The sequence below is a fragment of the Aegilops tauschii genome, chromosome 1 (genome assembly GCF_002575655.3).
Source record: "Aegilops tauschii subsp. strangulata cultivar AL8/78 chromosome 1, Aet v6.0, whole genome shotgun sequence".
NCBI classification, from domain to species: Eukaryota; Viridiplantae; Streptophyta; class Magnoliopsida; order Poales; family Poaceae; genus Aegilops; species Aegilops tauschii.
This window is the reverse complement of record NC_053035.3, coordinates 359340719-359411014: the sequence shown is the minus strand read 5'-3', so window position 1 is coordinate 359411014 and position 70296 is coordinate 359340719. Positions and strand designations below refer to the sequence as shown.

The following is a 70296-nucleotide window of genomic DNA, read 5'->3' as shown; positions in this document are numbered from 1 at the left end:
TAGTATATGAGGAGAAACCTTGTGCATCGCGAGTAACTAGGAACATCTAGTATCAAGAAGAAGCGGTCAACTAGTGTTTTCTGTGGGATGAATACCATGCAAGCAGACACGTAAGATTTGCACGAATAAGGGAAGAGGAGTACCATTTTCGATTGCCGGTGTGGTCGCCTCCACATGTCGCGCCGATCTTCTTCTTTTTGCCGGGGAAACCGATGTTCTGGAGGAGGGTGCAGGCTTGGACGAATCCATGGCCAAATTGTTGACTATGTTGCCATGGCCGTATGTCGGTGGAGGGGAAGCAGATCCGAGGCGGTGAAGGACGGCGTAGCAGGAACAGCTTTGGTGCGGTGGAGGGTGGCGAAGTTGGAGCGGCAGCGGTGAGGCGCGGGATGGCGTGGTTGAACTGGCTCGGGTACGGACGGCTCGGCCTCGGCTTCAACTACTAGCCGTGGAGGGCGTTGCGGTTGAGGTTGCGATGGACGACGACGTCGGGGTATCGGCTCCGGCGTGATGGAGGAGGGCGGAGGTTGATGGGTGGGATGGGGTGGCGGACGGAGGACGCCGGGGTTTCGCTGCTGGTGGAGAGGTAGTTTTTGCGCCCACGGAGTACGAATGGGGAATCGGACGGGTGGGCGGGGGGGAGGGGGAGAACCATGTTTCGGTCTGGGACGCGCTTGTTTTTGGCTTTTTTGAACAGAAGATGGGACGCGCTTGTTTGAAATTTGGGGAAAGTACAAACTTTGCCCCCCTCTTAAATTTTGGACCTACTGCGGGTTGGGGGTAGGATGGTAATCCCAGGTGTCCCAAATAGTGGGCGGGAGCGATTTCGGCCGCGCGCTTGTGTGCTTAGGCGGCCATTGTGTATGAATGTTTTTCGGAGGCGGTTGCGTGGCGTCTAGATGAAGCTACAAACCTACCCCGGTTTAGACCTTTGGACGTCAGGCCGGTAGGTTTCACGGGTCGGAGTTATTAGAAAAGTAATTTCCTTGTACTACAAACATTGGTCTCACGCGGTTTCGGGCGAGTAGAGGCTCTTTTGGCGCTTCGTTCAAAATTTTGAAACACAAGCATTCACGTTTAGAGTACTCTTGAACTTTGAGGATTGACCTAAATAGACAACGTTAAATTTGACCTTGTATGTTTGAAAACCTCATTAAATTATCCACTTCTTTTTGAAATTTTGACACTTGAAAATCCTATAACTACGATTATTTTGGAATGGAGGAGCTAAATTTGAATCTATTTTGTACACGACTGCATATGCTATTATGTACAAAATCAGAGCAAAGATTGGTGCCCCCATAATTTAGGTATGATTTACAAATGTCATGATATCAAATTCAAATAATTGAATGGACTTCATGTTGAATTAGATTTTTTTAAACCACCTTAAGTTGAATTCAAATGTATGCTAGTTCATAGGTAGCTATTTATAATGTTCATTGTGTAACTTTCGTATGTATAATGTGCTTTACACACACAACATGAACTATACTCATGTTTATATTCGATTGCTAAAGCGATGCATTGTGTGGAGTTCAAAATACTAACTATGTGGATCAATTGTGTCGAATAATAACATAGACATGCTCAAATTCGATAGAATCTAGATGTCTGATGGATCAATGACCGTTCCTTACAAGAATTGCAAATATCATGATCCCATCCTAATATTTGGATACAATGTATATCTTTAACCAATGTGTACAACGGTCTTTTACGTTTAGTTTCACTCTCCATCGGTGGTCTCTCACACATGCTCACACACTCTCCCGAGGTGTCTTTCTCGCACACATGCTCTCGATATAACCCTCCCTCCCTCTCGTAACCATTTACAACTGTTTTCACTAACCTTTATCACAAGCACTCTTCCTCCTGCAAGCATACACACGCACAATCCCCATCGACCCTTTCTATATACATAGACCTGCCTACGTGTCTCCTGTACGCACATTATCTTTAGGCCTGTCTCTCACGCATTGTCTCACACCTCTCTTCCTAATCAACGAGTATGATTCTAGCAGAGCATTCTGTAGGATGCCCCTTAAAGTTAGGTTGGATGAATAGTAATATCAGAGATAAAGGGGTTACCTTAGTCCGAGAACCTAGGGTTACAAATCCTAGCCGGCTTGTCAGTGGACACAGAGTCCTTCACAATTATGCTATCTTTGTCTTGTACGACTAGTCATCCATGGGTCTCCCTAAATGCGTCACGGGCCGACCAATGTGGCGCAGGACGGAACCAAACGAAGGGCCTCACCTCGACCCACCGGACCTCACGCGGTGACACACCCTTTGCCCGCACGTCTCGTTATCTTCTCACACCCACACATACCAACACAGACACCACACACACAAAAAATATTCTCCTGGTGCCTCTATCCACTCCCCCCTTGCATATACACACTCAAGGGAATCTCTCGCCATGACGTCATATTCGTCTCTCTCTCTAGACTACTCTCATTTCTCGTGCTATCTCTCCCACGCCCCCCCCCCCCCCGCCGGCCCCTCTATCCATGCCTCTCTCGAATACGTAATACACACACATACCTCTCTAGGCCCTGCCAAATGCATCAACTACACATTCACACATGTTACATCACGTACCCCATTGATCTAAAAAGCCCTCTCTTCACGTTTATTTCGCATACAACATTCCTTTTGAATAAAGTGTGGCCAAAAAATTATTTTAGAATTTCTACATATATACAACATTACAAAGTTATATGGAGGAGTATGAACGCTAAATTGCATTACATGGTGCCCACAATGATATTTATTCCGCACTGTGAATTTGTATATTTTTATACTATATATAAAGTTAGTCATAATAAAGAGAAACGAAGAGCATCTCTCTCTGCATCGCATACCCCCCCCCTCGACACCCCTTTCACGTACGCACACAGACTATCTCCAGGTCCTCTAAAAGTAAGCCCCCGGCACATTCACGCATGTTTCATCTTTCTCTCGCGATATATACAGTGACGATCATTGTATTTGAAGCGAAAGCACGATACGTACATTGGACTTCGAAATCCACTCATTACGGTCACCATTTATGTTTTGTGGTTATTATACAGTCACGGGCTCACCGTACAACTCTATATTTGCTCAAGACACGACTAGTTGACCAGTTAAACGCTCCACGTGGCACCTCTAGTGTTGCATCACATTATCTCACTACCATCAGGCCCACCTGTCGGCTTGTATCTACTCTACATCTACACTCCTATAAAATATAAAATACACTCTTATAAAAAAAGAGTTGGTGATGATCGTGTGCCTGCCATCCTGCAATATAGGCCGTCCGATTTATATCTGACGGATAGGAAAGAAACTATGACAATTTTGCAAAAAGGTACCCACACACCTCTCCACATTCACAAATAAGACCTTCCCTCGTTCATCCTTTTCTCTCACAAGATAAACTAGTCATACAAATGCATCTTGATGTTACGTGCAACGCACGGGCATCTTGCTAGTAAGAATGAAAACAAACGACAAAAAAATATTGGACGGTGGTTCGAAGTCATCACCGCGGACACAGCGGACAAGGTGGCCTTGTATTGGTATGTTGAGCCGTCTGTTTTAACACACAGGAACTGGTGTGGTGATTATACACACACGCACGCATGCACGCAACACTCACACGAACACATGCACCCACGCACGCACGCAACACTCACACATACACACGCAGCCACGCACGCACGCAACACTCACACGCACACACGCACGCATGCATGCACACACCAGTACACCACACGACCAACACACACTCTCATGCTCAAGTGCTCAACCTACACGTGCATGCGCACACATCAGGCCCTGACACACACATACACAACCAGGTGATTCCCGCGCACGGGTTGGAGTCTTGTCACGCCTGCGTAAATTTGTGTTTATCTGACCTTTTCCCTATGCGAACTGACAGGTGGGACCCACAAGGAACATGGTCAATTTAACTAGTCAACATGGTGCCACGCAGACTATTTGGCCGGTCAACAGAGTGCAATCCGATGCTGAACCGTGAGCAAGTGACCGTATAATCACCGCAAAACGTATATAGTGACCGTAATCAGCTTATTCTGAAGTTCGGTGAACGTATTACGCTTTTCTCTCTGTAGGCCCTCCAAAACTACATCTCTACACGTTCTCACATGTTACATCTAACAACTATGCAATACAGCACTACTACTACACTCTAACACAATAAATCATATGTGTTTTTAGTTTACTAGATATCATATTGTTACTTAAAATTGCCTTTGAAATGTATGGCCAGTATCATATACCGCGCGGGGAAAATCCCACCCTTTCCTGTTTAATCGGGTTTGTATCGATGGATCGTGCGAAACAGCAAAACTATAGTACTATACAGTACAAGTGACAGTTCACTGGGCCGTCGTGTCGTGTACTCCTCCGTCGTAAGAGTGGAGCGCTCGCTTTCATAAATCTTCTAGTCCCTTTCGCCGACATGTGGGACATCAAGCTACCGGGTCCACGTGCCATACCGGAATACAGTGCAGAGCAGCCTAGGTGAAGCACCCAGTCATGGCGCCGGCGTAGTAATGAGCAATGAGGCGTCAAATCACAAAGCTGCACCTTTCCCGCAGTTAAGTTGGAGGGACGAAGTAATAATGCTAAAAAAAGAAGTTGGAGGGACGAAGCAACCATCATTTCACTCGTTGCTGAATCCGCTTCTCCCTCATCTTCTTCAAGTTAACCACGTGTTGCTTCTGCCGTTGTTCTGCCTCATGTGGGAAGCGGATCGGCTTGGTAAAGCACTGACACGTGGGACCGCATGTTAGCAAACCGCCAGGACAACGTCCTCTAAAAATAAGAAACCTCCCCCGCCATCCGCGCGGAAAAATCACCTCCTTTTTACTAATCTTGATTCTATAATTTCTTAGATCAATATAATTCAGATTTGTATAGATAGCACACAGGAGCAAAACCAAGTGGTACGGTTAAGGGCATCCACAATGTGTAGCCAAATGTGAAAATAGCTTTTGGCATCGTGGGAACCATTGTGGACGGTGTTGCCAAAGCCAAAAGGATGGAACCGGAGCTACCTGATTGATTGATTGAAGGAATAGAAAAATGCAACGTCTCTCCTCTTTCTCCCGTGCTTGGACGCATGTACAGTATAGAGCATAGAGTCTACTCCCCTGTCCCTTCTATCACAAATCATAAAGCTGTGAGGCGTCAAATCACAAAGCACGGACGAAGCAACCATCATTTCACTCTTCGCTGACTCCGCTTCTCCATCGTCTTCTCCGAGAAACCATCTCACCGCACTAAGCTGGACGGACGACGCTATTGTGTACGAGTAGTACTAGTACATTTACGCGTCCTTTGGTTCAATGGACTTCCTGGATGCAAATAAGGCGGTTGTCTCGGCTTGCAGGCGGCACTTGCGAACGACTTGTCGTGGTCTCCCTCACTCGGTGTTCTCCGTCGAATGCACTTCGCCAAACCACAATGTTCGAGATATCGTCGATGTCACCGCAATGGGGAAGGAAGTCAAATATAGTTACTACCTCCATTTTTCTGTACACAAGGCCAGTATATCAAAATTACAATTTGCAAAAGGCCACTAACATTAATCAAGGCAAAATTGATGGGGTTTGCCTCGTACTAGCAACTAAGGACATTAATATCCCCTGCATGCATGCGGAAGTGAGAAGGTTGGTTTGCATGGCGCTCCATTAATCAAGTGATGAGGAGTGAGATGGTTAGCTCTTTGGGCTTTGGAGAAAAAATACGCATTAATTGACACATGAAACAAGGATTTGTATCGATTAATCCCGCGAAGGAAAACCCCGCCTTTCTTTTTTAAAACTAGTACTCCTAGTACGTAGTACGTACTTATCCAGTTTGGGTCTAGGCCTTGCATTGCCATACTTCGCCACACATTTTTTCCAAGCTTGCCTAAAGTTTTCAAAATGAAAAGGAGTTACACTTGCGCACGGCTGTCGCGGTCGCACCGCACCCTCACATGGTCACTCCTGCACGCCGCGGTCGCACCACACCCTCACACAGTCGCTCCTGCATGCCGCAAACCCAACCAAGGGAACGCGCCCTCACTGACACGTGTTGTCGCATGTGAACAAACCAAACTCAGCCATCCTACCGCTGACACATAATTTTTGTTCATAGAGTATGTTTATCCAACCGCATGTTGGGGAGTATCCGTACGGCCCGTGCGGTGGTCTGTTGGGGAAGAAGAAGGGTTAGGAGACGTTGGATATTCATCCAACCGCCTAAAATGGTAGACTGACCCAAGTCAGGCGACTTGCATAATAATATATGTTTTTACACAGCAAAAGATCCATAAAAACAACAACATAAAGAAAAACTATCACTGCTCGCGGAACGAGACGGCCTCGTCGTCTTTGGCTGCCGGCGTGAACCAGCCGTAGCTGCCGACATGTGTCTCCGCACCGTGGTTGTCCTCGGTCTCCAGCTACTCGTTCACGCGGAGCATGCGGGCGCTCTGCACGGACGAGAGCACTGCCCGGTTCAAGTCGAGGACGTCCGGTTCCGCCTGCAGGAGGGCCTCGATGGCAGCGGCATCCGCGCGCTCCGTGTCGAGTCGAGCCTCCGCCACCCGGTTCAAGTTCAGGACGTCCGGTTCCGCCTGCAGGAGGGCCTCGATGAGAGCGGCATCCGCACGCTCCGCGTCGAGTTGAGCCTCTGCCGCCCGGTTCAAGTCCAGGACGTCCGGTTCCGCCTGCAGGAGGGCCTCGATGGCAGCGGCATCCGCGCGCTCCGCCTCAAGTTGAGCCTCCGCCGCCCGGTTCACATCCACGACATCCAGTTCCGCCTGCGGGAGAGCCTCAATGGCAGCGGCATGCGCGCGTTCCGCGTCGAGTTGAGCCTCTGCCTCCCGGTCCTCCTTTAGTATCGCCAGGTTGAAACGCTGGTCCGCCTGCACCATGGGGGACTCGGGCGCCGGCACAAAGTCGACGTCCATCGTCTCATGCCCATCGGGGGCCTTCTGCGCCGCGACCTCCGCCATGAACATTGGATCGGCTTCCTCCTCCTCGTATCTTGGCTCCAGAGAACTCGGGGATTGGCCCGCCGCAAAGCGAGCTTGGGAACGGAGGTCTGTGGCACCGACCGCCGCCATGATTTCTGCGCGGTGCTCCGGCGTCAGCATCTTGTAGTACGTGATCATGCGGCGCACCATGGCTTTCCGGCGAACTAGGGGACGCTTGATGCGGGCTAGGGGATCGAAAGGTGGGGGAAGGGGCTGGAGATTAGGTGTGGTTTTAGGGCAGTGGCTGGCGTAGGCCGAGCAGCGAAGGTTCTGGTGTGAATAGTGGTTCCGGTGACGACCGGTCAATCGGTTTTGACTGTACATCGCTCTTGTCGCGTTCGCGTTGCAGCCCAGCACGCTGGACCCTCCACGTCGCTCACCGAATGGAACGCGCTTCATCTTGCGTTTTCGCTCGCTTGTGGGACCACAGTTGAGAGCAAACCGACATCCCTCCCCCTCCCCCGCCCGCGTCATTTATACTACCACTCCCTCCGTTTTATGCGGAGTAAATAAAAACAGAGTATACTACGGATGAGGATCCCCTGACGTGGCCGAACCCATTGAGTAACTGACATGCGGGGCCTAGCAAGCATGGGGTCCGCCAGTAAGTGACCGAAAGGGAGGGTAAGGCAGGGATACCTACGTCAGAGGATCCACTTCCACTACTACTCCCTCCTTCCATTTACTATACAGGGCCTAATGCGTTTTTCGAGGCTAACTTTGACCAAAGGTTAGAGTAATAATATATGACATGCAACTTACACAAAGCATACGGTCAAATTCGTATATGAAAGGAGCTTCCAATGATATAATTTTCACATTATACATCTCATGTACTATTAATCTTGTCAATAGTCAAAGCGGTTTTGAAAAATGCATTAGAGCATGGTTAATAATATAGCCAGTCGATGGCTATAAGGAACTGCCATGTCATCTATAGCCATCATCTATTATATGCACTCATACAGTAGTGTGGGCTATAAGGTTGGCTATTTCCCGCAAAAAAAAATTATAAGGTTGGCTATTGTATTAGTACTTTTTTCCATCTCCTCTCCATCTCTTTCTTCATATTTATTGTATTTAACTAGGAATGCGTATATAGCTAGGCTCTTGCATGAGAGCTCACTCCCCTTACTTTTTCACATCTCTCTCCTCCACATAGGCCCTATATAAATGGAAGGAGGGAGTACTACTATGAGCACTGCATACTCTAGTACAGATGTTGTCAGTACTCCACTAGTACTATTGGACAGGGAGCTTAAAAAAGTTACTATTGGACTGGCTATACGTGGCGAAATCCTAGTAGGAAGAGCATGCGCGAGAACAAGCACATTCACATGGTTGAAAACAAATTGGAAACCATCTCGAGTACAAATCTAGGAGTACGTACGAATCTAACAATATTGATTGGGTGTTGTTGAATGTTGATACTTTTTTGATCAAAGTAGAGATACTTTGACTACACATAAAACTTATATGTAAACTAGAAAGGATAGGAGGGAGTATATTGTACGTTCAAAAATGAAACGAGCATTGAATACCCTTTATATATGATTTGCAGATGCTATAATCACCGGTTCAAAATTTTGAATCCGCCTTAGGTATCACACATGCCCCCACTCGTTCTCTCTCGATTTCATCTCGGGGTCCGGAGATCGATTGAAAGAGGACTAGGGTGGGTACAATACGTTCGTTTCGCTTATGAACGTACAATATACTCCCTCTGATCCCCACAGACCCCCCCTCCCCCCCGGGTCATTTCTATCATAGAAACAAACCAAACCTTTATCTCTTTGCACGACACGCAATTGATCTCTGAACATCAATCGATCCCGTCAACATGTGTCAGGGCATGAACCGAATGGGATGTCAAAACTAAGACGCGAAGCGACACGTAGTGGAGGCAAAGTGAAACTTTAAACGAACCGTTTGTTTGTATGCATGTCGGACAAATTACAAAACATTGGAAATACAAGCGTGGTCTAGGCCCACATGCGAATGATACTCGGCGGAATGTTCAAATGAGGCATGCGGGAGGATGGACTCGACCGGAGGGCGACATGATCGATGGAGAAGAGGGTTGGAGAGGAATGAGAAATAAGCAAACGCCACATGATTATACTTGAACGGCTCAAATAAACAATAAGTTGTCTCGCTTGGCCTACATAGTGAAAGGTCTAATGCGCAACGCGGAGCACTGCCGCTTGAATATGGCCGGGAAAATAGGGAAACCGACATGTGGGGCGCACCTGTCGGGACGACGTAGCGCAGACTAGTCCAATGGAGGAGCTGGCCCACGACCTCCTCGCCACCGGCAACCGTTCATGTGGGTCGTGGGGGCCAACAACGTGGCGCAGCTCCAGCACTGCCTCTGGACACGGCGACCGCGGTGAGCGACACGCTCATCGTTGCTAGACATGGTCGGTTTCAGTGTGCCGAGGGTGGCGTTAGTGTTGTGGCACGACCAACAGTATGTTTGGTTTGTGCCCAAGGTTGCCCCATCAAAGCATTGGGTAGCCAAAATTTTGGTTGAGGTTTTGGTTGCCCATGATTTGGCCCACATTGGCAAGAAAAATGAACTAGAGTTGGCTAGAGTTCATTGGCATGCCAAAAAAATGGCAACCACCAAACAAAGACCAATCTTTGGGTCATGACCAAAATTTTGGTAAGGTGCACTTTGGCCACAATCCAAACACACCCCAACACCCGGCTCGTCGAGGATGCACGGGGCGCCGGGACGCGTCCGCGGAGTGGTGTAGCGCGGCCAACTGCATCCTCTGGACCTGAGACCATACCGGGTAGTCTTGCTTTTTCAATGACATGTGTCGATCGCATGTGAGCAAAGGGCATCTCCAACGTTGCCACGACCACAGCTGACTACCCTGGCACACCAAAAAAAACGTCCCTCGCGCCATCGCGCCGTGCCTTCCCACCCGGCGCCAGCTGCCCGCATTCATGTCGTCCATCTGTATGCTGTCGTTAAGAGGCTCGGTGCCCGAGGAACCAACTCAGGCGACTTAATGACGCACCAGGACGCTTGGCCTCACCGGAACGCGCTACTTAAAGCGGCAACGCCCAGCTAACCTCCACACCATAGCGCATCATCCTCCTACCTGGCACCACATCCGCCATGACCGCAAGCGCGAACGCTCTGCGGGAGAGCTTGTCTTCTGGGATGAAGCTCGAGGTTGCCGCCCTCGCTCAAGTCGCTGCACGCGGTGGCCACGCTGGCGGCCGACGACGGGAGCATCGTCAGCCACGCGTCCTACTTGCCGCCGTCCAACGTCCAGCACCGCCGAGGTTGGGGACTCCTCCGAGGATGAGTAGGGCATGGGAGGCGGCAAGGCATGGTGTGCCAACTGGCCGGTCCGTCTCCCGTGTTCTACTTTTCCTCGCCGGAGACCGCACCTTCACTTCACGGGTCTTGAACCCCGCCCCCGTACATGGAGATCGCAGATGGAGGACGTCAGTCGCCGCCATAGAATAGGTTTAGGGTCGGGTTTCTTTTATTTTTCTGTCCTATAAAAGTTTGAAATATAATGAAAATCTGTCGTGTTTGCATTAATCTCGGCCGGTGTATATGAACTTTCACAATAATATAGTATATTGTACGAGTACTAGCAAGATGCGCTTGCGTTGCACGGAAGATCAAGGTCTTGTGGGAGAAAAGGATGAACGAGGGAAGGCCTTATCTGCAAATGCACATTCACGCATTTCACATCTTTCTATATCTGCGGGAACCTACGAAAGGGTTAACGTAAATTGCCTCTCTCTCTCCTCCCCTGATTTTCATGGTGGTGGGCCCCTCCCTCCCCCCAATCTACAATCAACAACTCACACGTTTCACATTACGTTAATTACGTAACTGGGATTACGTAGGTGTAGCATTACTCGTCCTAAAAAACCCAACTAAGCCAACCTCCCAGCATATCACACGGGAAAAGACCCGGCCGCGCCGTTTTAGTCGGGATTACCAGATTACTAGTAGTAGTATCGATGGATCGCGCGAAGCAACAAGTTTTTTTAGGGGGCGAAGCACCTAGTTTAAAAGGAAGAAAGGCGGTACACTCACAGCACCCCTGTCGCGGTCGTATTGCACCCCACACACGTTCGGCTCATGCAAACGGAACGCGCTTCGGCTTGCCTCTTCACTGACACGTGGGACTGCACTTGGAGAAACCGACCATGCGCCAAACTCCCCCCGCCCACCACGCGAAAATCCCCCCCCACCCAAAAATTCCCCCCAAATCCTAGATTCAACCGCCCTCCGGCCAACTAGCCAATAATATTCCCCAAACCCCCTCCCCCCCGTCCCCCTCCACTCCATTCTCTCCGCCAAATCCGCCCTCCCCGCGGCGCCGAGGTTCGTCGAGGGGACGCACGGTGATCCTCTCGCTCCCATAGTACGCTCTCGTAGACTGCTGTCCTCTAGCCGCGTCGCCACCGCTGGCGACGTTCTTGTGGAGGCGCACGGCGGTCAGCGCCGCCACCGCTGGCGACACTCGTGTGGAGACGCACGGCGGTCAGCTTCTCCCACGGTACGCGCATTCTAGACTGAGGCCCCGTGCATGTCGGTGTAGCGCTGAATGTTAGCTGATAGACGCTGTTAATCTCACTGTTTGCCGAAGTATTTATAGTCAATATGCTCTGCTTAAGAAGCTTCCTTGCCCTGTTCTGCACTAAATCTGCTTAGCTGAGATGGCATGCCAAGGCAGATTAGTTGCTAAAATATCATGCCATATATTTATTGTGACGTAGATTTCCATGGTCTAGTAGCCAATCTGTTAGGTGAAATACCTCTACATCGTTTTATACTCGATCTTTGTTGCTGCGATGGCCTTCGATAGTTCGATGGCTGTGTGCTCGGCCTCATTGACTGCTGAAATAGCCTGCCATAATTTAGCACTCAAATCTGTTTGCTGAATTAGCTTTACATATATTTCGTTACTTAGATCTGCTCGTCCAAATATCTTGCCATAGCTTTAGACATCGACCTAGGTATTTTCTTCTGGACTTCATAAAAAAGCATATATGTTTTTCCTGTAATATCTAGTAGAAGAACTAATTTGTATGTCTAACAGATGGATAGGACTTGGATAACTTCTGCTCGAAGATTCTCCGCTGCATATGTCGAGGGGTTGAAAACTTCATGAACTTTATCAGAGCTGGGTATGGTGGTCCGAAATCAGATGTGCTCTGCCCGTGTAGCAGTTGTATGAATTCAGTTACAAGACCCCAGTCAACTGTGCAAAATCATCTACACTTGTATGGGTTGTCGGTCACATATACTAGGTGGGTTCATCATGGTGAAGCTGTGAACGTCAATGTTATTGACTACGTGGAAGCAGCAGATCACCATCTTAATCTGCCTGATGCTCAGGTGGAAGAAGAGGAGGAGGAGGTGGTGGCGGAGCCAATGAGTTTGACCAACATGGAAACAATGCTACGAAATGCTCGTGCATTCCGTGAACTTTCACCCGCAGAAGAAAAACGGTGGGCCCGCATGTTGGAACAATGCAACGTGGTTGTCACCCCAGGAAATAAGCTGTCAGTATTCTCAGCTATGGTCACCTTTATTCAGGTGAAGACATCTGAGCGGATGACCAACAAATCATTCGATGCAATGTTGGCTGCTTTCCGCAAAGCTTTCCCAGATGCGTCTGAGCTGCCACACACCTACAGTAAAATGAAGAATTTCCTTCGTGCAGTTGGAATTGGATATGATATGATCCATGTTTGTCAGAATAATTGTGTTCTGTTCCGAAAGGATTATGCCAACTTAAGTGAATGCCAGAAATGCAAATCATCAAGATGGAAAGATGGCGATGCTGTGAAGAGGATTCCTCATAATGTTCTGCGACATTTTCCAATTACACCAAGATTGCAGAGGTTGTTTCATGATGCTGAAACAAGAGAGGATGTACTGTGGCATTCTAGGAACTAGGAGTACAGAGATCAGAATATAATGAGCCATCCATCACATGGTAGTGAGTGGAAAAGCTTCAATCAGAAACACAAAAAGTTTGCTGCTGACCCGAGAAACATTAGACTTGGCTTAGCTTCAGATGGATTTAACCCATTTGGCCACCAGAGCGCCACATATAGCATGTGGCCCGTGCTTGTTATCCCTTACAACATGCCTCCAAATGTCCGCACCAAAGAATCAAACTACATGATGGCCTTGCTCATCCCAGGTCCAAAAAGTCCTGGAAAGGATTTTGATTTGTTCATGGAGCCTCTTGTGGAGGAACTTCAACAGCTATGGAGGGGTGTTCTCACTCGAGACCTATGTAGCAGCCCACCATCTGATTTCTTTCTGTCTGCTGTTATAATTTGGTGCATCCATGATTATCCGGCTTTGGGCACTATGTCAAGGCGAATGACACATGGTTACAATGCATGTGTTCGCCGTGACAGGAATCTGCTGTCATACGCAATACTTAGCAAGATCTGTTACATTGGACACCGCCGTTTCCTTGCCAAGGACAAGCCGCATCCTAGAAAATACCGAAGACATGTGTTCAATGCAAAGCATGAAAACCGTGATGCGCCAAAGAGGCTCACCGCCGATGAGTTGCAAGTGGAATTAGAGAAGGTCACACATATTACACCAGGAAACCATCCTGGTAATGGTAGCGGGAAAAGGAAGCGTGGCAGGGCAGAAGAGAGATTATTGTTTACCCGCAGGTCCACTTTGTGGGACTTGGAGTATTGGAAAGATTTGGATCTGCGGCATAATCTTGATGTGATGCACATCGAGAAAAATATATGTGACAGCATTATCGGCACACTTCTTAATATTGAAGGCAAGACGAAAGATACCTTAAAATCTAGGATTGATTTGACACACCTGGGTATCAGACAGGATTTGCAGGTGCAAGATGAAGGTAAACCACGGGATATGGCACCAGTTGTGTACGTCTTGGACAAGGTAAAAAGAAAAGAATTCTGCGAGGTCCTGTCATGTGTGAGATTCCCACGTGGATTTGCTTCCAACCCTGAAAGGAGAGTCAGTGCTGATGGAAACAAGGTACAAGGGTTGAAAACTCATGACCGCCACGTCCTACTTCAAAGGGTTTTACCTATTATCCTTAGAGGATTGGGCCGCCCTGACTTATACAGAGCAGTTGCAGAGTTGGGACAATTCTTCAGGGAAATCTACAGTAGAAATATCAGGATAGATGCTTTGGAGCGTCATAGAGACAAGATACCAACTATCCTATGCAACCTTGATAAGATATATCCTCCAGCCTTCTTTGATGTGATGGTGCATTTGGCTGTTCATCTACCTGATGAGGCACTACTTAGAGGTCCATTACAGTATGGCTGGATGTACCCTATTGAAAGGCGGCTAGGCACTTTCAAGGGCTATGTTAGGAACAGAGCTAGACCCGAGGGTTCCATTGCAGAGGCCTACATTGCTACAGAAGCGTTGATATAGACTAGTGACGAACAGAAGCCACAGCAAGGAGAGTGCGGACAGTGGTCATGTGGGCCATAGGAGCGAATGTCTCATCATAATCGCGTCCCTGTTCCTGCTGAAAGCCACGAGCCACAAGCCAAGCTTTGTAGCGCTCAAGAGAACCATCGGAGCGAGTCTTAATCTTATATACCCACTTGCAGGTGATGGGACGAACACCGGAAGGAAGGGAAACTAGATCCCATGTGCCAGAGCGCTCAAGGGCAGCCAACTCCTTGGCCATCGCAATCTGCCATTCAGGTTGAGTCATGGCAGTCCGATAGGAAGTGGGCTCAGCAACAACAGAGAGACTGAACCGGTCAGGAGAATAGCGATCAGGCGGGGGGCGAGGCCGATCATGGAGGTTATGAACCGGGGGAGGCATGAGGGAGGCGCTCCGGAAGTGGAAGGCGCGTCAGTGGAATCATCCTCAATGCGAGGGTGGCAAGTGTAGTGGAGAGGAAATGGTGAGAGAGGGCGATGGACAGGAGATGATGGGAGAGAGGTGGATACAGGGGAAGATGGGATCGATGGGATATGAGTGCCAGAGGAAGAGGGGAGATATGAGGCACATAGGAGGGTGTATCGGGAAGGAGAAGAAAATTAAATATCGTCCACAGAGAAGCTCGAGGAGGGAGTACACAGGTAGTAAGAATGAGACTCATCAAAAGTCACATCGCACGAAATGCGCAGCCGGCGACTAACAGGATCCCAACATCGATAGCCCTTCTGCTCATCACTATAGCCAAGAAAAACACACTCAACCGACTAAGCAGTCAGTTTGGTGCGTCCTCGCGAGGCAAGAAGAACATAGCACACACATCCAAACATCCGAAGAGCGGAGTAGTCAGGAGAACGACCGATGAGACACTCCATAGGAATACCATCCTGCAAGGCAGTTGATGGTTGAATGTTGATGAGATAGGTGGATGCAGAAATGGCCTCAACCCAAAAGTGGGGTGGAAGGGATGTGGTAATCATCAGCGCACGAGCCGTCTCCAGCAGATGACGATGCTTACGTTCCGCAACGCCATTTTGAGCATGGGCACCAGGACATGAGAACTGGGCAAGAGTGCCTTGTTCCGCGAGAAAACCACGCAACATCTGGGAGATATACTCTCTAGCAGAGTCGGCACAAAAAGTACGAATAGGCGTGGAAAACTGGGTGTGAACCATGGCAGCAAATCGTTTGTATATAGAGAGAACCTCACTGTGAGATTTCATAAAGTAGAGCCAAGTGTAGCGAGAGAAATCATCAATAAACAGAACATAGTAGCGATGACCACCTTTCGAATCAAAGGGAGCACGACCCCATACATCAGAATGAACTAACTCAAAAGGACGCTGAGACACTAACTCACTATTAGGATAAGGTAACTGGGTCTGTTTTCCAAGCCTACAACCATCACAATGTAAGGAAACATCTCCGGAGATAGACCCTAAGACACCCTGACACACCAACGATGATAAGCGGGAGCCATAGATGTGACCAAATCGGTGATGCCACTGCTGGAAGGACGTAGAAGAGGAGGCGGCAAGAGCATGGGAGCTGGCAGAGGTGGTGGCAGCGGAAAGAACACAAAGCCAGTCAACCTCCCAAAGGCCCTCTGACTCATGGCCCCGAGGGCCACCACCAACCAGAGCCTTGGTGTGAAGGTCCTGAACAGAACAAGAGTCAGAATCAAGAATTAAACGACAACCAGAATCAGTAAGTTGGGCAGCGGAAAAGAGATTCATGGTAAGACGTGGAACATGAGAAACACTATGAACTGAAAAAGACGGAGTAGAAAGAGTGCCACGACTAGCAACAGGAAGGGGTGTGCCATCGGCAGTGAGAACATTAATAGGAGAATCAAGAGGCCGAAGAGAAGACAGCCCGGAAGAATCAGAGGACATATGAAAAGAAGCTCCAGAATCCAGAACCCACGAAGATGTACCTGACGGTGTAGACGTCGGCGGTGATGGAGGGGTGGCGGCAGTCACAGCGGCAGTAGACACCGTCGATGAAGAGCCGGAGGAAGCCAGTAGGCGCTTGAGCCGCACGATGTCCTGGTCAATGAGTGATGGGGTCGAGGAAGGCGCATTAGTCCCACTGGAAGAGGAACGCCTCTAGTCTCGCTGCTTCTGGCGACAATCTGACTCTGGGTGACCTGGCCAGGAGCAATAGCCACATAAGGTGTCACGCCGCAACCGGCCCTTCTCAGCATAAGGAGGGTGACCCACCCCCTGAAGGTGTGGGCAGGAGCGGTGGAGCGGTGAGACGAGCAGACGACACAGGAGCTCGCGCAGCAAGCACAGAAGGAACCGCAAGCAACCCGGCAGAACGAAGGCGGGTCTCCTCAGCACGAAGCTCGGCAAGCACCTCCGAGCTAGGAACATGACCACGAGCAAGTAAGTGAGCACTGCGGGGCTCAAACTCGGAGCGGAGGCGCGATAAGAACTCATGGACACGCTGAAACTCCAAGTCGGACCGCGTAGTCTGGCAGCAACGGCAGGCTCCACAAACAACTGTCCGAAGAGAGTCAAGCTGACGCCAGATGGCAGAACACTGTGTGTAGAACTCATCAATAGAAGAATCACCCTACTGAAGAGCATGCTCCTGACGCACCACAGATAAGTAGAGAGCATCACCAGAGGGCTGATAGCGCTGATTGAGATAAGACCACATCGCTGCAACGGTGCCAAGGCCCATGAACTCTGAAGCAAACTGAGGGAGGACACTCGCAGTGAAAACAGCAGCAGCTCGAGCATCATCATTGCACCACCGAGTGTAAGCAGACAGATCATCGCGGTAGACAGAAAGAGCATCTGAATAAGCGGATACCTGCTGATCATAAGCATCAACCGTAGCATCACCGAGAGTCTTGGCTGCATCCCGATCAGCCTGGGAAGCATCAGCATCAAGAACTGGCGGCACCAGCGAGGTAGGAGCCACGGGAGCAAAAGGGCATGGCGGACAGGGGACCTCGCCAGAGAGAACGCCCCACAGAAGAAGCCTGCGCATATGGATACGCATGAAACCCACAAACTCAGCATAGTTGGTGCCATCAAAAATCACCGAGCACCGAGGAACAGCGACATAGCCCGAAGAAGACATGAGGAGCTCTCTGTTTTTTTTGAAGTCAACAGGCAGTGGAGACCCGAGCTAGATCGGGCCAAAGCGCACTCGAGCCCAAATCGCGAGCGAGCGAGGCGAGTGCCAGATCGAGCGAGGCCTCGCTCGAACGACCGAGCGAGCGAGACCGAGGCAGCGCAGGGGCGGCCGCCAGCCCGCAGATTCAGAAGAGGAGGCAAGCCAACGGGGGCTGGCGCGGCTGGGCAATGGCGGCTTCGAGGCGGAGAGGGAGCAGCGGCAGGGCGGCAGATCCAGACGAGATGGCCGAGCCGGATGCGTCCGGGCGGCGGCCGGGCAGGAGGCGACCGGCTGGCGGTGGATCCGGGCGAGGGGGGGCGGCCTGCTGGCAACGGATCCGGGCAAGGCCGAGCGGGATACGGCCGCTTGTCTGGGCAGGAGTCGGTCGGAGCTAGGAACGGGGACGAGGGTGATGAGGGTGGAGCACGCACGGCAGGGGCGGAGCCAGAATTTTTTGTCATTGGGTTCACTCATTAACTCATTATGAAGATTTGGTATGCTATAATTAAGTGTAAAGTCTAATTTTACACAAGTTTAAGCAAGAGTATAGCACTAAAAAATAACATGCATATGCTATTACTTATCACAAATTGTGTTACATTGAAAGCTAAAGAGTGCAAGACATACCTGTCGGATGAAATTATAAATTGAGCTCCTTACATATTATAAATAGAGTAATACCAAAAATAGTTTGCACCTCCAGTTGTAGCTTCTCATCTTCCTACAAACATTAAAAAATGATAAGTTAGTTTGAGAAGTTTAAAAACAAGTATCATCAAGCAAAAGAAGTTGTAAAGTCACTCACATTTTAGAGTGTCCCCTTTTGTTTTTCATCTACTTAAAGGATCAAACACCAGATCATTACTAGTGGCAGAAAACATATCTTTCTCCGCATAGCAAATTAAACAATCACTGATGAGTCAATCATCCATTTTATTGTGCAATTTTTTCTTCACAACATTCATAGCTGACAAGCATCCATCCACATCCACAGATGTTGTGACAACAAACAGTATTAGTACTAGCTTTAGAAGTTGATAGCCCGGAGAAAAAGTAATATCTTATTTGTCCGCATCATTAGTTTGGACTAAATCTAAGTTTAGTATCTCCAATTTCTCTTTGTGGATAATCCAAATTAAGCGGTAACATTTGAAGCCCCTTGTATAGTTATAAATATATCTCATCTTGTTCCTTAGAATTTCTCGTGTACTCCAAAATTTTCTTTCTATAAATCAGATCATAAGGCAATTTCTCTTAATTAATTCCTCTTTGTATAGAATGCATCAGAAGACTACTTGGAGTGGTATTTGGTACACTTTGCCTACCTCTAATGGATGACCTCAATCTAGTGATCAGTTTATATCTGAAAAATACTATCCCATAGCCTAGATCAATCAAAATACGGGGAATAACAATTAGAAAACTACACCATGTTTAACGGAGAGGAGATCTGACGATGCTACTCGGTACCTTGAATTTTTGGTTTATATTAGGCGGCAAGGTTGCCGCCCAGACCTACCCTTGTCGGCGGGGCTCGTCGCCGGCGAATGGAGGAGATTGGGAGAGAGTCGACAAAGCGAACGGCGAAAGATCGTGCTGCTGGCGGCTGCCTGTGTACACGTACATGTCTACAGGAGAATAGGAATACCTAGAAGGGTCACGAACTTGCCTGGCGGGCTGGCACGGATGGGAGTTCACTTTACGGGCTTTTGGGCTTCTTGCGTTGCATTCTAAGTTTGATGGGTTCAAGCCCTATTTTCCGCTGGGTTCATGCAAGTACGTATACGTGTACATATACTCGGCCAAAATGGGTCCAACTGAACCCAACGCTCGCTGGCTCCGCCGTTGACGTATGGAGTTGCATCGTGTGAGAGGGAGGATAACCTGGCATCTGATACCATGTTGAATAATCAGCAACTACGGTTCACAGAGGCCAAAGGCCAATACATGTACTAAAGTACAAGAAACCCCCTATCCAATGGGGATATACAAAAAAGTGGACTATACACATCTAACATTTTTGACAATGTCATAGTGTCAAAAAAGGTCTTGTATTTTGATACAAAGGGAGTAGTGACTTGTATGTGTGTAGATTCGCCGAACCACATGCCTTGTCCTTGGACACATGAATGAACAATGAAGGCAACACTAATGATGCCATAATGTACATACCTGAACATGAACCGTATGCAATATACAGAGTCCCCACGTTTCAAAACAAATATACAGAGTTCAGACGTCAAACTGTCAAAGGCTCAAAGCATGTCCGTGTGACAGCATATAGTAGTACTATCTAACAGGGGATGAAGATGGGACTAGATGCCATTTGATAAACAGACTAACGGTGGATAAAAACTTTGCACAGGGGAAACTACTAGTAGTACTTAAGTTCACAGGTTGCTGGCAGCTACATTTCAGAACCCCATGTTCCGACCTTCACGCCTTCCAGTTCCATACTCCATGGAAGGAACCTTCACACCGTGTGTGCCTGGAAATCAAAATTGGGTTATATTTTGCCACAATGTGCTCACAAATAAACAAATGGAGCAAATAAGTAATGCTCGATTACGACTTAGTTGTTGTGGTTATACCCCCAATAACAGAAGAGTGTTTAAATCAATCTGGACAAAATACCTCTTATAACCCACAAGCACCAGCAATCAGGTATAAAGTGTACCATGATGGGTATTATAACTAACACGGGTATTTTCGGAAATTTCACCATGCGGTTAGGGAAAATGCAAATAATTTAGGAAGGAAAACATCATAAGTGTCAAAGCATGCTGTGAATGATGTTGTTGATTTTTTATTTACTTTGAGCATTATTTCTTGTATTTTTGTGTTCGTGTAGATAAAAAAATATTGAAGCGCTTCTAATGACAAGTCTAGTGACATATTTCATATTTCCCATCTAGATAATTTCAAACATATAGATGGGCAACTTTAAGTACGTCTGGTGACGTGAATCATAACATTATATCAATTATTTACTGGCTTCTAACACATTTCAGAATATCAATATTTTGAAAATCTATTGTGAAGGATAATAGAACGCCATGAGAGTGGATGTTCTATTCTCAGGTGTACTACACCCGAGTTTGCAGAAAACTGAAAAAACGTGATCAAACCAAATCCAAAAAATCTGAAAATTTGAGACATCAAACCTTATCAAATGTTCGAGCATCTTGCAAGTTTTCAGCTAAAAATAACATCTGAGGAGCTCTCATTGAAAAAAACAAAATCAATGTTCAAAGCTTTGTGCACTTTTTAAGCATTGATATTCTATTTTATTTTTGTGGGAGCTCCTCAGATGTTATTTTTGGCTGATTTTTTTTGCAAGAATCTTTGGTATCGTTTATGTCTCAAATTTTCAATTTTTTGGATTTGGTTTGATCATGTTTTTTCAGTTTTTTACAAACTCGGGTGTAGTACACCCGAGAGTAGTGGCTACTTTCCGGAACGCCACGGCACCAGCATCTTGAAAATAGGGGCAGCCTGGTGCACATAGTTCCCGCTTGCGCAGGGTCCGTGGAAGGGTCCGACCACTTTGGGTCTTTTGTATGCAGTCTTTCCCTGCATTTCTGCAACAAGCTGTTTCCAGTACTTGAACCCGTGACCTCATGGTCACAAGGCAACAGCTTTACCGCTGCGCCAAGGCTCCCCTTCCAGCATCTTGAAAATAGGTTACTCGAAAAATGGATAAATTATGTCATCACCGTGAGTTGCAAATGATTTCATGGGGAAGGCCTGGTACTGGTGTATGATTGACTATACTTTCTTCAAACCGAGAACAGAAAGATGAGTGTCAGTAGGTGGTGGTGGATTGCAAACGCTTAGATCTTTCATATTCATAGTATGTGGATAATACACTTGCGACAGCAAACTAATTTGGATTGGAATGTCTGTCAAATAAAAAAAACTTCTGCAGTAGCAAGACAACATGATAAGTCCTTATTTATTTCTTACTCCTACGGAAGTTAATCATCAAGCATAAGACATAGCCCATGAATATAAACTACTCCTTGACATTTTGGTGATGACTGGAAAGGCATTGTGATGAGTTGAACATGAGAAGGGGTGATCAAACAGACCTGAGAAGAGGATGAGTCAACAGATAGTCCAGTATTCTCGTTGCTGTGCATCTTTGGTGCCATGTCGGTTTGAAGAGACAGCTTGAGGATAGCTGGGAAATTTTACTTTTATAAGCAGAAATCATCTTTCTTAATAGGTTGAACTAATTAATTACCAAATCATGAAGTATTCGATAAATGTGTATACACAGATGTGATAATTTGATCTTTGCAGAGTTCTCTTGCTGGATTATTTTCATTTTATCTGGCCCAATCCAGGTGTTGCTGAACAGGACATGTTTTCGAGCATTAAAGAAGTTATCCAGACTATGCGACAAGACAAATCATCAGCACTGAAACACTTTCAGAACTAGATAGTACTCCCTCTGATCCAAAATAACTGTCGCGATTTTGAATTAGTTTTGAACTGGGGTTATCAAAACTGCGACACTTTTGATGGATCAGAGGTAGTACTTGATAACATTCAACAGTATCACCTTAGATGGGGATCCCCCTTAGATGTTAAGAAAGCTAGTGAGACCAAGAATACCTTGCCCAGTGCTAACATCAGAAGCAACAGAAGACTCATACTGGAAGTCCCCAGCATGACGAAACTCGACAACTGCCTTGAAATTTTGCCATGGCTTCACCCATACCTTTGCCTTGTACATACTTTTCTTTCCAGAATCCACTACCTCCACCATCAGGTCATGCAAGGTCCCAGCAACCACTTGCCTTTTCGCGTTCACAACCCGTGTGAACTCCAATGCAGAACCCTGCACAGCAAGATTAACATCAGAGGAAATCTAACATGTTTTCATGAAGACTGCACAACAACATTAACATCAGAGGAACTTAAGCATTACTCCCTCCGTAAAGAAATATAAGATCGGTTAGTCACTACTTTAGTGATCTAAACGATCTTATATTCTTTACAGAGGGAGCATATATATTTTGACGAAGAACGCACCCTATCAGAGAATATAAGCAAACATTAAAAAATCCCATATAATGACAAAATCTGGAAATATTGAAGTATGTCATGATGATCCAAAAACGGTCAGGGAGCAACTCGATCCATGATCAGATATATTCATGAGCTAATAAAGTGCAGGCGAAACTGCAATCATCGGAATATGAAAGACGCAGCGATGGATGCTAGCTCTTTAAAGTATGCATAGTAAAAAAAAGATGGTTTGTAAAAAAGTTGCTTATGTTTCCACTGAAGCCAACAAACTCTGCAATTTAACGATTAGGTCCCAAAACTGCTGTTGGGCGCTTAAAACGCGGAATGAATAGTAGAATTGCTACATCCACACACGTTTCACCTAAGTCAACGAAATCTGAAATCGACAAGTAGATCCCTGACTTGCATACTATCGTGCATCACTATGTCCTTAAACTAGCACAGATCGGACCTACGCAGAGCACTTGCTTCTTCTCCGACTCCTGGACCTAACTGTAACACGCCGTAGGGCAACACAGCTTACTCCGACGACGCGATTCACATCGACCGAATAATTCGGACTCGAGCGAGCGAGGGACGGTAACCGCGGCGCACCTGCTTCCTGTTGTGCTCGGCGACGGCGAAGCGCGCAGCGTCCTCGGCCTCGGCCCGCTCGCGGACGGCGGCGAGCATGCCCCGCACGAGGCCGCTCTCGTCGCCGCCGAGGTGGAACCCGGCGGCCCCGGGGACCGCCGAGGCGGCGAGGAGGACGGCGAGGGAGAGGGCGAGGAGCGTGGCGCCGACGGAGCAGCCGCAGCGGCGGGCCATCGTCGCTCCTCCCGAGCCTTCGATTGGTCCGCGAGTTTGGCGTCGGCGTGTGGTGGCTGGCTGGCTGGCTGTCTGCTTGCGTCGCGTTGCTTCTTGGGTCGGGGGGAGGGGAAAGCGAGAGTGGGGCAGGTTCGGTTGGCGCGGGGGAGACAGCGACGGGTCGAGGCATCCCGGACGTCCACGGCCTGGATCGGGCGGTGGATGGGAACGATACGGACGCGACTTGCCCGGCAATTCTCGTGTTTGGTTCACGCGGAGTATTTTTAGTGCAAGTTAACGTCTTCTAGTCGATTGCGATGCGCTTGGGGTGAGATGGTGGTTTTATTAATTTTGAAATTTCATGATTTTGGTCGTCTTTTTATTAATTTCGAAAAGAGTGAATTCTTTGCCCTAAAAACAAGTGTTGCCCCCGTGGGTTTGATGAAGGTTGCCTAGTCACTTCATCACATAGATAAAAGAAAATGAAGTGACTATTCAACTGCGTCATCAAATGCACTTTTTTCCCATCCGGTTGAAGACTTTAGTGGCCATGGAACGCCTGCTCCTCCCCGCACTCTCTCCAACCGCTCCTAATCAGCATGATCGAGACATTGCAGGAGATCCTCCGTGAATGATTCAAATGACAACGCAACTGATACATGCATGTGATCTTGATTTTATTTTATTTTGAATATTGTACAGACGCAGGCGTTCGCATACACGCATCCGTACGACATCCGTTCTTGATCTTAATCACACTGTCTTCCTCATCAAAACACAATAAGGAGCGGAGTCGTTTTGCTCACTCAAATATGTCCCCTCCTTACATCTGGCCCTCTCTACGTCCCCAAATCACCTGAAAGGACGGCGGGGCTACGCTCCTACTCCATGGGGAGGGAAGATAACGGCTTTTAACTTCTCATTGTCAATGTCCGGAGCGGCCTCACTTCACACACGCCCCACGTCATGCGGATCATGCTACAATCCTCACTTCACATTTTTTACACGCATGGTCGTTGCCCATGATGTAATACCCCTCCATGACACACACACACACACACAAATTACAAGGTATAGAGTTTGTAGGATCATGCTACAGTAAAAATGGTAGAAAATATGTAGCTTAAAGGTATCGGCTACAATTAAAAAGATGGAAAAGCGGAAATTGGCAATGGTGCATATGCACCCATTTTCTAAATACACATTTTGAAAAGTTAAAAAATTCGGAACAAAAACCCCGCGTGTATATTCGAACACTTTATGTGTGTGCACAAAGTTTTCGGTGAAAAACGAGGTTTTTTCTGGCTTATGTAAAAAAGGACAATTTCTGATGGTTCATTACAATTATTTATTGTGCATTTCTTTTTTTTTTTACACAAGCCAAAAAAACGTCGTATTTCACCGAAACTTTGTGCATGCACGAAGAATGTCCAGATATACCCGCGGGATTTTTGTTCCGGATTTTTTAACTTTTTATTTAGACAATGGGTGCATATGCACCTAGGAGCCAAAACACCGCGACTAAAAGCGGAAATTGGCAATGGATGCATATGCACCTAGGAGCCTAAACACCACGTCTAAAAGCCTTTACAATTTGTAAAAGCCTTTACAATTTGTAATCTGAAGACACACACACACAGCCCGTGTGGGTACAAGGTACAGAGGTGCTAGCCCCGTCCCCTCCCCAGAATTTCAGATTACTCGTTCTGTTTTCAATTCGCTTGAAGTTCTTTGTCTTAGGTAAAATTCTGTTACATTTGATTCAAGTTTATAGAAAACATATTAGCATCTACTACTACATATATTTTCATGAAAGGAGTTTTGAGTTAGGACAAAGCTAGAACTTCATGTACTGCTACAATAAATAAAATGTGAACGCACTGAGTACATTGTGTAAAGCTTCTATGTGCTCAGACTAAGCGACTGTGCAGTAAAATTGGCATTGACATGGCACTAATCATTTATTTATACTATAGATTAAGCTAGAATCTCGATATATACATATCATGTCAGCACCATTTTATCTTATCTCAAATACTGATATTCAGTCGCCTCCCAAAAGGCAAAGCAATTCCATGACAAGTCCCGTAAGTTCACTAATTTTGCTCGCACAAAATAGAGACGTTCTAAATGATTATTACCGCCATTTTTATTTATTTATATGGAGCAAACTCAGGCAAACCCTGACGATCTTCAGCCATCTTCAGTTCAGCACAGTTCCCAGCCATCCTCGTTGGAACCCCGCTGCTTGCTGTTGTCTTCGCCCACTGAGCTTGCACCTTCACTGTCACAGCCATCTAACATTTCAACCTTTCTCCCGTCGACATCCGGATCCTCAGCCACTGGCCTTGCAACTTCAGTGACTGTATGTTTATCTTTAGACTCAACGGCTTCAGTGGTCCTGTCTGACGAACTAGCACTCCTGTGAAGCGAAGAATGCAGCGAAGAGGAGAGACTTGACATTGTTGATCGCTGCAACTTGCTCCAAGATAAGCGCTCATCCACTATTTGCTTGAGTTGAGACACATCCTCGCAAATGACAGCCATCTCACCTCTGCATAAGGACAAGGATATGTTTCAGTACTCCGTCTATAAACTGACACAGCATTATCAATCAAGAATCTAAATATTTATAGTTTGACTGATCCTTCAGATTAGATGCCTGAACATTTCCAAACATCACACTGAAATAACAAACAAACAAAAACAAATGGAATACTCACGATTTGTAAATAGATGATGTTGAAAACATGGGCATGGTTCCCACTTCCCAATGTCTAACTTTAACGTTATTCTTTGTACTAATATGTCGGGGCGATAATATTGCAAAAATAGTTTGCATGAAAACTCTAATAGAACATATTCCCCTTGCCTTCTCAGAAAGAATAGTTTGCAAAAAAAAAATGTTTTTGCTGTCTCTGTAAGCTAATGTAAGACGTTTTTGCAGTTCAATTCATATTAGTGTAAAGAGGTGGTATATTAGTTGTCCACCCAGGGGAGTTCTAAAATGTCACTTATTTCTGAACAGAAGTGCTACACAAGAATCAGCTTATTTACAATGTCATTTCTTGCTTCACTGAGAAGACTATTATATATTGTCTGAAAAATAGCCAAACTACATAAGCATAATGCTGACATTAAAAGGTGCAAGAGTAGTAAGCATGTTGTTAACTTCCAAAGATGGCACAAGATAATCTGAAGTTCCAGAGTCATCAAAATTCAGTTTAATTTCAGAGATAATTAGTTAAATAAGCTATAGGGCAGTCTTGCTATGGAAAACTTTAGCGACAAGTAGCTGACATGAAATGATAACTTACTGTAGTGTATCAACAATTCGACCCCGCTCAACCAAGAACTCCTTCAGCTGCACATCCAACAATACACATGCACCATTAACAATTGAAATCAATTTCAAACTAATTCATAATATGGGCTCCCAACACGTACTACTTCTAGCAGTGCTAAAAGACAGATGTGTATAAACTCCATAAGAACAACACTACCCATAAAACCTTTTCTAAGACAGCATAAATAATGATAATCAGTAATCCCTCTGTTCCATATTACGTTTCACTGATTTAGTACAAACTTTAAATCAGCGACGCTTAATATGGAACGGAGGGAGTATCAAACATAAAGAAGCATTTTTACCTTTAAAGGGATTAACTATTATCAGATGTTATTATACAGATTGAGTAGTACCCATAAAAGATTTTATTATACAGTAAATAATGATATTCAGTATCAGATGTTGATAGCAGTCCAAATTTATATTATTTATTATCAGGAAAGTTACAGACACAAAGGTAAAGCATATAAAGGCTGCACGGAAATACCTTCAAATTCTCCTCCGCTTCTTTCTGCAACTTTCTTGATTCTTCAACAATGGAGTTCATCTCCTTTTCCTGTTCACTAAGTAGTGCCTGAGCAGAAGCTTCCTTTTCGTCTTTTTCCTTCACAGCTGCTTCATATTCCTGTTGTGCAGCAACCAATCTTTCCTCGAGAGTTTGCCGTATCTATATAGATCAGATCGGAGATGTGTTTAGATGCAACTCAACTTTTATAATCTAAAATACTTCTGCAACTCAATATATCCAATATGAACTTTAATTTTTTAAACTTGTACTAGGTAATTATGCTTTCTCATAAAATTAGTTTGTGTAACAACGTCATTAAAGGACAAACAACTGAAGACAAATAAAACATGATGGACCATCCATTCCATGTTCTGTCAGGAAGCTCAGCAGATGAAGAAAATACCATCAAACAAAGCATTAAGATAATACCTCTTCAATAACAACAAGATAACTATTCCTCTCGTCTGACAACCTCTGAAGTCGAGATTGGAGCTCCCGCGCCTCCGTGGTCAAAATAGATCTCTCGCCGAAAACCTCACCAGCATGCTGCATATAGCACAATTGATGGCTCCTTTAGGCTAAGCAACTAAAGAGTTCTCTCTTTTATAAAGTTTGATCAGGGGATAAAAGGACAAACCATATCATTTGCTTCTTTTGCATGATTCAACATTTCTTTGAGCTCCTCAACTTTGGTGAGAATGCTTGTACCAGAAATAGATGATTCACGCTTGGCTACTTTAGCTTTTTCTTCAAGAAGTTCTACATCCTCTATCATCTTAGTAACCAGCTCAAGTGAGGGTAACAGATCGTTCTGCATTAATGTCACAGCAGAAGAATAAGTGTCCAACTTCAGCAGTTATTGGCGAATCAGTCACTATAATATACAAGGTGCATTTTGCATCTTAAATTAATCAGTGTACATAGTTTTTTTTTAATTCAGAGAGTAAACTAAAACAGATAAATCATGGTCGATTCAGTTTCTTGCACAGGAAAAAAAATTGATGTGGCAGATGATTATCTCTATGGCAACTTCAGAAAGTTTTAAGATTATATCTCCCTAGTACACTAGTACAGACCTTAAGGGTGCCAGTGCCTAGTTTTTAGCTCCTTAGACACTGAAAGAGTTGTTAACTGTTCAAAATATGAGGAAACTGTAGGTAGAATGCGGCTTGCAAAAAGTTAGTCTAGGATGGATCGAAGTGTGGCTCCTAGACCAGCAATAAGGCAGTTTATTTTCTACTACAAGTTTGGCATGCCATCAAGGGGATGCAAGTGGCTAATATGCCGAGAATCACTGACAATGACCCAGAGTGATTCCAGTCAACCTACTACAGCCTGGACTTGACTAGTGACTACAACAAGTCAGCTAGCAACAAATGCACATTGCTTCAAGAAATGCAGCTGAATCTCCATACGATCATATCAGTAATTCCTACTACTCATTTCTGCTATAAGTGCTTCTGAATCCGTTGACTGAAATGGTATTTTTAGCATGATCCTTCTTTCACTTCATTTCAGTTATTCAGTGCATGAAACATAATCTATTGTAGTATATAGATCAAAATGCCAAAGTGGCTTCATTTTTCTTCTTCTTACATTTGGTAAGCAAGTCATCAACCTAGATGTAAATATCCATGCCATGCAATTTTTTCAAGATAAAGGAAAGGGTGTGCAACTAAGTATAATCCACATAACCACAGGCACATGTACCCATACACGCATGCAACCACATGAGAGTAATGTGCCCAAGAAAGTGTATATACAACAAATGTTTTGAAAAAAGCCAGCGTGGGAGTTCACATAATTGGAGTACCTTTTTGTTTTTTGCATCAGCAATGGAATCCTCAAGTGACTCAATACTAACAGAGTGGCTTGAATGAGTTGAAGCCATGGAGGCAAAGTGATTCGAATTCAAATCAGGTATCAACTCACTTGAAGAAGACAAGAATGTGTCACCATGCTCAACTCTATCCTCGGAGTTGTAATCAACGTCAGCACAATTGTTATCCATGTGTACTAAGACTCCACCAGAACCAACAAAGGATTCTTGGGTGTCTGGAATAGGAAAATCCAGCGCAGGGGCAAGGGTGTCTTTTTCAGTACTGAGAAATTTAGGTGAGACTACACTGTCAGGAACACCAGTAGAAGTCTTGGAACAAAAGGAGTTATCCACATCTGCATGATAACAAGGAAGCTTCAAAGGATTATCCTGGGAAATGCAATCGCCAACTGGGACTGTGATGTCAAAATCTTGCTCTTGGACTTGTGCAACGTTAAGATTTATGCTGTCGCTCCCATTTTTCCTCATGAGTGATTGAACAATATATTCACTTGATAAAGATCCACCATTTCCAACTTGATTAGCTGAATGATCTGAGTAACACGATTTTAAGAAATCTTCAAGGGTCATAGTGCGCTGCTGATGTTCAGCGTCAGAGATGGATTCCCCAAATGGGCCTGTGATGTCCACATCATGCGCATGGACTTGAGCAACATTAAGATTTATGCTGTCATTGCCATTTTTCCCCAGGAGTGATTCACCAATGTATTCACTCCACAAAGACCGACCATTACACGCGTTTAAGAAATCTTGAACGGCCAAATCACACTGCTTATCATTAAGTGCAGGCACAGAACAGGAAGGAAAATCTAGTTGTCCATTCATCAATTGTAATGATGAAGTCACATCTAGTTCACCCACAACATTTTCTTGCATGTCAGTTGTGATTGCAGAATCAACATTTCCGTTAGCTTCATCAACATGAATATCAGAACCTGATTTGACTCCATTCATTAGCATAACTTCAGAAAACGGGAAAGGTTCTAATGAGTATTATATATCAGAGAAAATGTTCTTGCAATTTATTGAAGATAAGGACTTTGTACAGATTAGCGCTGAAGTTAAACCCACATGAGCTCAATGAGCAAGATAGAAATTTAAGTCAAGAATAAGAAAGCCCATATAACACGGCCTTTGGGTCGTTACTTAACACTTGTATAATTGTAATAAGTTAAATTGCAAAACTGGCAGTACTATGTTTCTACCCAGACCACCAAGTGCTTACTGCTACATGAGTTAACTTTGGGCCCACAGCTTATCCTAAACCCAGAAGATCCCAAACACTATCCCTACACAACGATAAAACCTATGCATGCAAACATTTCGATTAGATCTAAGATAATCAATAGAAGCACCCTGATGGAGCGTCTTTTACACTAAGCATAGATTGGCCCATAATCTCAATCTTTTTACTTACCAGCAGATGATGAAGTTCCCGTCTCACCCACAGTATGATTAGCAGATAAATTTCTGAATAAATCTTTTGTAAATTCCGCAGGTTCATGATGGGCACCAGAAATTCCGACTGGACCTGCCATGGATAGCATGACTTCGTCAAGGACGGCTACCAACCGTGAAATCAACATCTTTAAGTTGCTCTATGGCGACAGCCTCCAGCATACAAGGATCCATGAATATCAGTCTTCATACTTACCAGCAGATGAACTTCCTGTTTCAGGTGCATCGTGATTCGCAGATAAGCTTCTGAAAAAATCGTCCTTGGATACCGCAGCCTCCTGATGGAGGCTGGAGACTTCAACCGAACCTATCATAGATGGCATGACTTCATCAAGGACGGCAACCACAGCGGAATCGGCATCTTTATGGTGCTCTATCGCGACAGCCTTCAGCATGCGGGGATCAACCTGCAGAAAGGGCACACAAAAGGTGTCACTGCTTCCACCGCAGCCATGGACAAATCGAACACTGAATGGCGGATTGCCCATGCAGAAGGCACAACAATTCCCCTAACAAGAATAATCGAACTCTTCCAGAGACAGTATGAATCGATCTAGAAATAATCCTAGTTCCGCAAGTGACTAAAATCAGACCCCGCCCCGCCTCACGGTAGAATCCTAGTACACGTCCGAATGGAAATCGCTATTCCCAATCTGTAACAAGTTTCCTCCGGCAGGTGAAATTACCAATGACCCAAACCCTCGCATCGCCGCCGAACAAAAAAATTCCAATCATCCCCCGTTCCTCATCCGAGCAACACCAGTACCCCCATGCGAGACGGAAAGGCGGATCGGGCGTACCTGGGGGAAGAGCTCGCGGAGTGAGCGGAAGACGGTCATGTGGTCGCCCATCTCCGAACCCTAGAAGCCAAGGAACCAGGATCGGCTAAGAAGCAGAGGAACCCGGACACAGGTGGATGGTTCCGGCTGCGCGGAGGGGGGAGGGATTAGGGTTTGGGGGATTCCTCTGATCGCGGGATTGGAGGGGAGGGAGGGAGGGGAGGAGGCGAGTTGGAGTGAAGAAGGCGAACGAGAGAGGAGGCTGCACCCGAGATAGAGGCCGAGACTAGAGAGACCCGCCCTGGCTCGAGCGGTGTGGTTTTACCGGCTGGGCAGCGCGTAGGTTTTACGTTTAGGCCCTCCTTGCATCCTCTTTTCATAATATACTCCGTCCGTTTCCAATAGTATGAGATGTTCTAATTTTTCATGAATCAGATGTACATAGACATGTTTTAATGCGTTTGTTCACTCATTTCAATCTGTATACAGTTCATATTAAAATATCCAAAACATCTTATAATTAGGAACAAAGGTAACAGTAACTATTAGTGATTTCCTGGTCAACTAAAGTTAGCACGGTATATTTCTAAAATATACGAAACTGCTCGATCTTCGTTGGAATCATAAAACTTAGATATAAGATTGCCCCAATTGACTTAGAAAAGGGATTGTCTTTCTCAAGAAGAAAACTGCGTAAAAGTACATGGCAAGTAAAGGCAGAGGATGTTCTCGAAAAAGAATAAAAGGTGACTGAATTGGACCGCCATTGCGTTATCAAAGGACGATTTCAAAACTAATCGAAGCGCCACATACTGAAATGGAGCTCAGAGGAAGATCCCAGTTGCAAAATTTGATTACCCCAAAGAAAGAGCATGCAGCTGTATGATTCAATTCAAGGAAACGGAAGAGGGCGACGGGACGTGTGAACCGGGGAGCCGCGGCGGCATTAATCATGTCTTAGCCACGAAGGAAGTAGTACGTGGTACCAACATATAGAACAATCTACGACATGTATACAACCTTTACGGCGGAGAATACAAAAGGCGAACTGTCGCTCTGGGCCGTTGGCTCGTCCAACTCAGCGGCAGTGCCCATGCAGACTGTATCATATCATTATTCTGTATCTGTAGATACATAGAAACCACACGCACACGGTGCTTGGATCAGTCTGCCACTGCCGACATCGGCCGGGCCGAAATCACTATTTTGACCCAACTTTGCCACAAAATAAACTCGACATAAAAGTATTTCACGATCTAGATCCTTTTAGAAACGTCATAGCTCGCGGCGTTTCTGCCCAATATAGCAACGTCGAGGTAGCTAGCGCTTCTATCCAACAAAGAAACGCCGAGGTAGCTCGCGTTTCGGACCAGGTGAGAAACGCCATAGGCCTTGGCGTTTCTTCGCTAGCAGCCAACCCACTCGCTGCCTCGTCAGGGTCTTCCTCCTCAGCTGCCAGAGACGCCGGGCCAGAAACGCCAAGGCTAGCGGCGTTTCCGGCCTTCTTAGAAACGCCTAGGTAAGAAACTACTCGGTAACCAGGGCCGCAACGCCAAGACATATGGCGTTTGTTTCTTGGTCAGAAACGCCAACGCCTATGGCGTTTCTTACATGGTCCAAAACGCGAGCTACCTCGGCGTTTCTTTGTTGGATAAAAGCGCTAGCTACCTCGGCGTTGCTATGTTGGGCAGAACAGCCGCGGGCTATGGCGTTGCTAAAAAGGGTCAGATCGTAAAATACTTTCATGTCGAGTTCATTTTGTGACAAAGTTTGCTGAAAGGGTCAGAATAATGAAAAAGGCCCATCGGCCGCATCTTATATAGTCAACTCATGGATCCTGCGGATACCGCATCACGGCATAGTGTAGGTTCCCAAAATATCTCAGCGACAGTGTTAAAAACATGAAGGAAAAAAATGTTCAACGGAAGTTGGTACAGAAGTACAGATAAACCGCCCAACTGGCTGCTTGTGCTTGACTCGGTTCAAAACAATTGAGCCACGGTGAGTTCTCTTCATGTGAAAATTTTAGCCCGTACGGCGAACATTTCAGAAGCTAACCGGAGCAAAAGACAGGAGCTAATCTTGCCACAACCCTAGACACGACTAGTCCTCCTCCTCCACCTTCAAGCCCTGCAGCTTCGAGCCCAGGCCACCGTCGCCGTTATCGTCCCCGTCCTTCTCCTCGTCATCGGCATCCTCCCCATCCTCCTCGTCCTCGCCATCTTCAGGGTCCCCCTCGGGGTCGTTCTCATCCAGCGGGCCAAGCACCTCCAGCGAGTTCTTGCCTCCCTTCAGGATCTCCTTCACCTCATCGACCCCTTTGTTGGAGATGAAATTCGAATTGATGTTCAGCAACACGAAACCTGGCTTGTTTGTGACTGCTTGAGCAAAGCACCGGGCTCCAGACCTCTGAAACAGATTCGTGCTCACGTCAAGCTCCTTCAGATCCGGGTGACCTTCCTGCAGAGATTTTGCGATTGTCACTGCTCCATCATCCTTCAGCTCATTCTCAGCTAAGGTCAGCTTCTTGAGCGACTGCATTGCCGTTAAGCATTCTGCTACAGCTTTGGCTGCTTTGGCAGTTATTTCATTTCCTGCCATTTCAAGGACCTCCAACTGAGGCGCTGACTGTTTGAGGACATTCACTATTGCTATTGTACCCTCATTCTCAAGATTGAGGTCACTGAGATAGAGCTCAACGAGGCCACCGAGCTTTGGAAGGGTTTTGCTGAGAGCTACCCCTGCCTCCACACCAAATAAGTTGTCCCTGATATCAAGTTTCTTCAGACGAGTACATGTCCCTAATGCCTCAGCCAGTGCCACTCCACCATCAGAGCCTATCCTTGTCGCGGAGCACCTGAAGCTCTCTAGGTTTGGAGAACGCTTAACCATCTCAGCAATTGGCATAGCACCTTCATCACCAGTCATATTGTTGTGGAAGTGGAGAACCTTAAGCTTCTCAGTTGAAGGAATAAGCTCAGATAGAGCTTTTGCAGCTTCCTCTGATATGCCATCGTTCATAACATATAGCTCTTCCAGGTCGCCCTGTGATTTCAGCAGCTCTGTGAATGCTCGCACACCCTTCTCACCTAAAGCATTGTCAGAGATGTTCAGGTAACTCAGTACAGACCCTGCTAAAGCTTTGGAGAATATGCGCATCACATCAAGGGCTTCGTCCTCGGGTCTTCCAGCGACAAAATCTGAGATATCTACCTCTGTGAGCTGCGATTTTATTGATTCAAGAATTGGGCCAGCAACATTGGCAGCACCAATACCAAAGCTCCTGTTGCTGAAACAAATCCTTTTATACGAGTTTCCTGGTTTTGTTAGTGGACTGAGAAGTTCCTTTGCTTCTTCTGCCTCAATGAAAGCGCGCTTGCCACCAGATATGTCAAACACAGTATCAGCAGGCTCAAGAGGTGTATCAACAACAGGTGCTTCTGGTTCCTCGGTTGTCCTTGGGCCTTTTTTCAGGACTTCAAGCATCAGCTTGCTAGTTTCTTTTGCGTATAGCTGGACAGCAGAACTACCATCACCATCAGGCTCCTTCTTGAAATGCTCCTCCGCAGAAGCAAAGCACACCTCTTCGATCCTCTTAGCATTCTCATGAGCCTCTTCTTTGCTCAAAATGCCATACTTGCGAGAGAAGATGCACTCAGCGGACAGGTTCTTGGTCATCCTCTCTACAAGCATCAGACGAGTGCTTTCACTCGGTGGCCACAGTTTGACGGAGAATGTTCGGGGCTGGAGACCTTCCGCTGTTGATTCCATGTGGAAAGGTGGCACTTCACACCGCAACCTACTGGTAAATCACCCAGAACAGGCATTAGCATGATCCCAAATTACAGAAAGCAATACAATATTGAGTAAACAACGAAATTAGTGGAGCAATTGGAGGGCCTGTCCCTGAAGTAGCAAACACTAGTACCAACAAGGATACAGCTAAACACCACTTAGCAAAACATAGTTAAGTCTACAGTGTAACAATAACATCATTTTTCTTCTTCTTAAAGTGGGCACATGGCCCCCATTTTCATTCAAGAAAACGGAGAACAACAACTTGATCGATTCGTATTTTGCTCAAACTGGTCAGTTTACAGAGGAAACCAATGGTACAATTAGCAATTACAGAATAACAGGAGCTCAGCCTAGCACGAGAATAAATAATGTGTGATGTTACTACGTTTGCTATCATTGTCTACGGTTGCTGGACTGGATGGCACTAGTACAGAACCAGCAGTCCTACTGGGCAGATATTGCTTTCAAAACACGATAACTTCAACTTCTTGTATATAAGTACGATTGTGATTTAAGAGTGCCAGTTCAATCGGCTAAAACATAAATAACTCAGATCTCTCGTCGCATCTCCAATCTTACTTGAGCAGGAAAAAAAAATGAAGACGAAACTAAGCCAGACACATACACGGCGTCTAACTACTCCAGACATGGATTAGTTGAAATATAAGTAACTCGTTCAGCACATAAACGTTACCGCCCAATGCCCGTGTCAGCGGGGAGATAGAAACATACGGGACAACCCTAAAAAACACACGGGACAACCAAATTTATACACATTCCTTTGATTTGAAAAGCAATAAGAAGGATTTGCAGACGAACCAACCCAGAAATAAGATGCCCGCTCTCCTTACCTTGGATCCAGACGCCGGCCCCGTCTATACTTGAGGGACAACGGCCGCGGCGACGGACTCGAGGCGGGAGGCGGTGGCTTCCAGCGAGGCCGGCTGCGTCGATGGGAGGTGGGGCGGCCCGACGGGGAGAGTGGAGAGGGCTCGCCGGAAGATACCAGCGGGGTGGGGAGGGGGGAGGGTTTGGGCGGGGGCACGGTACTGGAAGGGGAAGAAGCGGCGGCCGGCGGAGCGTGGGGGGAGGGTTTCTCTTTCTGGACGCGGACGCGACTCGCGCGAGGTCGCTCCGTGGCCGTCCGATCGGGGGATGCCCTTAACCGACGGTTAGTGGAAAGAGTTCCAGGGTCGTGGCTTAACTAACGTAAGCGCGCCGGTGATCCGGATTTCGAAATTCAAATCTTGGCTGCGCTGGACTGTGCTGCCGACGAGGGCGGATCTGTTGGATTCTCTGCCACGCGGCGCACTCGTGCTGAAATAAAAACTGTTCGTTCTTTCTAAAAAAAAAAATGGAGGCAGGAGCACGAGATCTGCCACTGGCGTTGTTGTGATTCGTGAAGTCGTGATGGCGACGACAACATCCCTGGGCATAGCTTGAGTATGTGATGTTAACTTTCAAATATATGAGTATGTCCTTAACAATTGGATTTGAGGACCCAAGGTGGTCTGCTGGTTCTCAGGATATTGCCATGGTTCCGGGAGCGCCGTCAAATTCCAAGGGGTTACCAAATCATGCTGCATATATGCAATGTTTTGAACCATACATCTGGAATTTCAGAATCCTCTATCATCATCATACCACAAAACTACCTTGCATAAGAGAATCAACTATTTCATTACAGGACGTGGATTTCACCCTCCAATTCCCATCAAACAGAAAAAACATAAACCAAACTATCACTACAAGCAAAGCACACAAAAAAAAAGTCCCATCGTCACCATCCTGGTTGCCGGTCCTATTGCATGACTCCCTTCTTTCTCACCGGCGACCATCTTGCAGGCTTGCAGCAAGCCAGCAGCAGCAGGTATTCGAAAGATAGATAATGAAAATCTGCAGTCTTGCGCAGCTGCTTTGAATTTCTCCTCCGGCGAGCTTTGCGGTGTTGACATTTTTACAACAAAAGGAGGAGGGCCAGTGAGAATCCTATTTTCCTTTCCATGCGCCAGACTATCTGGCAGAACCGCGTCATTTGTTCCACATTCTTTTCTGCTCATCAAAGCTACCCACGACTGCGGACTGCTTCTTCGCATTGAGCAGCTTCGCAAACTCGGTGTAGTAAGCATCCGCGTCGAGATGATCTAGTACCTTTACTACCTTTCCGTTCGTCCCGCGGAGGATGGTCTGACCATCGATGTTTACATGACCAGATCTAACAGTGATAGCCCTTTGGGTGATCGAGTGATTCAGATGCGATTGCTGAACCAAGAACACAGCACCAAGAAGCTCACCAAGGAACATGTCCTGCAATGGCGACAAACAAAAATAAGGGGAAGTCACAAATTTGCTGCTACAAATATACGACTTGAATATGAACTGTTCAAATGAAATAACTAAAGTGGTTTCTTTCACTATTGAATTGTGGTATATAATTGACGGGCCTTTGTGAATATATAGATGATGCTAACTGAAACTAGATAATCCAGGTAAAATCACTATGGAAGTTTTTGCCTTTTATTTGGATAATACTGTATGTATAACAACACTATCTATTGTTACTGTATGTATAACAACACTATCTAAAGTGGTTTTTTCCATTATGGCAGTTTGGATATAGAACCTGTAAAACCAACTTACGATGTGATGATATGCTTGGTTATTCTTTTGCAGTTTCTGCATTGACAGCAACAACTGGTATGCAAACGATGATTCAGGAGTCTTCTCAGCAGTACACAACGATCTTGTGACTTCTTTGAAAGAATCCACCTGGCGTTGAGCTCTCAAAGGAATGAGAGTGATGTCTAAACCGGATTCTACAACCGCCTTGGCAGCTTGAGGGTCAAGAAAGAAATTGAACTCTGAAAACTTATTTGATGGAACAGTGAACACATTGCCTCGATCTCCATTTCCGCCAGCCAAATGACTCCCGACTATAAAAATGCGCTGCTCAGACATTTGAAACTTTTTAGTCAAATAAATTTCCACTGAGCTGAAGTAATGTGTATCTCAAAAGCTTTTGGAACTAACCTCAATTACTGATTCTGCTTTTGGGTCAGATAGAATGATGTTTGCTATGTTTGTGAGAGGACCATTGGTCAGGATGGTTATCTTGTCAGTTGGTTTGAGTTCTTCTCTAATATGTTGCCAAACTTCAAAAGCCAATGGCTGCCTGAGCTCAGGGCGCGCGGTGTCCCTTGGAGCACCATATTTTACTGAATTTTCTGCTGTGTACCTGATAAAATAACATGATTAGGTACCACGTCGTCTACATTTCTGTCATACTTGACTGTGTGCCACTAGTAATCTCCAGATGTGTCTTTATGCATACATAATGATTCTGTAAAATCATATTTTTTATACGAGCCCCAAGATATCTAGATGTAATGCGTGCATTTTTAATTCATTAATTAAAACCATGCATTGGTACCTTCTAGGACTTCTGGGCAACACCCAGGCTAGTCCAAAAAGGGTGTCAGTGTCAAGAAAACCACCAGAACCATGTGGTATGGCTTTCACGTATTCACATCCAAGGTCAGGGGCGCCAAGTGCAGTGATCTTCCCAAGTCCTACTGGAATGTCATCACGGCCCATCATATGAAGAACGTCATAGATAACATCTACTGTAGCTGGGTTTGCCCAACCATTGCCACTTACCAATATCCCCTGCATATGTAAGAACATAAATGACTATTAGACTTATAGCAGGCAATATTTACTGTGTGATTTTGTAAATATTTTTGCAAGTTTATTGGAAGGGGAGATTAGCACAGATGATACTGACCCTCAGATCAATTGCTTCCATAGGTGCTTTCAGGAGGCACAAGAGAGCAAGAAAATCTCCAGGACTCATGTCCATGTCAAATATGACAGGCTTTCCTCTAATCTGATGTTCCAAATCAGGTTTGTACATAATCTCTTTGTAGTGACGAAACTGATCGGTGAAATTGAAGTGCCCAGTGTGTTCAGGGCGATTCAGGACCTGCATGTGGTGATGAAAAATATTTGACTTATAAACAGTGCAGCAAACAAGTTGACTGGAGAGAATTATGTTATGTCATTGTTCATTTCCCATCTAGATTTTCATTATTAGTACATCCCTATTGCTCCTTTTTTATTATGTATTCCCATGGTGTTGCTATGTTTCTGAACCCCTTACATCTCGACTGCAATCTTAGATTGCAGAATTAGATGTTTAATCAAATTAAAAAAATACTTTCCTACTGCTTTTGTTGAAGTTTGTTTGTGAGATTCAACAATCATAGAGTTTGTCATGTACTCCCTCCGTCCGGAAATAAGTGTCGTTCAAACGGATGTATCTAGCGCTGAAATACGTCTAGATACATCCATTTGAGTGACACTTATTTCCCGACGGGGGAAGTACATGTCTGGAACAAATGTAAGGTTTTATTTTATCAATTGTCTTAAACAATGACTTACTAGGGATGCCTCAAGAGCAAACAATTCCACTATTCACAAGTGCATAAAATAGACAGGAACGTAAGGCTCTTTCTGGATCATCATCAGTAATCACATTTTTCTATAAATGACTCAAGGTTTAACAAATGTTTTGTCAGAAAATGACATCCTTGAGAATATTCAGAACAACAGAGGATCAAATCAAAAGTAAGCATGTACTTCAGAAACAATTACCTCGAGAAAGTGGTAAAAAAACTCTCTATCAAGAGGACTTTTAACATTTCTATTAGGTTTTGCCTTCACTGCGACAAGTACAGCAACCGAGTCAGGACCTTGCACCTCTTTGGTGTATCCATCCTGGTAAAATATTTAGCCCATCATGTTATATACAACGATGAACCCAAAGTCTTCAATAATATAATGATGAAATCTTTAGATGCACACATATCTCTACTGATTTGCACTTTCTGATGTTATGTAATAAGTATATATTTCCATTCTAAACTGCAGTTACCTGGCATTTTCCTTTAGTGCTCCCTTTCAAAACACAAAATGAATCATTGAATCCTGTCTGAACATGACCACTATGTACACCACCTTTCAGTAAATCAAATTTTGGGCTTGCATGTCCATCAAAGAATGGATTTGATCCATCATGCACACCGTATGGTTCATTGGATGTAACCACAGTTATGTTCATCACTTCCATCTCAGCAAAATCATTATCGCCATTCGGTTTCTGACCATTGCGCATTATTGAGAGTGCCACACCAGACATGAAAGAATCCCACATAAAGTAACTCTGAATTAAAGCAAAAAAGAACAAGGTTAAACCAATAACACAAGTACACATGCAGATTAACATATCACCACATGTAAATGCTGGAATTTTGTCTATTTTGGGCCTAGCCCAATAGCAGTTTCAGAAATTCCTAATAAATCCTAGAGGCCCACGCAGCCCATTTGTGCAAGGCAAGAGGTGGAACTAAAGTTTAGTCCCACATTGCTAGTTTAGAGGGAGTTGGACCTCTTTATAAGGGAGGTTCTTTCCCCACTTGTATGAGCATGAGAACAAGAGGGACATCCACACACGCTCCTCCTCCGCCGCCCGCCTCGCCACGCCACGCCACGCCTCGTCACGACGCGCCGCGCCGCGCCGCGGGTTGCGGGAATGTTGTCTATTCCAATGATGGGCTTCCTCAAAATACCCTAGGTCTTCGTGAGCAAGCGAGTTGGATGCACACCCACTTAATTTCTTTTGTTGAGCTTTCATATACTTATAGCTCTAGTGCATCCGTTGCATGGCAATCCCTACTCACTCACATTGATATCTATTGATGGGCATCTCCATAGCCCGTTGATACGCCTAGTTGATGTGAGACTATCTTCTCCTTTTTTTGTCTTCTCCACAACCACCATTCTATTCCACATATAGTGCTATGTCCATGGCTCACGCTCATGTATTGCGTGAAGATTGAAAAAGTTTGAGAACGTCAAAAGTATGAAACAATTGCTTGGCTTGTCATCGGGGTTGTGCATGATTTAAATACTTTGTGTGGTGAAGATAGAGCATAGCCAGACTATATGATTTTGTAGGGATAACTTTCTTTGGCCATGTTATTTTGAGAAGACATGATTGCTTTGTTAGTATGCTTGAAGTATTATTATTTTTATGTCAATATTAAACTTTTGTCTTGAATCTTTCGGATATGAATATTCATACCACAATTAAGAAGAATTACATTGAAATTATGCCAAGTAGCACTCCGCCTCAAAAATTATGTTTTTATCATTTACCTACTCGAGGACGAGCAGGAATTAAGCTTGGGGATGCTTGATACGTCTCCAACGTATCTATAATTTTTGATTGCTCCATGCTATATTATCTACTGTTTTGGACATTATTGGGCTTTATTATTCACTTTTATATTATTTTTGGGACTAACCTATTAACCGGAGGCCCAGCCCAGAATTGTTGTTTTTTGCCTATTTCAGAGTTTCGCAGAAAAGGAATATCAAACGGAGTCCAAACGGAATGAAACCTTCGGGAACGTGATTTTTAGGAAGAATATGATCCAGGAGACTTGGACCCTACGTCAAGAAACAAAAGAGGAGGCCACGAGGTAGGGGGCGCGCCTACCCCCCAGGGCGCGCCCTCCACCCTCGTGGGCCCCTGTTGCTCCACCGACGTACTCCTACCTCCTATATATACTTACGTACCCCAAACGATCAGATACGGAGCCAAAAACCTAATTCCACCGCCACAACCTTCTGTACCCACGAGATCCCATCTTGGGGCCTGTTCCGGAGCTCCGCCGGAGGGGGCATCAATCACGGAGGGCTTCTACATCAACACCATAGCCCCTCCGATGAAGTGTGAGTAGTTTACCTCAGACCTTCGGGTCCATAGTTAGTAGCTAGATGGCTTCTTCTCTCTTTTTGGATCTCAATACAATGTTCTCCCCCTCTATCGTGGAGATCTATTCGATGTAATCTTCTTTTGCGATGTGTTTGTTGAGACCGATGAATTGTGGGTTTATGATCAAGTTTATCTATGAACAATATTTGAATCTTCTCTGAATTCTTTTATGTATGATTGGTTATCTTTGCAAGTCTCTTCGAATTATCAGTTTGGTTTGGCCTACTAGATTGATCTTTCTTGCAATGGGAGAAGTGCTTAGCTTTGGGTTCAATCTTGCGGTGTCCTTTCCCAGTGACAGTAGGGCAGCAAGGCACGTATTGTATTATTGCCATCGAGGATAACAAGATGGGTTTTTTATCATATTGCATGAATTTATCCCTCTACATCATGTCATCTTGCTTAAGGCGTTACTCTGTTTTCATGAACTTAATACTCTAGATGCATGCTGGATAGCGGTCGATGAGTGGAGTAATAGTAGTAGATGCAGGCAGGAGTCGGTGTACTTGTCTCGGACGTGATGCCTATATACATGATCATACCTAGATATTCTCATAACTATGCTCAATTCTGTCAATTGCTCAACAGTAATTCGTTCACCCACCGTAAAATACTTATGCTCTTGAGAGAAGCCACTAGTGAAACCTATGGCCCCCGGGTCTATCTTCATCATATTAATCTTCCAACACTTAGTTATTTCCTTTGCTTTTATTTTACTTTTCATCTTTATCACAAAAATACCAAAAATATTATCCTATCATATCTATCAGATCTCACTCTCGTAAGTGACCGTGAAGGGATTGACAACCCCTTATCGCATTGGTTGCAATGATTTATTTGTTTCGTGTAGGTGCGAGGGACTCGCGCGTAGCCTCCTACTGGATTGATACCTTGGTTCTCAAAAATTGAGGAAAATACTTACGCTACTTTGCTGCATCACCCTTTCCTCTTCAAGGGAAAACCAACGCAGTGCTCAAGAGGTAGCAGCCCTCTCCAACACCATATGATGCGAGTGTGTTACTTCGAAAGAATCGAAGAATTGCTAGAGATCAATTGAAATATTCTCAGATTATTGGCTCGCTTATGTACTTAGCGAGTGCTACAAGACCTGACATCTCTTTTGTTGTTAGCAAACTGAGTCGGTTTGTCTCAAAACCAGGAGATGTGCATTGGAAAGCTCTAGAGAGAGGTTTGCGTTATTTGAAAGGCACTGCGAATTATGGAATTCACTACACCGGGCACCCAAAGGTGCTTGAAGGGTATAGTGACTCAAACTGGATCTCAGATGCTGATGAGATAAAGGCCACGAGCGGTTATGCATTCACTCATGGAGGTGGCGCTGTTTCTTGGAAGTCTTGCAAGAAGACCATCTTAACGAGGTCAACAATGGAAGCAGAACTCACAGCATTAGATACAGCTACGGTCGAAGCAGATTGGCTTCGTCGGCTCTTGAATGACTTGCCGGTTGTTGAGAAACCTGTACCGGGTGTCCTTATGAACTGCGACAATCAAACTGTGATCACGAAAGTGAGCAGCTCAAAGGATAACATGAAGTCATCAAGACACGTTCAGAGAAGGTTAAAGTCTGCCAGGAAAATGAGAAACTCCGGAGTTATTGCATTGGATTATATCCAAACGTCTAAAAATCTGGCAGATCCTTTTACTAAGGGTCTATCACGTAATATGATAGATAATGCATCGAGGGAGATGGGTATGAGACCCACAATATGAGTTGTTCACAGTGGTAACCTATTCTTTGTGATCGGAGATCCCGCGAATTAGATGTGGAAGACAAGCTGTTGATCAACTGAGAGGAGAGTATCCTTACTATTAACAATACCACTCCATGAAGATGCAATACTCTCCTAAAACGGCATGGCAAGTTGATGTATATCTTAATGTGTTCTAAGTGGCTCATTTAAGCAGAGATGTTGTCCTGCAGAACATCTTTTGAAGAACACACCTATATGAGTCTGATTGTCAAACGTCGCAATCTATGAGAGTAGGGTTCCCTCTAGTAAACTCATGAAAGGTCTCGGAGTATGACGCATAAGCTCCACCCGCGGGGAAGACCCACGGTAGCCACGTATCGGTCAAGGCTTTATGTGAAGCTAGATTCGCAGAAAACTTGCAGTTCAAGGCCTAGTCCACTGTTCAAGTTGCTTACTAGTGTAGCATAGAGTTCTAGGTGGAAGTTCAACTTAACAGTCTCCACTGCAGTACCGGTATATAAAACAGTGTTTTGGAACCAAAGGCAAATTTTGTGTGCCTCTGGGATCTGGTGGGGGATTGCTGGAATTTTGTCTATTTTGGGCCTAGCCCAATAGCAGTTTCAGAAATTCCTAATAAATCCTAGAGGCCCACGCAGCCCATTTGTGCAAGGCAAGAGGTGGAACTAAAGTTTAGTCCCACATTGCTAGTTTAGAGGGAGTTGGACCTCTTTATAAGGGAGGTTCTTTCCCCACTTGTATGAGCATGAGAACAAGAGGGACATCCACGTGCGCTCCTCCTCCGCCGCCCGCCTCGCCACGCCACGCCTCGTCACGACGCGACGCGACGCGGGTTGCGGGAATGAGCCGAGCTGATGTCTAAATTTTTGCCACGCACTACGGGTATACGAAAGGTCACACGGAAACTGAAAAGATTTTTGCGAAAGTGGAGTTCGAACGCGAACGGTGCAGCCCTTCGGCTGCTGGTTGTTCGCTTCATCTCCTTGCCTCCCGTCGCTGCCCTCTCGCCTCCTTCTCTTGCGCCTATAAAAGGGAGGTCGCTCCTCCCAGAGAGGCGCACCAGAACTTCTTCCTCTCGCCACCGGTTCCAATCTCTGAGCTGCTGCTGTCTTCCTCATCCCGGCTTGCGGCGTGCACCGCGAGTCGGGACAGTAGGCCTCCGAAACCGCACCACTTTGAGTCATGTACGGGAGAAGGGTGATAAGGTTTTTGGGGAGCGCTCCGCGCGACTACTGACTTTTCCATCACGGACTCCGACGACTACTTCCCCGACGACGACTTCTTCCCCGACGTCGACAACCTCATCGACGACATGGCTGGAGAGGATGTCGACCCCAAGTCCAGTGCTTCTGCTGCTGCTGTCCCGTACGTGTTCTTCCTCTTTCTGTTAGAGACCCTGCTACAGTTCCTTGTTCTAATGTTTGCCCTAGATATGTTAGACTCTGTTTCATATATGCAACTTGTTATACTATCTGCTCTAGATGTGTTTAGTTCCAGTTCATATATGAAGATGTTGTTTACCTTCTCTTTATCAATTCGCATGACTTGTTTTATCACTGCTATACTCTCGTGCTTTATCTAGTATTTCTGATAATAAAATCATTTGGTAAATTGCTCATATTTCCAACAGTAAAAACTTACTGTGTAGAATTGGTCATCAAACCAGGTATCGCGAGCAATCTTCAAAGACTGGAAGGAGTACTGTGCCTCATAAGTGCTCTGTTGCTCCTCAAATGCCTTGAAGAAGGACTCAGTGATTGGTATCGTGTTGGTTGCATCGAGTGGCACAAGGGTGATCGGGATACCAGAATGAAAGACCTGTAATATCAGATAAAGAGGTAAGACTAATTCCATATGCACAATAATATTGTTGATTCCTCAAAAGAAGATAGCGTAGTTAAATGCTTAACACTGGGCTGCAAACAATTGGTGTGCCTCTAGGTTACCTGATACGCGCCAAAAGGGTCTCCATATATGTTGAACTCGGCATATGGATTTTTGGTGTAAGTTGTAAACATGTTGCCATGATCACCACATTGTCGTGGCACGCATGATGTGTCGTTCTTGGGGCAGCAACCAGTGGGATTTTGCGATCTCACACCCCCACCCATTATGTAAATGTGCTTCACGTTTTTCTTTAGGTGCGGGTTGCTCATGAGGAACAGCGCAAAGTTTGTATGTGTTCCGACAAGGAAGACATTCGTTGGCCCAGCAGATATGGTGTCAATCATCACTTGTTGAGTTGTTGGCTGTTGAATAGGGGAATAACTTCTATTTCCCTGATTCAAGGCCAAAAGGAAGTTAAGAAATGCACTGCCTTCGAGTACAGTCTTCCTGAAAGAATCTACAACCATGTTTTCAGATAAAAGGCATGAATGGTGGATTTCTATCTTTGTTCTGTACCTGAGGAAGAATTTCCCGTCGAACTCCATAATTCGCGTTGATGTCCAAGCGGCCACCTGATCCCTGTGGAATTGATTGTCGGTATCGACACTCCCCTATTGTTGACATTCCCTGAGGAATTGAAGTCACAAACAGTTATTTTACTGAACATGGTAAAATTGCAATATAGAATTTGGTTGTGCAGAACTTGCAAGGAGAATCAGATGGACATGGGCCATCTATTTCACCTGGTCAATTATTGGGAAATAGCCACCAACGTGAGGATAAATTCTACCATCATTGGATATACCACCCTCCCCTCCGACTCCCACCGCAATGTCATCACGGCCCATCATGTAGAGGAGATCATACAGCTGGTTTACTGCATGACCAGCATCAGTCCATGAGTTCGCGCTGATAGTTATAGCCTGTGAAAACACTAGCAAATGAAAATTTCGAACAACAGGGTCATGACTTATGACTTATGAGAATACAGGAAGAAAAGGCACAACGCGGTTCAGTTCAGTTGAGCACACAACACTAGGTATTGTCCCTCTCTCTCAATGGGAATCCCAACTATAACTACGCCTACTGCACAAACGACATTAGGAGCCCAAATCATGAGTGTTCCTAGCAGAAAAGTATCATTATAATGCGTAAGGGCACTAAAGACTACTCTCTCTCCAATCCAAAATAAGCGCCACAGTTTTCAACTAGTTTTGAACTAACTCTTGTTCAAAACTGCAACACTTTTTATGGATCGGAGGTAGTATTAGTATCAGCAAATTTGAACTAGATAAAACCCATGCGAGCATTTCATCGAGCAATTTCTGGGCGCACATGAGATGCAGGCATAACGCCATTTTTAAGGCACGCCTGCCTCTGAAGTCTGAAGCCTGATCCCTGAAGGAGTAGGGAGCAGGGGTGACACGACGCCCGTCGACCGAGCAAGCTGTCACGCAAAGGATTGGTATTGCGGTGGCCGGCTGGCCGCCACCGGCCGGAGCACACAGATTGGCATGCCGTCAAGCCGTATATGCCTCGCCGCGAGGAAGGAAAGCACGATTCCGGTGGGCTCTTAGGCGGTTGCGGACCGAAGAGCAGCGTGCAGGTGGCGCGCCTGTGTCCCCCCATTGCTGCGCGAGAGCACGACCATGGATTCACAGTTACAGACCAAGCTGCTAAGTGGAGAATCAAGGCCGAGCGTGCAGTTAGAATGCGCGCCCATTGACATCCATGTCCGCCTGCCCGGACATTGGGCTGGGCGCAGGTGTTCTCCGCCGCGCCGCCGCGTCTCCCGACTCTCCTCGTGCGCGGTAGCAGGCACTGCCGCGCTGTATCGCCGATCCGCAACCACTGATGGCCCGCCGCCATCCCTGAGACCCAGACCATGGATCTATGTCAGGGAATCGCAAAGGCCTTCTCCGAGCTCCCAGAGCTGACCGGCGCGCGAGCTCTCTGAACTGCGGCGAGGTTTCTAACGTGCCCCCCGCGACGGACGAAGGAGAGACACCCTACCTTCTCTATCGGACGGCCGAACGGGGTCCGACGAGGCCGCCTTTTTTAGCCTCGCTTTTTTTACGGTTTAGCGACTGCTTTTCGGAGAATGGTTTTCCTACCGTGCACGGGATCTCACATGCATGCATAGTGTTTTTAAGTCGGGAAACGATTGTGTTCGATGCGCCGGCCGAACGCTTCGGCCGGTCTCGTCCACACACGCAGCGCTACAACGAATCAAATCACGAGGGCCAACCATGTTATCTGTTTCCCCATCTCCGCGTCCTTCTCCTTCCCTTTCATGAGTCTTTTTTCTTTTTTCCCCACCTCCCCGGCTGCCATGGAAGGCCAACCCGGCGATCTCCTCCAACGAGCCCTCCTCTTCTTCTCCAGCGAGCACCCCCCGAGACACTGTCCTCCCCTCGTTTTCCCCTCTCTCAACTGCATCTCCTACTGCTCCATGGCGACCGGGGGCAACAACGGTAGATGTTGGAACCGTCAAGGAGAATTGCTACTAGCATGACGGCGACATTGCAACTGGCCATGGAATTTTTGCTGGAACCGACTTCTTGGCCTGCTGGAAACGGATACGCAGTGAGCTGGAACCGGCAATCACAAAAGCTACAACCGATGATTGATTTTGCTACAACCGGTGGTCGATTTTTCTACAATGGCGACGGGATGGGGGCACCGACGAGCTATTTTTGCTGGAACCGGCTGCCTTAGAAGCTGGAACCGACATAATTTTTTGCTGCAACCGGAACGGGAGTGATTCTGCGACGACGACTGATTTTGCTACAACTGGCATTACGAAGCTTCCACCTGCGTTGAGAAAAGCTTCTTCCGGCGAAGTAAAAAGCTGAAACCGGTGAATCAAGCTGCTGCGACGACGGAAATTTGCTGGAACCGGCGACATAAAAAGCTGGAACCAGAGTTGAGAAAAGCTGCAAGGGCGACAGTGACCGGCCACACACGAACGACGTGCATCGAGCTGCAATCGACGGCCGGCGATGTTGCATGTGGCGGCCGGCCATGCTGACAAACCAGTTTTGCGGCAAGGGTGGCCGGCCATGCTGGCGAACTAGTTTGTGGCAAGGGCGGATGGTGGGTGAGCTGCAGTCACCAATGTTAGAAGCATGGGGCGGCCGGGGAACGAGCGCGGTCGGCACGGGTGGCCGGCGAGCAGGAGCGGCAAAACGGCGGGCAAGGGTGGCTTGGGGTCGCCGGCGAGCGTGGGCGGCAAGGGGACGAACGCGGCGGCCAACGAGCATTGGGGGGATTTTTTTTTTGTTTCCAGATCGCGCCAGAAGGGATGAAGGAGAAGGACCCGTATCTGATGGTTGTAACAGGGCGAATCGGACTGTAGGGCAGCGACCGACCCAAATTTGGGCCGGTGCACCGGCGCCTATCATCGCCCTTTTAGGTCCCACTACTTATGACTTACTGCACCATATGGCTCTACCTAGATTCTTTCTCTTCTCATATTTTTTTAAAACCATGTATCTTTTGAATGAAAGTTTTGATTTCTGTTCTGTTAACATATTTGGGGTCTTGGTAAAGAGATCTTTTAAACAAGATCAATCATGAATATATTTCCATAATTTTTTTTAAACAAATTTTCGAACTTGATGAAACTATAGAATATAAAACCCATCAAACTACAATATTTACATGAAACAAATTTCGCAGAATAGCATAAGTTTCAGACCATGTTTTATGGAGTTTCACCATCTTTCGTATGGTTTCATCATGTTTCAAAAATCAAAATTTAAAAATTATCAAAATATATTCAAGAGTGATCTTGTTTAAAAGTCTTCGTCACCAGGAATATAAATACGCAGACGGAAGTTAAATCAGGCTTTCGGTACATAGCGTAAAATGATTCCAAACTTTGAAATCACAAGAAAAGGCATGGGTGTGTGGTGGGTTTCATGTCAGATAGTAGATGCATGGACCATGTGACCAAGTGACATGACATGATTAGATGGATGAAATACATGAGTGCATGCATCCGAATCTCCATATCTATCGAACGGCTGACCCATGCATGGGAGAATTGCTTTTCTGCTGTTTTTCATTCTCTTTCAAACCTTCCTTACCAAGAAAATTAGACCAGTGAAAAGATAATAACAAAGTGGACGATATTTGAACTATAACTTTATCATAAAAGATATAAGGTGAAAATAAGTGGAAATCCAATTCGACTTTTGGGAGCATATGCTCCTGCGAGCAAAAATTGTTATATGCAAATGTCAAAATATTTGGGGAAAAAATACATATGTTCATTGTCACATTAAAATGCTACCTGCAATTTTTTGGGTGAAAAGCTTAGGTATTTTGAACTGCGCAGAAAAAAAAAGTCAAACGGCAAATGTTACGCTTAATTTTGTTTTTTTCATCGACAAAGTACTGCTATCTCGTTTCACATAAAAATTGTCAAGCATGCATGTTACAATAATACAAACATCTACAAAAATTATCAGAATTTTTAAAATGTATTTACTACTTTTTTTGAATTTACTATTCATCCAGGTGCATATGCCCCCCCCCCCCTCCCCTCCCCAAGCCAAAACGGCTCTCCCGAAAATAAGTGAATGAAAACACCAAGTTATGTTGACAACAACGAGAGCAACATGAGGACGATTGGCTTCTTTTCCGAAGCGGGTTAGACGCCTTTCAATTAGTATCACATAACATGATGAAAATGAAATAGCATGTCTTTTAGGAGCAACAAAAGAAGGGTAAGGATGACAACCTAATCGGGTCTAGATCATGCCGACGTTGTTGCATTAAGTTGACAACATTTCAACCCAACAATGATGTTGTCATATGACTGTTGTGATTTCATTCTTTATATAAGAGCTTATCGAATATAACCGCAAAGGAGCAAGTGCAAAGTGATAAGACTTGTGGCACGCAATATGAAACCCGAAATTGACCGGGTGAGGTAAAGGGGAAATCAGGATATGAATAACATTCACGTGTACTATCTACAATACAATTGACATATAATTTTAAAATGACTAGCAAGATGCCCGTGCGTTGCACGAAACATCAAGATGCATTTATATGAGTAGTTTATCTTGTGGTAGATAAGGATGAACGAGGGAAGCCTTATCTGCAAATATGAAGAGGGGTGCAGACATTTTTTTTTTGCAGAATTGACACATTTTCCTTCCTATCCGTCAGATATAGATCGGACGGTCTATATTACGGGATGGCAGGCACACCATCATCACCAATTTTATTTTTTATAAGAGTAGAGATAATCACGTATGTGTAAGTGATTTAATAAATGAATGTATTTGTTCCAGAAATCATGGAGTAGCGGGGGCGGCAAGTGGATCCCCACTTTTCTAGTACAACGAGAGATCATGCGGCACGTGTTTGAGAATGATAAGCGCCCATAAAAGGTCATTTGCAAGAATTAAAGTGAGAGAATTTTTGAATTTCGAAACATCTAGATCAAGTAGGGGAGCGAGGTACATTGTCGCATTGGAATTGCAATTTGTTCGCCCTCTTATGCTACAATATATAAACATATAAAAATCGATAGCATAATTTTGAGTTCCAATCTCATTTCTGCCGCCATATGTTTTACGTAAGTGTTGGCCACACATGAAAAATACAAGTATACATGTCAATTTGTGTTAAGTCCCATATGTGAGTGAAATACATTGGTTTAATTATATCTTTTGAAAGGTTGGCGATCTATACGCGAGTAAGAGTGCATTTGCTTATCTATGAAATTTGTTGGTTCCACATAAACTCCAACCTTCATAAATATAATAGAAAAATACTTAAAAATAATAAAGTCTAATCAGTCATGTCCCGCTATGGCAAGCAAGAGGAAACTAATAGGGTAATGTTTGCGGCCAGTCGACCGGCTAACGACTCGGCCGGTCCGACGTGCGCCGCATGATCGTTCTCGATCGTGCGACTCACATGCACGCTGGACACGCGCTGCCTTATCCTTTTGGACGTGAAGCCTTATCCTCTGTACGCACGCGAAGCTTCCCCGCCATTCATTTCTTCGTGAGCTGAGCATCTCTCTTCTCCTCAAACCGCACCTCCGGCTAGCGGCACCACCGATGACCACCACCTCCGCGCCCCGCCCATGTGAAGCTTCTAGGCGCTTCCCAACCAATCCCGTCGGCGGCTTTCTCCGGCGAACTCATCCCTTTTCTCTCGTTACAAGCCGTGCCCAACCCACTCTCCCGCTTCGCGTGTCAGTAGAGGGGGCTGGATGCCCGAGGTGATGGAGCGACGGGCGACGGCAGCTGTGCGTGCGTGCGGTGCCGACGAGAGGCGGTGCGGGGGGTGCTGCGAGCGTGGGCAGCGAGCTCTCCGGTAACGTGTTGTTTTTTGCTGGAACGGGACTTTTTTGTTGCTGGAACCTCCTGTTCTTTTTGCTACAATCAATTTTTGTTGGATCTGATGTTTGTGGGATTTATGCTGGAACCAGACTAAATTGTTGCTGGAACCGGCTGTTTCTTTTGCTACAATCAAATTTGTTGGATTTTGATGTTTGTGGATTTTTTTGCTGGAACCAGAGTAATTTGTTGCTGGAGCCGGGTGTTTCTTTTGCTACAATCAAATTTGTTAGAGTTTATGATTTGTGGGAATTTTGCTGGAACCAAAGTAATTTGTTGCTGGAACCGGCTGTTTCTTTTGCTACAATCAAATTTGTTGGAGTTTGATGTTAGTGGAATTTTTGCTGGAACCGGGTGTTTCTTTTGCTACAATCAAATTTGTTAGATTTTGATGTTTGTGGGATTTTTGCTGGAACTGGAGTAATTTCCGGCTGTTTCTTTTGCTACAATCAAATTTGATGGAGAGTCTGTGATTTGTGGGATTTGTTTTGTTGGAAGCAGCGGTTGCAATGCTGGAACCGGCATCGGCAGGACCTGCAACTGGCCAGGGCATGTTTTGGAGCTGCATCCAGCGAGAAGGGGGTGGTATTGGCCGCCGCCGGCGGCGGCGCTGAGATGCTGGAACCAGCTTCGTCGGGGGACTGCAATGATTGTGTCCGGAGCTGGAACCGAAGGAAGCACGCAAGATGCAAGCGGGGAGGTGCTGCAAAACTCGAGTGAGCTCGGCGGCGGACGAGGACGGCCGGCGAGGATGGGGACCGGCGAAGAGGACGGCCGGCGGGGGTGGGGATAGGCGACGAGGTCAATCACCGGAGGGGAGAGGATGCGCGCACCGAGCGGGAGATGCGATTCCAGTGAGAGGAAAAAGAAGCTGCGGGGCAAACCCTTTTTTTCCACCAGATCCAATGGCCCACGTGGCTCAAATCCAACGGCCCTGACGCGACCGGCCGAACGGTTGGGCCGGTGCGCCGGCGCAGATTAGTGCCCAAACGAATATGTCCGCAAACGATGAGTCCATTCTGAATCCACTGACCAGTTCCAGCAAAGAGCATAGCAGCGCTGCATGCAGTATGAAATGTTTGGTTTTCTTTAACACAGTATAATCACAGCTGCTTATATACACGCACATACACGCATTTTTACTCTATATGAAAGCATGCACACTATCTTATTCCTATGAGTATCTTTGAGATACTGAGCCGACACAACATCTAAAATTGACAAACTCACCACAGTTCACAGGCACCACATTGTTGACGTCCTCTCTAACTGAACGAATATCACTGAAAACCTGAAATAAATTTAAGAAAATGCGAGCACCAGTTTCAAGTTTAGGATTTAAATCTTGATAGGTTTGTTCCACCACACACCACATGAAACGTAACCAGCCGAGCTACGCGCATCGCGCAGTTCGCTTTGAAGCGTCTGCTCTCTGATCGGCGCCTCTGCCCATACTGTCCACGAGGAAGGCGTGCACGCTGTCACGTTGCTAACACACAGATCAAAAAGGGGCGCGGTCAAGTTTGGTAGGCCATCCACGGCTAGCGTCCGACACCAATCCACCACACAGTGACACTGCATCCATGGCCATCATGCATGCATGTCATACTCAGGGTATGGACTTCAGGGATTTAGATGTTAGGGATTTAGGGTTCATTTGCATCGTCCTCTACATTCTCAGGGTTTGAAATAGACTTCACTTGTCTTCATTTTCTTCCGCACGTCCGGCGTGTTCAAGATGAGAAATGGCGCATGTTTTTTTGCACCGAAAGGGCGGTCGTCCGTCGATTTCCCGAGTCTAGAAAATGTGAGCGTCGTGCCTGGGCAGTGCATTTGTTCGTTCGAATTGCAAGGATAGTGGAGAACTATTATAAATTATAAATAAAATGAAAAATAGTAGAGGATAAGCGCTCAGGCATGGGCGGGAGAGGATATGGTGACGTGACACTGACACACAATCATATGCACGAAGACGATAAGAACAACAATGTTCTTTGCCCATATCTGAGCATAATAACCTGTCGGAAACTTTTTTTTCAATCACACGGGACGGTCGACGTTTGGTTAGGACTTTTTTTAGTCACAACTTATAAGTCCCAAGTCCCTAAAAAGTCCCTACTTGTTTGGTTCCTGGGACTTATAAGTCCCTATAAGATCATATTACAACTATAAGACCCTATAAGACTCTCCTTGAGAGTCTTATTTCATAAGCCCCAAATGCCCACTTTAAGTCTCTATAAGTCCCTCGTGTTTGGTTTAGATGGGACTTATAGGAACTTTTTTAAGTCCCTAAACCAATAAGTATCTGAAAACAAACACCCTCTAATGCCGCGCCGTCGCATCCATCGTCCATTTCATTCATTCGCACAAAATGCGCGCGCGAGGGAGAGAGGATCTACAAGCTCCGGAGTAGCTGCATTCTTCTTGCTCCGGCCGGGCATCTAAGACTCGCAAGTACAACGAAGAAGAATCGACCCTTCTCCCCACGTACCAAGCAATGCTATCCGCACTAGATCAAAAAAAAAAGCAATGCTATCCGCACGGGAAAAGCGTGCCCCGCTCAACTCCGGAACACAAAGCGCGCGCGTTTCGGGAAATGTTTAAAATCAACCGGCTGAAAAGAGCGTCACGTAAACCGGCTGCTCTGCTCGACACGTGTCCCTGAGAGAACGAGGCCGCCGCTTTACCCCTCGAGCTTATCTCCTTCACACGGCTGCTCCTCCACACGTTTTCTCCCTCATCTTCTTTCCTCTTCCCACCTCTTCCGTTGCATCTGAGAGGGAGAGACGCCCATGGCGACGCCAACCACCAACCGGGATGGACGACCACCACCACGACCACTAGCTGAAGTGAAGCTTCGCCGGCGCCCGTCTGGTGCTGCGGTGGAGCTTTGACGGGGCAGGCGGGCAGCGGTGTTGCGATGGAGCAGGGCCGCGCGGTGGTGGTGACGCTGCAATGAAGCTTCGCCGGCAGCCGTCGGGGTGCTACCATGGAGCACGGCTGAGGTTGCAATGAAGCTCCGGCGAGGTTGCAATGAAGCGCCACGGCGGTTCTTGGAGCTCCGGCGAGGTTGCAGTGAAGCTCCGACGAGGTTGCAGTGAAGCGCCGCGGCGGTCGTCGGGTCGCGGAGTCGCCGGTGCTGCGATGCAGCGTCGCCGGAGTTTTTGTTGTTGCTATGCATCGTCGCCGGAGTCACCGGTGTTTCTATGCAGCATCGCCGGGGTCGTCGCTGCTGCGATGCATCGTCGTCGGAGTCGCCGGTGTTTCTATGCAGCGTCGCCGGAGTCACCGGTGTTGCTATGCATCATCGTAAGATATGAGATGAGGAAGACGAGCTGGGTTTGCCACGAGCTTGTGATCGAACGGTTACGCGCGCCTAATCGGATGGCTTGGCGGGCGGCTTATCTTTCTTCAAAATCAGCCGGACGACGCCTAGCATCGGCCGCGCGTTTCTGTTCTGTTCCCCCACCGGCCACCGCTGCTCACTATTGCCGTCCAAAAAAGAAGCGCAGCCATGGGTGCACGGGCGGGATCTGTTGGATGGTCATGGACGCACGGGCGAGCCTAGCCTCGCAGGCAGGCATGCAGCGGCAGCAGCCATGGGTGCAATGGATGCAAAGCATGCAAGGAAGCGAGCAGTGGTGGTTACCTTGACGTCGAACTCGGCGCGGTCGTGCTTGAGCAGGTAGAGGATGGCGAAGAGGTCGTCGGTGTCGATGTCCGTGTCCACCAGGATCCGGTGAGGCGGCGGCCCGCCCGTGGCGAGCTGCGCCACGAGAAGGAGCAAGGGCAGCGTCCTCGCCACCGCGAACCAGCCCATCCCGAGCTGCCGGCCGGTCTTCTCCTTCCCTCATCCCCGCGTACGCTACGCTCGCACACGATGGCCGAATGAAATGGGCCTATGGTCCCTGCGTGCGTGTATACACGCAGCTGTAATAAGTAGGCGACCTGAGGAAGTGAGGAGCCTGAGGTCGTTACTCGATCGCTGTCTCCGGGTCCAGGGAGCCTTGATTGGCCATTTCGGTACGCGAGGGAACGAGCGCGCGTGCGTGTGTAAATAGTGGGAACGAGCGAGACTATGGTCTATGTTTTTTTCTGAGCAAATACTGTGGTCTGTGGGTGTGTGGCGGGGCATATGTCCAAAGTCCAAGCTCCGGTTAATGGTGGGTTGGGTTTCTTAGGGAGATTTAAATTTTGGTTCCTGTTCTCCACGCATTGAACATGGGGCTGCTCTGATCGATGATTAAAGTAGTAGCACTCGTACTGGTAGTATCACTGTGTCAGTGATGGCGGTACTAACAGAAGAAGACGTGCCATGGGTTTCCTGAAGCCGGCTTGCCAAATACGTCGGGCGGGGGAAATATTGGTTCCTAGTGGCGGATCGTTGAGCGCGCCAGGGTGGCGTGGGCTTGTTAAATATTGCTACACGTGATTTCGTGGGATTCGCTTGAGTTATACCTGGCAGGTGATCCTGCGTATCTCCAAGAAAATTGTCGGGATTAGCGTGCGACGATCCTTCCGCTTGATCCACGCAGTTTACTCCAACGGCGTGCTTTGTCCGGCAGAGAGCGAGAGCGAGAGCGCGACGATCCACCTGTCCGGCCGCGCGCTCGACCACGATTGACGACCCGTCTAGATCCAAGCGTGTCTACTGCTGCACATGCTCATGGTGCACGTTCCACAGTCCACACCGAAATATCAGGACGCTGCGGACTGCGCATCTGTCCGCGCACACGGAAATGTACTGCAGAAATCTGCTATGCATGCTTTAGTAATTCAATAATCCTACGCTCTGCGAGGAAAGCGGTAGCCAACAGTTATGATGTGGTTGATAGTGTTTTTAGGGATACGAAAGCAACGTATGAAGAGTTACGTAACACGCCTAACAAATTCTATCCCCCACCCCACCCCCCCAATTTTCACCCTTGTGGGCCCCTCCCACGCCCTTACATCTAGGGGAAGACTTGTATAGGATATGTCCTTATGTGAGATTAATGTGATTAAAAAATTTAAAGATACGAAACATGTTCAAAAATTCTGAAACAAAATTGGAGACACACATTCATGTGTGATGTACAAGCTTAAAAAGTTCCAGCTCCTAATTCGAACTATACTTATTGGACCAAAAAAGACAAAATCAGATGTGAATAGTATCAAATACTATTCACCCTAATGTTGACACTATTCATACTCGAACTTGTCTTTTTGGAATCTCTAACTGTAGATCAAGTTTTGAGCTGTGTAGTTATAGACATGCCCCGCATATATGTTGTACATTTTTTTTCAGATTTTTTTGGATTGTCTAAATATGAAATGTTTGGGTTGATCCTACGATCTTACCTAAAGGGCTGATCCTATACTAGTCTCCCCTTTCCATCCAATCCTAATCCTACACGTTGCCTGTTACATTAAGAGCGCGGCTAATACGCACGGCAATCTTCTGCCTGATTTCAGCACGATGGGTCGAATCGTTAAATTGCAATCATTTGCTAATCACCGCCGTTCAAAGTAGCCATCAATCATATGTGGACGGTCGTGTGCATAGCACTTTCATTTCTGTAGTGATCACTAGTACCAAAACTTTGAACATCGTCCGCCTGCATCTCGATTCACGACTCTACGACAGGAGGTGGCTCCCGCGGTTGAGTAGTCATATTCTTTCCGTCCCAGTGGAAAAGAAAACGTGTTGGCTCATTTGGTAACCAGGGATCCTCCCGGGATCCCCCTCCTTTCCCTGGGTGAGGAAACCCCGAGCAGAATCGAGCCGGGCGAGTCTGCCGCCGCATTTGGTTCCCAACGAGGGGGAGGGATCCCGGCCCTTTCCACGGCCCTTCCCCGGCTAAGATTTCCACGTCTGCACTGGTCGGGGAGGAGTTCCTCGTCTTGCTCGCTTGAGTAAATTGTAGAGAAGTACCACAATTGGGGCATTGAAAGTAGATTGGTACCAAGATTGGGACGAGCCGTTGCAAAAAAGACTAAAAGTGTGTTTTATATGTATTGACAGAAAAGCTGACCGGTTGGGCCCGCCCGTCAGGCGCCACGCTGGCCAGTGCGCGCGTGCCCGCGCGCTGACTAGGACGAGGCCGGCTCGCACCGTTATAGTCGCTCGCCTTCGCCTGCGCCCGAGCCAGACCCGACCCCGACCCCGCTCGCCTTCTTCTTCCTTTCTTCCTGCTCTCTGCCTCGCCGTCGCCTGCGCCCGCCACCGCCGGCCGCCACACCACGCCGCCGCAGCCATGGTTCTGGAGGACGAGAGCAGCGATGACAACTCAAGCCTCCCGTACATGTACTCTGAAACCTCCACCGATGGGCTGAACCAGGTAAGCTACTCCATTGGAGCTAGGGTTAGGGTTAGGTTTAGGAAATTTGGGGATTTTTGTGTGTAGGTGGTGAGGATTTCGTCGATGTTGTGAGGATTTCGTTTGATTTGTTGTGTCCTCGTGCTGTGCTTTTGACTGTGCAGGTGCCTTTCTCACTTGAGGACCCGGATTACAAGGGCCTTGAGCTAGATCTGAAGGCGTTCTGCGAGAAGCATGGGAAGCCATCAGAGAGGCTTGTTGCGTTTGAAGGAACAATGACTGGGAGAAGGTTCTTAGCATGTGCAGAGCCGGTATTTTTCTTGCCTTGTTGATTAAGCACTGGATGTGTTCATTGAAAGTGGCAGAGTCTTGTTTGCCACCTATGATTCAGTTATGTGCATGCTAAATTTGTTAGTCATATGTGCCCTACTGTAGTGCTCATTGTGGGAATGCTCATTATTAAGTTCAGTGGAATGCATTTCTGCTAAAATATATGCTCCTGTTGTGTGCACATGCTATTTATTTACACTTCTTTCCAAATGCAGTGTTGCTCAATATTAAGTTCAGTGGAGCCAGTTAGTAACTATTGCTTACTGCTGACAGTAGGTAGTCTCATTAGCTAGTTTGTTGCTGCAGGCTAGTGTAGTGTATTTAGCTGGGCAAAGTAGTTCACATTGTATTGCTTATTACTATTAGGATTCCATTATATTAAAGGTCAATTCTTAGCAATTGCTGTTGCTTAGCACATGGCTGCTTAGCAACTTCTAAGTTGAATGGAGTGTTACTCTGCTGCCTGGTAAATATATTGATCATCCATTGTAGGATTACATTAATTTATTTTACAATGTGCTCCTGTTGCTTAGCAAATGGCTGTGCAAATTCAGTTAATGTCAGTGCCAACATTAGGTACTGCCATGAACTAACTGTTGCTTAGTACTCTTAGTAGTTGTATTGTACTAAATTTTGCCCTTCTAATTTTTCCAGGAAGGTCAGAATTGTGGGTTTGTTCAGTGGGTTGATGAGCAGTGGCCCCCAACAATGGAGAATGCATTGCTGAAGCTTTGGTCAATGGTTGAAGAAAGCAAGTCTGCTAGGGTGAATGATAATCTTCAAAGTGCTTTAACTATTCATCATTTGACAGAAGAAAAGAACAAGCTAGATGCAGACTATGACAAGTTAGTGAAAGATGTGCATCAACTTGTGGACTTTCAGCAGGATAGGGTTGTGGATTTCAGTTATCTGCAGTCTGCTGTCACATATCAGCACCAATGCAGAACTGAATTGGTGGCTGGTATGAAGGCAGAAATGGCAAAGAAAGATGCAGCTACAGAGAAGCTTCAACAGAAGTATGAACTCCTGTGCAACCTGACAAGTGCTCAAGCAACTGTCATCCAAAACCAGAAGTTGAAGAATATGAAAGAGAAGGAATTGCTGAGTGAGGCTAGGATGAATTTGGAGTTGAAGAATGCAGAGTTCACAAAGTTTGAGGAGAAGCTCACCCAAGAGAAGCTAGAGTTGAAGTTCCAGGTTGCTGATCTGCTGAAGCTCAAGGAAAACCATAATGAAGAGAAGCAGATGCAAGAGTTTAAGATTACTGAGCTCATGAAGGCAGAGGAGAAGCTGAAGGAGAAGATCAAGGGGATCCAGGCCATCTTGCAGAACTGAACAAGATGAATTGAGATTAGTGGGCATTGCAGACCTTTTGGGAAGGATGGCTGTGCAATGACCTAGTAACTTAGAATTATGGTTGTGTAATGTATGGTTCTAGTACTAATTGTGAACTCTGGCTGTTTATGTACCTAGTAGTTATGCTATTCATCCTTTTGTGAGAAAAGGATGGATTGTGCATTTGAACTCCACTATGTAATGTGAACAATGGTTGTGTATTCCTATAATGTGTTGAACTCCAGTTAGTATCGTTTGCTTTCAATGTTAGACTGAAAATGATGACATAGTGATGCTTATGTTAGACTGAAAATGATGACATACTGATGCTTATGTTATACTGATGGTTAAATGCTTAAATGCATTTGCAAAAGGAATAGCTACATATGTTAGAGTGATGCTTAAATGCATTTGCAAAAGGAATAGTTTCTTATGTTACAGTGATGCTTTAGGTGGTTCCATCGACCCCGAGCCACCGTAGACCCTAGTTGAGAGCTTTAGGTGGTTCCGTCGACCCCGAGCCACCAAAACCCAAAATGATGGCTTTATGTGGTTTCGTCGGCCCCGAGCCACCCTAAACCCTAGTTGATGGCTTTAGGTGGTTCCGTCGACCCCGAGCCACCAAAACCCAAAATGATGGCTTTAGGTGGTTTCGTCGACCCCGAGCCACCAAAACCCAAAATGATGGCTTTAGGTGGTTCCGTCGACCCCGAGCCACCGTAGACCCTAGTTGAGAGCTTTAGGTGGTTCCGTCGACCCCGAGCCACCAAAACCCAAAATGATGGCTTTAGGTGGTTTTGTCGACCCCGAGCCACCCTAGACCCTAGTTGATGGCTTTAGGTGGTTCCGTCGACCCCGAGCCACCAAAACCCAAAATGATGGCTTTAGGTGGTTTCGTCGACCCCGAGCCACCAAAACCCAAAATGATGGCTTTAGGTGGTTCCGTCGACCCCGAGCCACCGTAGACCCTAGTTGAGAGCTTTAGGTGGTTCCGTCGACCCCGAGCCACCGTAGACCCTAGTTGAGAGCTTTAGGTGGTTCCGTCGACCCCTAGCCACCAAAACCCAAAATGATGGCTTTAGGTGGTTTCATCGACCCCGAGCCAACCTAGACCCTAGTTGATGGCTTTAGGTGGTTCCATTGACCCCGAGCCACCAAAACCCAAAATGATGGCTTTAGGTGGTTTCGTCGACACCGAGCCACCAAAACCCAAAATGATGGCTTTAGGTGGTTTCGTCAACCCCGAGCCACCCTAGACCCTAGTTGATGGCTTTAGGTGGTTCCGTCGACCCCGAGCCACCAAAACCCAAAATGATGGCTTTAGGTGGTTTCGTCGACCCCGAGCCAACCTAGACCCTAGTTGATGGCTTTAGGTGGTTCCGTCGACCCCAAGCCACCCTAGACCCTAGTTGATGGCTTTAGGTGGTTCCGTCGACCCCGAGCCACCAAAACCCAAAATGATGGCTTTAGGTGGTTTCGTCGACCCCGAGCCACCAAAACCCAAAATGATGGCTTTAGGTGGTTCCGTCGACCCCGAGCCACCGTAGACCCTAGTTGAGAGCTTTAGGTGGTTCCGTCGATCCCAAGCTACCAAAACCCAAAATGATGGCTTTAGGTGGTTTCGTCGACCCCGAGCTACCCTAGACCCTAGTTGATGGCTTTAGGTGGTTCCGTCGACCCCGAGCCACCAAAACCCAAAATGATGGCTTTAGGTGGTTTCGTCGACCCCGAACCATTTTGAGTACTCCATTTTGAGTACTCATCAACATATCAATCATATAAAGAACCATTCTGAGCATACACAACATATCAATAACTCCATTAATATATCCAGCATATCAATAACTCCATTTTGAGTACTCATCAACATATGAATCATAAAAAGAACCATCCAGGCTTGCATAATATAATGAGTACTCATCAATAACTCCAACATATCAATAACTCCAGCAATATATCCAGCAATATATCCAATAATATATTGAGTACTCATCAACATATCACATGAAGATATCCAATAAGATGCATCCACATGAACAAAAGCCATATATGGCATTGATTCTTAAAGTACACCACCAAAGCAAGATCACATTGTATCATAGGATGCAAGAACACACACATGAAGTATCTAGTTGCCACTTGCATAGAAGTAGCTCCTCCATCCTCTATGTGTACCACCAGCACCTCTCCCAGTAGTAGATGTGGAGGGAGCAATAGATGTGGAGGGACCAGATTGCCTTGGGGCAGAGAATGTACCTCTCCCTCTCCCAGCACCTCTCCCAGCACCTGGTGCAGCACCTCTACCAACACCTCTCCCAGCACCTGCAGCTGCAGAACCTCTCCCAGCACCTCTCCCAGCTCCTCTCCCAGCACCTGCAGCTGCATCACCTCTCCCAGCTCCTGTCCCAGCACCTCTCCTAGCACCTCCTGTTCCAGCTGTTGGTGTTGTTGTAGGAGCTGGTTGAGAAGTTCTTGGTGCTGGTGTAGTAGCAGCAGCACCAGCATTGGAATTCCTTGCAAGAGGCTTGCATAAACAAGAAGGAAAATGAGTTAGTACTTAAAAAATGGAATGTACAAGAAGGAAAACATGTTACTACTTATAAGAGGATTACCACATGTTTGTTCTTCCTCAAAGCTAGCTCAGGCTTCAACTGCTTCATGCAGCTTGTGTACCTATGTCCTTGCAGTCCACAATTGCCACATGTTATAGTCCCCATTCTGGATGTGTCCTTAGGCTTTGGAACTTCAAATATCCCCTTGATCCTCTTCTCTTTCTTTCTTCCTCTCTTCACTTTAAATGCAGGTGGGTCAATGTCTGGACCAGGGGTCCTTGTCCAGTCATGCTCACCAGGAACTGGATAGATCATTGGTTCATAAGCTGCCACATAAAATTCTTTCTTGAAGAACTTGCTGACATAATCCTCTGGTTTTCTTTTGCCCTTGTTTATTGCTGAGATGGCATGGTTACATGGGATGCCACTGAGGTCCCATTTTCTGCACCCACATGTGTGCACTTGCAAGTTAACAGCATGGGTTTGCTGCCCACTTGTAACTTGCCACAAGTCCACACTAGCTTGAATTGGTTTGCAATATTTGGCCCTCTCCTTCTCAACCTCTAGCTTCTCACTATAATGGGGTGTTATGTCCCATCTAGCTTTCTTTCGACTCTCCCTATTCCTATGCCACCTCATCATCTGCTTATCCTTTATTCCATCACACATTGTCCTAATTGGTTTCTTCCTAACATCTAGGACATACTTGTTGAACACCTCAGACAAATTGTTAACTACAAGGTCAGTCTTGCAATTTGTGTCAAATGCATGCCTTGCCCATGTTTTCTTGGGTATTTGACAAAGCCACTCCCAAGCTTCCTCACATTCAGCTCTAAGGTCATTCATTGCAATGTTAAATTTGTGTTCACTATATGCATAGGCAGCATTATCCATACACTTCTTCAGATCTTCCCCCCCTAAACCCAGCATTTTGGAAGTTTGCATAGATATGCCTAAGGCAGAATCTTTGGTTGCACTTAGGAAAGACAACATTCACTGCATTTAGTAGGCCCTGGGACACACAATTAAACTAGCTAAGCTACTATCTAGCACAAAACAACCATATAGGAACAAGGACATAAGATGCAAGCACATACCTTTTGTCTATCTGACATTATTGTATATGGACCAAACTGTCCCTCTTCTCCTCCTAGGTAGATTTTAAGTTGGTGTAGAAACCAACACCAGTTAGGTGTGTCCTCTTGCCCAACAATACCAAATGCTAGTGGGTATATATTGTTGTCGCCATCTCTACCAGTGGCAGGAAGTAGTTGAGCACTAGTAGTTAACTTAATGAAGCACCCATCAACACCTGAATGAGCAAGCAAATTCAATATTTAGAACATTCAAATGCATTTCAAGATGAAACAATATGTAACTAATGCACAAGGTGAACAAACTAACCAATGAATGGTCTGCACCCCTTGAGAAACCCCTCCCTTGCTCCATTGATGCAATAGAACATAGCATGGAATCTTGGACCTGGATGGGGGATTTTTTCAGTGGGTGTTGGAGTTACAGTAGTGACTACTACTCTACTCCTAGGGTTTGTATCCATCACTATCTGAGCATAGTCTTTCAACCTAGGGTATTGCTTCTTGTGGTCTCCTAGCACAACATCAATAGCTAGGTTCTTTGCCCTATATGCCATTGACTTGGGCACATCCACACCATACTTCTCCATGCAGGCATCAATCAAAGTCTGAATGCCATTTGTTAGATCAGATCTGAACAGTGACTCATACTTCTGTGCAAGCCACTTAGCACTTACCCTTGTTGTCTCTGTACTAATAGGGAAAGTGTGCTTAATTCTCATCTTCTTAACTAAAAAAGTAGTTTCACCTTTTATAACTGCTGCCACCATAAAGAAGTTGCAATATTTTTGGTTGCACTCTACAATTATTCTTTGATCTGAGTTCCTATGATATCTGAAGTTTCTGCCTTGAGTGATGTGTAAGTTCAACAAAGCCTCTCTGAATTGACGTTGATCCAAGAAACACATCTTTAGACATAATTGCTCATGTGGTGCCTCCATTTTCTCATTGTACCATTTTCTAGGAGGCCTCTGCTTTGCCCTGCTCTTCCTTTTCTTTGGCAGCACAAATGACAATGGCTCATAACCATCATCATCGGCCTCCTTCAACAATCCTTTCTCTTCTTCATCAGATGAAGGTTTGAAATCAGGTTCCTCCTCTTGAACTACACTTGAATGTGTCCTTGTTGTAGGCCCTTTCCTAACTGGAAGCTTCTGTTTCTTCTTCTTCTTCTCTTCATGTACAATTACAGTTTCTTCATCCTGTGAAACAACTTTGTCATCTTCATCCATTTGAAAAGGTTCCTCAACCTCTGTGTCACCCTCATAATGCACCACTTCTTCCTCCTCAGATTCTTCATCATCTGTTTCTTCCTCTTCTATTTCATCATACTCTCTCTATTTCTTTCCCTCATCCATCTCTATATCACCAGCATCACCCATATAAAAAGGGTTTACATCACTGTCATCTTCACCTTCACAATCAGAACCACCACTGCCATCATATCCCTCTTCTTCTTCTATTTCCAAAACAGCTTTCATTTTTCCTTTTACATTCTTGCTCTCTTGTGTGCAAACACCAGTACCATGAGCTACACTGCAGCTGCTACTCTGACTTTCAAAGGCAACTCCTCCTTCATCAACAGCATAGATGGGTGGCTCACTGAGATCATATAACACAGGCTCTTCATACACAACAGTGGATAATTCTTGCCTCTCAAACTGGCTGCAAGGAGGTGGACATGCCCTCACTAGCAAATTTATAACCTTACACTCCTCAACCTGCCTCTTTACTAGTTGCAACTCAGCATTACTCTCTACCATCTCCAATCCTTTCTTCCCTAAATCTGGATTCTCAATGTGAAACAGCAGATCATATTCACTAAATCCTTGGGTTTCCATCACTGCAATCATATTCAGGTATGTTACATCTGAACTGCAGAGCTTCAGCTCAAACATTTCTGAAGCATCAAAATGGAACCTAACATCCAAAATGTCATCATACAAACTGCAAAATGAAATAACAGACAAAATTGGTTAATAAACAATTTTGCTTAACAGATAGGCTAACATATAAACAAAGCTTTGTTTAAGTTAACATATAAACAAAGCTTTGTTTATGTTAAGATATAAACAAAGCTTTTATTTACCCTTGCAATATGAATAAACTAAACAATTACTACAAAATCAAACAATGTAAACAACTATCTCAATGCAACCCTAATTACAGAGTGGGTACTTAACTCACAGTAAACTGATGTTTTGTATTTTCAGATAAGTAGTTAACAGAATTGTCCACTAATGGTGCTCTGCTCTAGTTAGGACTCATTTAATCCACTATGCTTCTCTGCTCTGCTCTAGCTAGGTAACACCTAATGCTGCTCTGACAATTTGGACTAAGAAATAACAATGTAATCCACCAATTTGGACTAGTTAGGACTCATGTAATCCACTATACTTCTCTGCTCTAATTAGGACTAGCAATTAGAGTGCTAAACATGCAGGCAGTAAACCCTAACCCTAATCCCCAATTTCAGTGAGCAAGAATGGAACAGTGGAGCACTTACAGAACACCACCGAAGCCATGAGTTCAGTGATGGGCGGTGCTAGGGTTGGCCACCCAAATACGCGCCATCCGCAGCCTCTGCTCCATCGACAACGCCGGCTCCGCAAAATCTTCGTCCTCGCTACTGTACTCCGAGCTGGAGTAGCCGCCACTGCCATCAAGGCCTAAGCGGGGGAGGTCGCCGCCGCTCGCATCGCCCCGGCCATCGCCGCCTGCCGGAGTCGCCGAGGCCATCGTCGCCTAGGGAGGCACAACAGCCGCGGGGGAGAGGAGGGCGCGAGGGAGGAGCAGCCGCGGGGGAGGTGACAGTGCCTAAGCAGTTCGATCCATGGCTACGGCGGTGTGGTGTGGCGGGCGGCGGGGCGGGCGGGGAGGCAGCCGCCGGCGAGGGTGCGAGGAGAAGGAAGAGGGCAGAGCGGGGTCGGGGTCTGGCTCGGTCGCACCAGCGAGACCTAAACGGTGCGAGCCGGCCTCGTCCTAGTCAGCGCGCAGTCAGCGCGCGGGCACGCGCGCACTGGCCAGCGTGGCGCCTGACGGGCGGGCCCAACCGGTCAGCTTTTCTGTCAATACGTATAAAACGCACTTTTAGTCTTTTTTGCAACGGCTCGCCCCAATCTTGGTATTGACACATAAAAATTACCAATCTTGATACCAATCTGCTTCCAATGCCCCAATTATGGTACTTCCGTGCAGTTTACTCTGCTCGCTCTCATGACTGAGATGCGAGTGTTTGATGAAAGCCGACCGGGAGCGATGTGGCCCGCTCGCCCCTCCACCGAGCGCTCCGCCCCTGCGGCGCCGGCGACGGTGAGGGTCCGGTGGTCTTCCTCCTCCTTGCCCCGAGCTCCCCTCCGCCTAGAAGATCCACTCTTCGCTGCCACCACGTCAGCCATGAAGCTAAGTGATGCCCGCCACCAAAGGATCTTCCCCTGGCAAAGCTTCAGATCTATCTTCCCCTGGCTGCTGGCGTGGTCTCGCAGATCTTATGGTGTTCGGCGAGGACGACTTTGCCTCCCACACACATGGCCGCTACTGTTGCCTCTGTGCTCAGCATGGTTAGTTACATCTTCAGATCATCCACAAACGGAGACTGAGCGGCAGTGACAGTATGGCTGTGATCAGCCAGAAGGTGCTCATCTACAGCATATGCGCCATGGCCTGCGGCATTGAGCGATTTCGGTTGGAAATTTCGCTGCTGCACTTTGTTTCCCTGGTATGGCCTTCCCCGGTTATTCCCGTCAGCCAAAGGATCATGTACCTTTTCCCCGCGTTTTATGTTCGCACAAGATAATTCCACCCGAGGCATCTGCTCCCTGTGACTAGCTCTCCTAGCATCCAAATGAAGCCTTAGGGTTTAGTGGCCGTGAGGTGTCGTGTCTCCTTTGTTGAAACCGTCAGATATCTATCCTACGGTGGCTCTTGATATTGCTTATTTGCGTCGACAACCAGGTTAGTCTGACGAATACATTGTGCAGATTGTAGAACGTGATAAAGTTGGGCGCTGGTAGTTCAGTTAACAGAGTTCACACACACGCGCGCATGTTCATGTGCATACGGATGATCGTAAATGCTTTAGCTGGGCCAACACGTGTGACAGGCCAGAGTTGTTTACAACACGGCCATGCATATGCTGCAATTGTTGAACCGTGGTGAACATATTTGTATATCAAAAACTAAAAAATACACAAAAATTCACACCAAAGTTTCTTTGTTTGTTAATTTTGATAGACTGCCCTGTAAAATAAAATATTGATAGACTGGAAAGCTAAAAAAATTGCAATGAGTTTTCTCATTTTTTAGTTGCATATTTGCCACACACAAAAACTATCTTAGTTTCTCAGTTTTGTATTTTGTCAAAGAACTAGAAAACCGAGTAACACAACGATTTTCCTCAGTTTATTGGAATTTCTTTGAAACACTGATTACAAAATAAACAAACATGTGTGCAACTCACACTACTACATACACACTCACACAATGCCAATTGAAGATCCGGTTCGTTGTGGAGCTTTAAAGTTGACAAAGTCATCATAGACGTCTCGTTATCCACGGCAACATCACTTCTCACTAAAAGGATGATTCGCATAAAAGAGACACCAAATCATCAAACTTGGAGTTTGATCCAAAAACTCATTGATTCTCAATTTTTTGTTTATCTTAAAAATTGAACAAAACAACCTCTTGTTCCATACAAACACATGAAAGCTCCCTAGAAGGCACTAGCACAACCCGATCAAGACATAGTTTATATTTTAATTCTATTTTGGGGTGATACATTCCTATCTAATACTCCCTCCGTTCGAAAATACTTGTGCGACAAGTATTTTCGAACGGAGGGACCAGATAAAAAATGTTATTAGAACCAGTTTAGAATAAATGAAATCTTCCATAACTTGTAAAATTGGCAAAGTGGTCTTATACCTTAATACAAATATTCATATATTTAAAATGAACTGTCCACCTCATGTTTTAAAAAACATTCTTGTATACAGAAAAATATTAGTGTCTTATAAAATGCTCATTTGTTTTTGAAAAAGGAGTTTGTGTATTCCAAAAGCTTGTTCATGTTTTGAAGAAAAATGCTCAAGTATTCACCCCATCCCCCAGCCCCCCAAAATATAAAGGTAAAAGACAAATAAAATATAAAAATATAGAAAATAAAAATATGGTAAGCAAATTAGAATCTCTATATACTACTTAAAAAATGGTGTTCCTTTTACTGCAAAGCAGAGTGCTTCGTCCAACATTCCATATTTTTCCTCATGATCATTCCTTGAAAACCGCCTTGATTGTCCCATCTTTTATCGACTTACCAAATAAACTTTTTTTGGTAAGTTAATAAGTGATTACAATATAAAATCATGGATAGGATTTGATAAACATTTATTTACACAATCATATAATACGGAAAAGTAAATTATAAGCTAATGTACTAGAGTATTTACACCCGTAGCAAAGCACGGGCAAAACATAGTAAAAACAGAAATCTTGAAATGGCCCGACACACGTAGCTGGCCTTCAAGCGTCTGGGGGTCAATTTGCACTTAAGGTTTTTTTAGGGATGCACTTAAGGTAGATGATTGCAGTTGCGTCTTTGTAACGAGACCTAAATGGGCCAGGCCCAACAGTGCATGAGGCGCGTTACAAGCTGCACTTTTGTTCTTCATCCTTTTCCCCTTTTCTACTTTTATTTATATTCATTTTTTATGAAAATAATCACTCCAAGGTTAATGTGGATGCAACAGTTCACCGCGCGGGGGGGGGGGGGGGGGGCATCATGGATCAGTTGGCATAGTATGTCGTGACAACAAAGGAGGATTCCTCGGAGCCTCTGCCATGGTTTTTAACACGGGTGATCCAGCCACTTTGGAGGCGTTTGCAATACGAGAGGGGCTATCCCTGTCCATGGATCTAAATCTGGACCGTATTTGTGTGGCATCTGATTGCAAGGGTGTTGTCGAAGAAATAAAGATGGGAAGTGGAGCTACTTATGGGGCAATTATCCGGCAGATTAAGCAACAAGTATCTTCTTTTATTTCATGTAATATAGTTCATGAATTTAGGAGCTCAAATGTTGAGGCTCACAACTTAGCGAAACATGTTTTGACTCTTGGACCTAGCCGCCATGTTTGGTTAGGCCAGCCCAATGACATTCCGTTCGTCCATGCAAACAATGTGACGGTTTGAATAAAAAGTTTTGCGAGGTTGTCTAAAAAAACTTTCGTTCTTCAACTTTCCCCCCTTTTTTTACTTTTATTTATATTCATTTTTTACATATGTGTATGAAAATAATTACTTCACTTACAATTTAAAAAGGCTTGATGACATATTTAAATAATGTTAATGGAAGTCAAAAATTTGTTTGTGCAATTTAAATATATGTTTGTACCATTAAAAAACAAAGTTCATGACATTTAATAATGTTTGTTAGAATTTTAAAATATTACATAAAAATGATTGTGACATTTAAGAAAATGTTTGCGACATTTTAAAGAAATGATCACGTGTTTCAAAAATATGTTCATGGCATTTATTAAAAATACTATACAATGTTTCCTGCCATTCAAAGAAATTATTCAACATGTATTTAAAAGTTAATGTGTATTAATAAATGTTCAAACATGTACTCGCGTTTATATTTAAAAACAAGGTCATAATGTATTGAAAAA

At 45.8% G+C, this 70296-nt stretch overlaps 5 protein-coding genes across 10 annotated transcripts; 1 reads left to right on the top strand and 4 right to left on the bottom strand.

Moving 5' to 3' along the window:
• Nucleotides 1-19767: 19767 nt before the first annotated feature.
• Nucleotides 19768-23603, bottom strand: LOC109780074 (cysteine proteinase inhibitor 3). Of its 2 annotated transcripts, XM_020338660.2 has the most exons (4): nt 23269-23603; nt 22258-22483; nt 21729-21820; nt 19768-20125 (listed from the first exon to the last, which is right to left on the bottom strand). In XM_020338660.2, the coding sequence occupies exons 1-4, from the start codon at nt 23479-23481 to the stop codon at nt 20111-20113; spliced, it is 546 nt and encodes a 181-aa protein (XP_020194249.1). In that variant the 5' UTR covers nt 23482-23603; the 3' UTR covers nt 19768-20110. The 2 variants fall into 2 exon arrangements, with proteins under 2 accessions (XP_020194249.1, XP_020194251.1); XM_020338662.4 differs by lacking the exon at nt 21729-21820 and having other exon boundaries at nt 23269-23578.
• A 1799-nt stretch (nt 23604-25402) lies between these two features.
• On the bottom strand, nt 25403-31698 carry LOC109780075 (uncharacterized). 2 transcript variants are annotated; one of them, XM_020338664.4, is made up of 9 exons: nt 31416-31698; nt 30812-31022; nt 30575-30688; nt 29131-30119; nt 27955-28128; nt 27747-27863; nt 27297-27476; nt 26778-26824; nt 25403-26014 (listed from the first exon to the last, which is right to left on the bottom strand). In XM_020338664.4, exons 1-9 carry the CDS (start codon nt 31464-31466, stop codon nt 25669-25671), a joined length of 2229 nt encoding a protein of 742 aa, XP_020194253.1. In that variant the 5' UTR covers nt 31467-31698; the 3' UTR covers nt 25403-25668. The 2 variants fall into 2 exon arrangements, with proteins under 2 accessions (XP_020194253.1, XP_020194254.1); XM_020338665.4 differs by having other exon boundaries at nt 29131-30092; nt 31416-31696.
• A 1560-nt stretch (nt 31699-33258) lies between these two features.
• LOC109780076 (RAN GTPase-activating protein 2) lies at nt 33259-36319 on the bottom strand. 2 transcript variants are annotated; one of them, XM_020338666.3, is made up of 2 exons: nt 36044-36319; nt 33259-35196 (listed from the first exon to the last, which is right to left on the bottom strand). In XM_020338666.3, the coding sequence occupies exon 2, from the start codon at nt 35163-35165 to the stop codon at nt 33498-33500; it is 1668 nt and encodes a 555-aa protein (XP_020194255.1). In that variant the 5' UTR covers nt 35166-35196; nt 36044-36319; the 3' UTR covers nt 33259-33497. The 2 variants fall into 2 exon arrangements, with proteins under 2 accessions (XP_020194255.1, XP_020194256.1); XM_020338667.3 differs by having other exon boundaries at nt 33259-35193.
• Nucleotides 36320-36759: 440 nt separating this feature from the next.
• Nucleotides 36760-56036, bottom strand: LOC109780077 (nucleoside hydrolase 3). Of its 3 annotated transcripts, none has more exons than XM_040386797.3 (12): nt 55662-56036; nt 46391-46570; nt 46164-46274; nt 45707-46039; nt 45402-45578; nt 40126-40413; nt 39846-39968; nt 38977-39174; nt 38623-38858; nt 38223-38427; nt 37833-38138; nt 36760-37499 (listed from the first exon to the last, which is right to left on the bottom strand). In XM_040386797.3, exons 1-12 carry the CDS (start codon nt 55830-55832, stop codon nt 37224-37226), a joined length of 2604 nt encoding a protein of 867 aa, XP_040242731.1. In that variant the 5' UTR covers nt 55833-56036; the 3' UTR covers nt 36760-37223. The 3 variants fall into 3 exon arrangements, with proteins under 3 accessions (XP_040242731.1, XP_045083532.1, XP_040242732.1); XM_045227597.2 differs by having other exon boundaries at nt 46391-46581; nt 55662-56014; XM_040386798.3 differs by having other exon boundaries at nt 46391-46524; nt 55662-56013.
• A 2212-nt stretch (nt 56037-58248) lies between these two features.
• Nucleotides 58249-60188, top strand: LOC109768007 (uncharacterized). The gene is made up of 3 exons (XM_045232233.2): nt 58249-58332; nt 58407-58622; nt 59296-60188. Exons 1-3 carry the CDS (start codon nt 58249-58251, stop codon nt 59974-59976), a joined length of 981 nt encoding a protein of 326 aa, XP_045088168.1. The 3' UTR covers nt 59977-60188.
• Nucleotides 60189-70296: the final 10108 nt, after the last annotated feature.

Bases quoted from the DNA above. Each gene is read 5' to 3' on its own strand.
- LOC109780076 (XM_020338666.3), bottom strand. From the start codon at position 35,165: ATGGAATCAACAGCGGAAGGTCTCCAGCCCCGAACATTCTCCGTCAAA.
- LOC109768007 (XM_045232233.2), top strand. From the start codon at position 58,249: ATGGTTCTGGAGGACGAGAGCAGCGATGACAACTCAAGCCTCCCGTAC. The intron at 58,333-58,406 runs GTAAGCTACTCC...GTAGGTGGTGAG, and splicing joins CCACCGATGGGCTGAACCAG to GATTTCGTCGATGTTGTGAG. The intron at 58,623-59,295 runs GTATTTTTCTTG...TAATTTTTCCAG, and splicing joins TCTTAGCATGTGCAGAGCCG to GAAGGTCAGAATTGTGGGTT.
- LOC109780077 (XM_045227597.2), bottom strand. From the start codon at position 55,866: ATGAGGGAAGGAGAAGACCGGCCGGCAGCTCGGGATGGGCTGGTTCGC. The intron at 46,275-46,390 runs GTGAAATAGATG...TCAATTCCTCAG, and splicing joins ATTTCCCAATAATTGACCAG to GGAATGTCAACAATAGGGGA. The intron at 37,500-37,832 runs GTAAGTTGGTTT...TCGCCATTGCAG, and splicing joins ACCAAGCATATCATCACATC to GACATGTTCCTTGGTGAGCT.
- LOC109780074 (XM_020338660.2), bottom strand. From the start codon at position 23,481: ATGGCCCGCCGCTGCGGCTGCTCCGTCGGCGCCACGCTCCTCGCCCTC. The intron at 22,484-23,268 runs GTGCGCCGCGGT...CTTGCTGTGCAG, and splicing joins CCGAGCACAACAGGAAGCAG to GGTTCTGCATTGGAGTTCAC. The intron at 21,821-22,257 runs GTATTCTTGGTC...AAAATTTCCCAG, and splicing joins TGATGTTAGCACTGGGCAAG to CTATCCTCAAGCTGTCTCTT.
- LOC109780075 (XM_020338664.4), bottom strand. From the start codon at position 31,466: ATGGGCGACCACATGACCGTCTTCCGCTCACTCCGCGAGCTCTTCCCC. The intron at 30,689-30,811 runs GTAAGTATGAAG...TATCCATGGCAG, and splicing joins AACAGGAAGTTCATCTGCTG to GTCCAGTCGGAATTTCTGGT. The intron at 27,864-27,954 runs GTTTGTCCTTTT...TGCTATATGCAG, and splicing joins CAAAAGAAGCAAATGATATG to CATGCTGGTGAGGTTTTCGG.